Source organism: Pholis gunnellus (assembly GCF_910591455.1).
Source record: "Pholis gunnellus genome assembly, chromosome: 15".
NCBI classification, from domain to species: domain Eukaryota; kingdom Metazoa; phylum Chordata; class Actinopteri; order Perciformes; family Pholidae; genus Pholis; species Pholis gunnellus.
The window spans coordinates 13,316,563-13,384,754 of record NC_136542.1 but is presented as its reverse complement, the minus strand read 5'-3'; the positions used below and the strand labels follow the sequence as shown (position 1 = coordinate 13,384,754).

The 68,192-nt window shown below is 42.8% G+C and overlaps 4 protein-coding genes across 11 annotated transcripts; 1 reads left to right on the top strand and 3 right to left on the bottom strand.

The window, feature by feature from the left end:
- Positions 1 to 2,054: 2,054 nt before the first annotated feature.
- Positions 2,055 to 31,999, top strand: LOC306707655 (regulator of G-protein signaling 6-like; the record flags this gene model as incomplete). 7 transcript variants are annotated; one of them, XM_079175215.1, is made up of 16 exons in its annotated part: positions 2,055 to 2,138; positions 20,990 to 21,089; positions 21,796 to 21,846; positions 21,957 to 22,063; positions 23,440 to 23,491; positions 23,921 to 23,985; positions 25,330 to 25,406; positions 26,112 to 26,193; positions 26,574 to 26,648; positions 27,462 to 27,563; positions 27,707 to 27,789; positions 28,140 to 28,265; positions 28,958 to 29,144; positions 29,865 to 29,954; positions 31,596 to 31,652; positions 31,949 to 31,999. In XM_079175215.1, the coding sequence occupies 16 exons, from the start codon at positions 2,055 to 2,057 to the stop codon at positions 31,997 to 31,999; spliced, it is 1,389 nt and encodes a 462-aa protein (XP_079031341.1). The 7 variants fall into 7 exon arrangements, with proteins under 7 accessions (XP_079031341.1, XP_079031339.1, XP_079031338.1 ...); XM_079175213.1 differs by having other exon boundaries at positions 27,707 to 27,879; positions 31,599 to 31,652; XM_079175212.1 differs by having other exon boundaries at positions 27,707 to 27,879.
- A 5,138-nt stretch (positions 32,000 to 37,137) lies between these two features.
- On the bottom strand, positions 37,138 to 54,602 carry LOC306706963 (zinc finger protein DPF3-like; the record flags this gene model as incomplete). Of its 2 annotated transcripts, none has more annotated exons than XM_079174223.1 (11): positions 37,138 to 39,005; positions 39,464 to 40,240; positions 40,395 to 40,508; positions 41,033 to 41,173; positions 41,532 to 41,573; positions 42,151 to 42,211; positions 42,839 to 42,934; positions 43,347 to 43,474; positions 45,592 to 45,699; positions 46,298 to 46,458; positions 54,474 to 54,602. In XM_079174223.1, coding segments are annotated over 10 exons (1,014 nt in total). In that variant the 3' UTR covers positions 37,138 to 39,005; positions 39,464 to 40,079. The 2 variants fall into 2 exon arrangements, with proteins under 2 accessions (XP_079030349.1, XP_079030348.1); XM_079174222.1 differs by lacking the exon at positions 54,474 to 54,602 and adding an exon at positions 52,166 to 52,197.
- Positions 54,603 to 54,657: 55 nt separating this feature from the next.
- Positions 54,658 to 61,752, bottom strand: LOC306706962 (zinc finger FYVE domain-containing protein 1-like). Its single transcript, XM_079174221.1, has 11 exons — positions 60,348 to 61,752; positions 59,744 to 60,248; positions 58,745 to 58,959; positions 58,385 to 58,491; positions 58,170 to 58,278; positions 57,943 to 58,040; positions 57,601 to 57,718; positions 57,300 to 57,470; positions 56,929 to 57,109; positions 56,726 to 56,839; positions 54,658 to 54,891 (listed from the first exon to the last, which is right to left on the bottom strand). Exons 1-11 carry the CDS (start codon positions 60,855 to 60,857, stop codon positions 54,659 to 54,661), a joined length of 2,361 nt encoding a protein of 786 aa, XP_079030347.1. The 5' UTR covers positions 60,858 to 61,752; the 3' UTR covers position 54,658.
- Positions 61,753 to 62,909: 1,157 nt separating this feature from the next.
- On the bottom strand, positions 62,910 to 63,949 carry LOC306707313 (rho-related GTP-binding protein RhoV-like; the record flags this gene model as incomplete). Its single annotated transcript, XM_079174706.1, has 4 exons — positions 62,910 to 63,359; positions 63,443 to 63,501; positions 63,577 to 63,741; positions 63,910 to 63,949. The coding sequence occupies 4 exons, from the start codon at positions 63,947 to 63,949 to the stop codon at positions 62,910 to 62,912; spliced, it is 714 nt and encodes a 237-aa protein (XP_079030832.1).
- Between the last annotated feature and the right edge of the window lie 4,243 nt (positions 63,950 to 68,192).

Here is a 68,192-nt window from a genome sequence, read left to right as displayed (position 1 = left end):
CCCGCCGTCCTATACGGCCGTCGAGGCGGACGCAAAGATTAGCTGTCTAATGTGCTCAGACTCTAAAAAGAGCACAGACGTGTCAGCCAATGGGGAGTGCTGCACTCCGCACTTCTGGTGGCAATAACAAACAGTAAGGCGAGAGCGGATGATTACTTATTCACTCATACGCATCACCATGCTCCGGGGTTTAATAGATTAAAGTGTTCAACTATGGTGACAAAGCCACCTCACGGTACACCTCTGCTGCTGTTCAAGCTGGTGGTGCGCTGAATTTGAACAATTTCAGTTTCCCCCCCTCTCTCCACCAGAGCCATTATCTGCAGTTGTCACATTGCACGGCTGCAATTACATAATTCAACTACTCCAAATCCCTTTGCTAGCTGCTGGCCCTTGGAAAGACGCAGCGTTACTAATTCAGTTAATTTGTATAAAGGTTTCATATTGTGCCTGTCATGAAGTACTATGTGTCCTCAGTGCTTTCTCCCCTCAAACGCTCGTCGTAGTTCTTTTTTTTTTTAACACAAATAGCTGTTACAGTGAAGAGTGAAGGCCCAGTGAGCCATGTAATTATTTTTTTTCCTGGCAGCTTTATCCTCCCGCACTTTGTTTTAAGTACTGGAAATGTATGAATGTGTCGAACTGTGTAATCCACCCTGTCACCCCTCTTTCCTCAGCATGATTAAAGGACTAATAAATGGTTTAACCCATTTAATACACACAGGAGCCTTCAATGGCAAAGGGTAGACGGGGCTAAGGGGGCTTGTTGAAGCCCAGTCAGCGTAGGTTATGGAAATCCTTAGTTAAGCAGAATTAATTCTCCTGAAATAGTGAGGGAGGGAGAGGGGACAGCCAAGAGAAAGTGATGGGGACTCTAAATAAAAAAAAATTCTAAATATAAAAAATAATGATGGGTTGTAAATAAAAATGCCCTTTCATATTGTGCACCTATTGTACAATATATGCAAACAATCTATTTCTTTGTATTTCTGTATCAAAATCCTGCAGACAATGTAGTCAACTCTTACTTACGCATAGCATACAAACATCGACAAACGTAGTGGCTCGCATTGACCACAGTTAAACTATCAGTATCAACTCAGTGAGTTATAAATATAAACGCCAGTGGGGTTTTTTTTTTAAAGAAAGATGACTCATCTCCTCAAGGCCACATTGAATTTGGGTTGTCGGCAAACATCTGTATTCATAATTACTGCCGTCCGGACTCCCTGAGCTGATACTGTACTGCAGTGATGCCCAACCTGTGTTCAGTTGAACTGATTTTTAATTGGATGTTATTTGACACTATTGATTACATAAAAGTGGATACTGTTGCAATTTTTTTGTCATACAATTTAACTGTCAATGTGGTCAAGTCTGCATTGGGACTACTATCATGTGGTGCGGCATAAGTTTCAGCCATTTATCCATTACCTTTATTTAACTATTTCATTTATCCAATGACGTTTAGCCATTACATCTATCTTTGTATTCATCCAACCCTGTTTTATATATTAATAGTTATCCATTACTTTTAGCTATTTCAAACATTTATCCCTTACTTTTATCTATATTTCAACTGTGTATCTAATACTTTCAGTGATCTAATTCACCATTTAAATCTCATACTAACTGTTTGGACCTCTCTGCTCATGCTAACACATTTTCACACTAAATTGCATGTGTTCAGGAGCTACTCCACAATCCTTCATGGTAACTGCAGAAGTGCCCCACAGGTGCGGATGGTTGGGAATTCGCTGCTGTATTATATGTTGAAGGTTTGACTCGGCAGCTTAGTTAATATTCAGCTTACGTCAGCCTACCTTCGCTCTCTTATCTGTCCACACTGACAGACGTCTTTTTTCCGAGACAGCAGCATACATTTTGGCAGCTGAATGTCATGGAGATAAAAAGCTGGAGGAATTTTGGTATTCAGGCGAAATAGAAACGCTGACTGTTTACCGAGTCGTCATTTTGGGTTCTTCCTTAGTCCAGAGGATGCTGGGTGCAGTGTTGATGTGGTTCATCTGTTTCTTTGACAGAACTGAGTGAAAATGGCGGAGGGGTCCAGAGACCAGGGAGGAGTGGGCACCACTGATTCAGAGGAGGACTCCCCCAATATGATCGTCTACAGAAAGGTAAGGCTGACTATGTGTGTGTGTGTGCGCTACAGTATCTGGCCTATATGTCTCCCCGTTAAAGGGTTTTTTTGGGGGAGTTTTTCCTGTTCCGATGTGAGGGTTTCGGGACAAGATGACGTCATGTGTACATATTGTGAAGCCCTCTGAGGCAAATTTGTAATTTGTGATTTTAGGCTATACAAAAATAAATTGAATTGAATTGAATTAATGGACAAACATTCGCTGCAAGAAATGACCCGTAGACAGGCTCCTGACAGCCCATTGGTCCGTGTCAGTGTGTATGTACCGGACACTCAAGTGTCAGGAGGCCTCTCTTTCAACCATCTTGAAACAAGCTACCTGTCTCTCAGGACCTTCTTCCTACCGCCGTACTGTAGCATCACTTGTCTGGCAAACTTCAGCCCTCCAATGTTTTAATAAGCTGTCAGTCCCATCAGTGAGGGGTTTGGGCAGTGAGAGGTCCTTTCAGTGTCGAGGGTAATTACCTCGTCCCAGAGGTGCCTACATTTCAATAGCTGCAGTTTGAAAGGAGAGGGTGAGCAGTATTGGTTGCTAATTACGTGGATGTTCGGCTGAGAGGAAGTAGCTGGTTCTCGAATGCCGTGGTTGGGAAAGGCCAATGAGGGGGTGGTTATCCCTCCTCAACCGACGAATAGCTCGTTATTTCTCTGCCAGTATTCTGACAGCCCATTTAAAAAAGAGAAAGAAAAGAAAAAGCTTCTTTTGATCAGACTTAAACCATGGGAGCCACTGCTACCCCCTGAGCCGGCTCTCTTGATAGCTCTAAAAAAGTGTTCTATAAGCAGGCCGCAGTTGACAGATCCTGTCCCACTGTCCCAAATCTGATGTTTCATCCTGCTCCTAATGATTGTCCATTTATAAACAGATTAGCGGAGGGATGGGCGAGACAGGATGTGAAATAATTGTTGACAGCGGCTGCGTCGGTGGTAAAATGTCTCTTTCAGGCTTGTTGTTAACCGTGCGCCACTGCGGCGTTCAGGGCTTAGTGACAACTTGAAGAATTTCCTGCAAACCTTCATCTTTGCAATAAACACCTCAAGTCTGCAGCACACAGAAAAAAAACAACTGTCAGGCACTGTCTTTGACCTCAGAAACTTGATAAATCTCTCACGCTACTTCTGATAATGATGCTACTGGGATTGGGTGCTCTGAACAGGGTGTCAAATCTCAGCAGTTGGCTGCGTAAAACAAAAGAGAGTGCGTTACTTGTCTAATGTAGATTACCTGTTAGGTAGGAATCATAAACTATAATCAAATAAGAAGCATGAGAAGAAATGTCTTGTCTCTCTGAAGCCTTGATTTCATGACTGACGTCACATTGCTGTTAAAAATATTTGTGTACTGCGTGTTCTAGTTGCATTCATTGTTTATTCAATGTTGTCATTATCCTCCGTGTATTCTCAGGAGCTGTCACGCTGCAGAGAGAACATACAAAACTGGCTATCTTTATAGATTTCATGGCAGAGCCTTATTATGTAACGCTACACGTGCCTGGAGGCAACGCATTTAAGAGGCTTGATTTTGCTTGTCAGGATACTGCCTGAGGAAATGTACATCATTTCATGTTTTAGTCATACGCAGTGACAACAGACAGATGATTCTGAGAGTGACAGGATTCTGCCGCCCCTTCCCGCTTTTAGAATTTTTGATTCAAAGCTTTTGGGGATGAAAGCTGAGGAAGTAGCCAATTAAGCAAAGGCATTTTTTTTTTTTTTTATATATACAAAGAAACAATATTTGGAGACAAAATATTTGTCTTCGTTTAAGGTCTTAATGTGGTTTTATATATTTTACCTCTGTTCCACTCACGACCTGAAGATGTCAAAGAGGCCAGACAATAGAGAGGTGCTGGGTCTTTGAGGGCAGAGCGTCCATGGCCTCTGGACTCTGTGGGTGGGCAGGCTGGCGCAGTGTGAGGGCGCAGCTTGCAGAGGGGCAGATGGCCACCAATATGCTCAGCCGCTTGGGAAAACACTGGCCGCTTCATCCCAAAGGCCCGAGCTCCTGTCAGCTGGAAGACATCAGAGACATCAGCACCTCATTGCAAGGAGCAAAAGACTAGTGTAGTCTCTAGTGAAGCGATACAAATATTTCAAAGTGTGGCCAGCGCCTTTTGAAATGTATGGAGAGCATGCGTTAAAATACCTTCACTTACATGGCTATATCTGTTGCAAAAGTGTTAAGTTAACCGTGTAGGCAGTTGGATAAAGGTGAATGTGATGTATTTAGCCATTAGAGAGGCTGAGTGCCTGGGAGGGGAGGAGGTTGTCTCTGTCCATGCAGTGTATGTGCTGCAGAACGATCTTGCTCTGTCTCTCTCCTCCCACGAAAAAGAGGAAGCGAAGCAAAACAATCCAATAACTGCAGGATGTCTTATTGCCTCAAGAACTTTTGGTCTAACACAAGTAGGTTGTGCACATACTGTAAATACGCACACACACACACACACACACACACACACACACACACACACACTCACACAGGGACTCATACGCAAGCTTAATGCCGCTTTAATGCACACTGCCCATTCTGGTCGGTGTGTTTTTCCTTGCTATGTCTGCCGTGCTCAGCAGACAGAATCTGGCATGGTAGATGAATTGGATTGGCACCAAGAGACACACAAAATAGAGACTCAAACTATTGATGAGAAACGCTACTGTGCTGGGAAATGCAATTAAGCTTAAGGGTCCACTTTACTGCTCTGATGGGGTAAAGCTCACAAACTATTAATAGCTAACATCTCTCCTTCCTAAGTGCGTGTGTGTGTGTCTTCCACTTTTTTTCCTCTGTGACACGGGGGCTGTGATGACTGTCTGGTTTTTGACGCACGTAGTTAATTGACAAACACTCCCGTCATACCCATGGAGAGAACCCCCTCTTCCTTTTTTCATTAAATGGTTGATTGGATAATTCTTGGCAGTCAACTCATACCTGAAGGCGGGTATTAAAGCCATAGTGGTACAAGTTTTAGGAGCCATTAATGGGTAAATATTAGTAATGAGCCATGCTAGGACGTTCAAAGGCACTACTCGGTGCCAGTGGCCTTTGGGTGTGTGTGTGTAAGCTTTAGCACTCGATTAGCAGGGAGTACAGATTGGTTAAAAAGTTGAAACTGCCTTATGTTCTAGCTTAATACACTAGTTTTTCTCCACCGGTAAAGCGCGGTGGTCTAAAATCTCCGTCTGTAAGATAAATCAGTACAAGAAATAATTGTAACCACGCTAACAGCATGGCGCTTTAGCTGGCAATGTCCGTCTGTGGATTGGTCAGTCCACCACAAGATTGCCATTAAATGTCCTACAGACATGCACAGTCGTCAAGGGATGAATTCTGGTAACTTTGTTGCTCCTCTGACAGCGTCCCCGTTCTCCTTTTTTATAAAGGCTGCTAATAGTGTGTTTCTTGCAACCATACCGTGTCATTGCTTAATGGTAAATGACTGTATTTATAAAGCTTAACAATTGCCCTCTGATTCACCCGCACACTCGTACACCGATAGCAGCAAGCCACCGTGCAAGATCGTGGTCTGAACATCAGGAGCAACTTAGGGTTCAGTGTCTTGGACATTTCATTATTGGACAAGAGGAGCCGGGCATCGAACCACCAACCTACACTCCTCCAGAGTCACAGCCGCATCCTCTGTATAGCTTGCTGGCTTCGCAATGAGCTTTGTATTTAGGGCTAAATTAGAAGATGCTAGCATGCCGACCTGTGATGCCAACATGTGAAAACACTCTAAACATTAGCATGTTATAACGTTGTCATTATGAGCATGTTAGCATGCCGATATTAGCATGTAGTTCAAAGCACGGCTGTTGCTAAATACCACCCCACAGAGCTGCTAATCTTTTTATTTATTTTTTTACGAACTTTCCCTTTTTTTTTTTTCTTCCCCCACCATTTCCTTTTTCCAGCCTTTCTTCTACTCTTTGCTAATTAATAATTAAAGCTCATTTCAAGCATTCCATCTTTGGAATATATCTGTTCCTCTGAGACATCATATCCCCCCCCCAATCATTTATTCATATCCTGCATATTTAGTTTTATTTTTTATCATCACTTATTTTTATCTATGTGTGCTTCTAAATGCTGAGAGAGGATAACTAAAAGGGAAAAAAACAAAGGACATAAAGAAAAGACGGCTTTTTAATGCTGTATTAAAACACACTTTCTAAGGACAGACTTTGAAATACTATTTGCATGAACATTACAGTGCTGTGATACACGATAGTGTTATCATCACACCTGTGTCATTCCTTCACACTGGATAGATTTTGAAACTAACCTAGCTTGATTGATGGGGAAGAAGAAATGACTGTCAATGCCAGCCTTCAGCTCCCTCACTGTCTCCACCAGTGACTGTCAGCTGCTTGGGTTTAGGATGATTTAAAGACGGGACACAAAAGGAGTTCCCTTCCCTCCTACAATGCAGATAATATGGACATACTGGAAATATGTAAAAAAAAAATAACGACAGCAATCACACTGCCGGAGAGAGTCTCCCTCGACTGAACGGAGAAGATGAAATCACTGTACACGGCAACTTCACACTTCATCCATTCGCCTTCCACAGCAAGGACTGGCAGCTGGTTTGGTCCGTGCTGCTGGTCAGACAGAAGCTCGCCTGCCTGTCTTTCTGCTGCCGCCCCACGAGTTGCACTCTCTCCTCTCTCGGAAATAGCCCCTGGGTCACATGGAGTGTATAGCTCTCCTCTTTAAGTCTAACCTCCATCCGAGGTGTCTATGGGCCACTACTTGCTGTTCCTGTCTGCACTTTAAGATAGCACAGTCCAGCCGAACGCTCTGGATATTGCTTCTGCAGGCTGTAGGGACAAGTTCTCCCAGTGCTTTATCATGTATGACCGTTTTAACGTCTCCTCTTGCATCACGGGAGCCTTAATCTGACGCGCTGGAATGGGCTATCAGGGTCACACTGAAGCGTGTGCGCCTGTGTGCTAAGTGCCAGTGTGGGTTGCTTTCCAAGTTGGGTCAATAAGATAAAACAACAGTAACAGTGTAAAGCTGTTACATAACCAAATGTTTAATGTGTTGGCATGTCTCTTCTCTCCAGTCGAGCAGAAGGACCGACACATGAAAATCCTGGAAGTCAACTGAAAAACAAATCATAATTGGATAATAATTCACAGTGTTTTGGCAGCCGGCGCACTGTGTGATTATTGACCTCATCCATAGAGAATCACTGTGACTGAAATAAAAGGCTTCTCTCCAGTGAAGAAAGTCCTTCCTGTGCCAGTGCCTCTCCTGGTCTCACTCCCTGTTTGCACATTGCTGACAGTGTGCTCTTAAAGGAACACATTTAATAATGCAGACAGTTTTACTGCGCTTCGTATATGTAAAGCTGCATATGCATGCATGGGGTGATGTTAATCGGGAGCTTTGTGGGTGGCACCACTGTGTCCCGCTTCTAAATGCTGTCCAAACCCCCCTGAGCCTCCCACTTATCGCATGGAATCACACTGGGGGTCCACCTTAAATGCCTCCTTCTGTGCTCCGATTAAGCTCGGCATCTCTGCAGGACACGGAAGGAGCTCACTCCACCCCTACAGAGCGGATTATACGAAATACTAGAAATATGGATACAATTACAGCAATTGGAGAGGATTTCCACATCGGATAAAGTTTCCATTAGCCGTCTTCGGGTTGATGTGTAATAGCATCAGATAGGAAACTGGTGCCCAGTTAAACTGTTGTTGATGATGCTAATAAACGGTAAACTCTTGTGTCATCATGCACAGTAAATACTAATGGGTTATTGGAACTGGCTCTGACATTAGTGTGTTTAAAAAGCTGTGCCTTCGGGTGACCGTCTGACAGCAGTGACTCGCTGGACAAACTGCAGCCGTGTGGTAGTGCTGACACACTGTATTAGTAAAAATATAGGAGTAAGAAGATAACAAGCTCTCACAGTCCCATATGGTTTTGTCACACTTTTAAAAAAAGTTGCATTCACAGTGACGGAGACCATAATTATATGCCCTCACTGCACTTGAATTCTACTTGAAAAGTAGAATTAAACCCAAAAGTCCACGAGGTTGTCAATTATAATGACATCATCATCTGGCTGAATGCTGCTTGAAATTAACTGGATCAAAGCAAAAAAAAGCATAAATACCTTCCAGGAACGTTATTATTATTCTTAGTAAAGAATATCACAAACTTCTTTTTTTTTCCGGAAACATTATGAAAAGTGTTGACCAGTAACATGGAGCTATGATTTCATGTTAAAGACATTATGCCAGTGATGCATCTTCAACCCCTTTCTAATACGTGCCTGTCATAATATGAAAACCTAATTTACAGGAGGTTCACTTTGTAATTGTATTAAGCTTTTCTGTCCTCTTTATTTGTTTATTTGAACGGCCGGTGTTGCGTCATTAATCCATGGAGATGGATTAACTTTGTGAACTGATCTAGTTTTCAAGGGTGCAGTAGCATTCAAGGCTGATGAGCACAGGTCATTAAAGTGGCTAACCAAATCATAAGTGCGTGCAGGGTATGCTTAGAACGAGCTGTAAGTCTGCTTTTACTCAATTCGGCTGATGAAAATTGAATAGTTGATTGAGCGTTAAGGACACCGGAGCAGATGGTTCCTGCAAAGTAACAACTTTTAAAGGAGCATTAAAAGGAAATATGGTCAGAGATAATCCACTTCAGTATAGAGTTCTCACATTTTAGTGGAAACTAAGTGACACTTTTCAGATGCATGCCTGCGTCTTCCTGCAGGGCCATGTTATTTTCAGATCAGATTTTGACCCTGCGCCACTCTTCCTCTTTTACCACTCTATCTTCTTCATGCTTCAATTTCAGCAGCAACTTTAACTCTGACTTCTTCAAACCTCCGGGGATCTTGTCTAGAAGTGCTCCTCCCCATGTCCCATTTCCACACCGACTACACTGCTAATCAAAGAAAAGGAGGATTTTGTCACTGCTGACAGTTTCTTTTTGTTGATGCTACATTTTATCCTCCATTTGGCAGACCAGACGGCGATGAGAATGTCCTCAATATGCTAAATACAGCCGATGAAGTTCGGTCCTCTGAAGGAGAAAAGCAGCATGACGCTCACGTGATTACAAGATATTTGATATTTTCATCTTCGGGTGCCTCATTAGACCGCTCTCCTCTTTAACTAAAATACGTTTTTTAAGAATAAAAACTACACACACATGACATTCAAGTGGCTTTTGATTACCTCTGACAAAGACAAAGAGCATAATAGAGCAGAGTGCAGCTTGTAACACAATAAAGCCTGTAAATTAAATACGCTGACCAACAACCTTACAAATGTACATTCATCTCAGCGCCATCTGCCAACGCTCCCGTTTGAATTGTTAATAGACACAGCTGATAGATAGGAATGAGTTGCCCCTAAAATAGAAGGTCTGACTCAGATGAGCGGGAGACAGACAGAGAGAGGGACAGAGTGTCATCTGTGCACTGTTGAACCACAGGTAATGACGTGTCTGTTGCCGGAGTGGTGCGACTCCATGTAATTGTCTCTGGGTGGAGGCTGAGGCGGGGATGAATCACCCAGGCCCCAAATGTTAACCACCGTGGCCAGCTAGTCTGACTAAACAGCCCGCGGAGGAGAGACCAGACAATTTGGCCTCCCTCTAGAGCATGGACCTGCACCCCCAAACCACATCCCCAACCTCCGTTCAGGTCAGACCACCCTGGCTCTGTAACTTTGCCTCTTGGGGCTCCTCGGTTGTTGTAGTACACTGTCACTACAACTCTCCAACCTTTAGAAATTAATTGGACAAATGACTGAGATGTCCTTGGTGTGTTTGTCTGGTTTCGTCACAGCCTCAGTCACAAAGCAACCCATTTGTCAAAAGTGACAGTGGAGATTTCGAACTGAATTTGTTGCGTTATGGAGGCTGGACTATTTGACATTATGTGAGTGAGTTAGATAATCAGTGGCAGATTTTCCTCTTTCTTCCTCCTTGGCTTGAAAATAATAGATATGTCCTTGTGGGAGACCTTGCTGTGTGCCTACTCCCGTATCCACTCAATAACTCATACAGTAGAGGCCGAATCCATAACGTAGCCGTGATTACTTTCATCAAGCTGAGTGAGAGCAAAACATCAGTGAAGGAGTAAATTGACTCTTTTTGAGCTTGGCTTGATAACGGTTGAACTTGCTCTTACATTTTTTGCACTAAGAGGCAAGCTCTATTAGCTTAGTTTTGCCTGAATACAATTTGTTCAGATATCACACGAGAGAGTCCTCTAAACCAAGTATCTCATATCTTCTACCAGAGCGGGAGACCTTTTATTAATCCCACCTTCCTTCTTACACGTGTCAGGCAACATGAGCCTAATTTAGTTAGACACTCCAATACACCGAGCTTTGAATTTGACACCGCTGCATTTGCTTCAAATGGAAATTGGTCTTCGCTGACAGAAATGACAGGAGGAATGGAGTAGGTGGCCTTTTTAAGCCTGTAATAATCAGGATCAATCGGGCTCAGGCAACAGTGCGAGTGAGGCGGTGACTAGGCTGCATTGGGGCGGTAACACGAGAGGAGGCTAACATGGTTATTCCCACGCTTCGGAGGTCCTGCTGGCAGCAAGGAGAAAATGCACATTCATAAATGTGTGATTTGTTTCCACAGTGAGGGCTGTGGGTGTGAACATTGCTAGGGCTGTCCCCAAATCAGAATTTTGCAGTCAGCACAGTGCATCGACTGGGAGGAGGTATATTCATTTGTGATTGGTTCATGCTTTTTTACAAACACTGAATATTACGTCTTTTCTCCAGTACACCTTACCTACAACTACGAGGAATATATTATTCACTGGGTGCACCTGCAGAGCTTCCGCCCCCCCCCACACTAAACTCTTCTATCGGCTTACACCAGTCTCGTGTTTTACCCGTTCATCATCTGTGCTGTGCAAACATCAGATTTCCACAGTCAGAGAAAGTAAAAATGTGCATCCATGTCATAGTCATTTCACTCAAAATAGTAATCGCATTACTGTGACTCCGGTTATGAGTGGACATTTTCACAAAGAGCTGTCGTATTAAACTGTCCTGGGCTTGTGTCCATTCAATTTTTTAGAACAGCACCAGATCAGTTTTGGGGTAACACTGGGATGAGCTAAATCTTCTCTTTTTGCCGAATAATGTTTGTTAGGTAAAGTATGATCTCCTTGAGCTAAAGTATGACATTCAGCCTCAATGGGGAAAAAAAGGTTTTAGTTTTTATCATGAACTTTTTGCACGTCAGTATACATTAATTATAAATGCACTTGCATTAGAAGGAAGAGGGCAGGACATTTGCCAGATGCTAAGTCTTTGTATAAAACAGGTCGTGGCCCTTTTTGCAATCAATGTCTTGGGCTTTGTAGATTTTTATCTAAATAATACAAGGTCAACATTGTCCTGCCTTCCAAAAACAGACATAATTTTAACAAATTTAGAAGACAATTTGCAAACTTCCCTGCTGTGGTGAGACAGTGAATTCAATATTATTTCCAATTTTCTCTCTTTTTTTTAACAGTTATTCTTTATGTATGATATTTTATTCATAGGTTATGAAAGGAATATCCCAAACCCTGGTCCGAGAAGTGCTTTTAGCAGTTGCAGTTGTGGAGGAAATAACTAGACATTTTTCTGTTATGCAAAGTCCCAAAGCAGGTGTGGCTCTGCAGATTGCCTCCACAAACCCTTGCTAAATTACAACCAGCTGTCATGCACAGATAGCATACAGCCGGGAATGAAAACAGAAAAGCACACTTCACTTTGAAATATGTTGAGAGGATATTAGATCAAAAAGCATGGCCGGTCCCTTTCTCGGAATCGTATTCAATACTTCAAGGAGATGTGCTGGTGAGGTTGCAAATTCTAGCTTTGCGGACATAATAGATGGTTCATTTTTTACTCCCCTGAGGTGAAAGAATAAAAGATTTATGAACAAATTTGGTCGCTGCCTGGCAATGCATTAGTGAGCGCTGAAGGTGGTTAGTCGACATTATAGATAATCAATCAGCAGTGAGTAAGGATTTGATGCCTTAAAACACGTACTGTAGTGCTCTTGCTTCAGTATATATTGATTGTATCAGTCAGTCAATCAGCCTTTAAGATAAACAGCTCTATAACTTGTCCTGTTATGAAACCCTTTTATTTTTTTGCCTTTGATGCAAGTGTAAGCGCTTCCCCAGGCCACCTCGGGCCTCATTCGGTTTCATTAAAAGACGATCACAGGATGGAAATTGGACGTGTGAGGGAGAGGATGACCGAGTGACAAAGGCCAGCGCTGCTGACATGTTCTCTGCAGGTCCCTGTAATGAAGAGTAGTCTTCCCCGCTGGGACGGAGGGCAGAAAAGCACATTACAGGTGTGTGGCGCTGCCTTGCTGCCCGGTGGCATTGTGAGATGAGGTTTTCCCTCCACATGTCAGCCGGGCCGCCAGTGTCTCATTATGTACCTGCGAGTAAGTAGTGACAAGGCTTCATTGCTGGCTTTGGAAATCTGTCACGCAAGCGAGAACAGAGCGGTTTCCACAGCGCCTCACCGGACTTCAGCTGATGCTCCAAGAAAAATATCCTGATTCTGCTCCGTGTTACACACAGAACCGCTGGCGAATGTGCCGCTCTGTCTGTCTGACTGCAGCCACAGCTTGTGTGAGTTTCCAGAGATCTGTGAGAGACCAGAGGCGAATCCCCCCCCCCACCCACCCACCCACCCTGCGCTCCACCACGCCTCCTCTCTCTTTCACAGCCCTATTCACTTAGTCCTTCTGTTGTCACAGTAACATGCCTTACCCCTAAAAGCCTGTCAGCATTCCCACACTCACGGGGAGAACCAACACAGGTAATAAGGACGTCGAGTCTCTAGTTACAGCAGTGTGTGAGTGACAGTCCTACCACGGTGGAAAGGACGGTGGAGGAGACGGAGCTTAATGATACACAGCGGAGCTATAAAAATCCTCTTACGTACATACCAGGAGCCTTGACAGGAAATCCATGCATCTTGGAAGGTCAAGGGCCACTCTTACTCACCGTTTGTGCGTGTGAGCATATAGGAGCACACGAGGAACAGTATCATTCTGAGCTGAGGCATTAAATGTGCGGAGGATTGAAACATAACGCCTCCCAAGAGAGAGAGAGAGAGAGAGAGAGAGAGAGAGAGAGAGAGAATGAATTAGAAGCAGATGGTGTTATAGAATGATGACATGAAGAAGAAGAAAAAAAATCATATTCAAATTTGGCTAAGCTGATTACGATGCGATGCATCATTTGGTTGTGAAGTGCCTCTACATGTTACACACACACGTGCACACATTACCCCATTCAACAAATCACTAATGACGGGCTAGAGAACCGTATGCATGTGTTTGTAATGGATGGGGCTGAGTGCAGATTGGAGAGGCTGGACCTGCCCACCACATGAGTTTTTGCTGTTACTAGAGAACGCGTCTTGTCTTTCTCAGATGCTGGCTGCATGTCTTTTGTGGTTGCATCAGGCCTATCAAGTGTAATGCGTCAGCATTTCAATAGAAGGACACATTGATTCAAGTGCAAGAGGAATGATTGAAAATCTTGATTGTGTATTGCCAGCTACTACAGATGAAGTTGAATCTGGTGTAAATATTGAAAGAAAGGAGTTATGTTGTCGACCTCAAAAGCCCAAATATCTCCTCTCCTCTCCTCTGCGATGACTCAACTGTGCGATGACAGAGTTTGTCTCCAGCGTCTCAAACATCAAGAACAGGCTTGTGGGCCCAGTGAGGGACGAGGCAAACCCGGGCTTGATGACGCCTCCTCTCCTCTCTCCTCTGTAACCCAATTACCACCAGGCCTTAAGGAATGGGATCGGCAGGAGTGGCGCATCAGGGGACGATGCCAACATCAAAGATAGACAGATGGTCCCGAGCTTTTACCACCTCAAACCAATCTCCTGCAGGTATTATTACCCGATTAGCTTGGTGCGGTGTCCCAGATACGAAGCCAGAATGAAAAGATATCGATCGAGAAAGTGGAAAGTATTCAAACTGAACTCAAACTCAGTAGCACCGTTGTGTCGGAGTAGCTTCCATGAGCCACTGAGCTCCTAAATTGGCAGCAGCGGACAGAATTGTGCCCAGTCTGAGGCCCCCCATAGGGGCTCTAAGCGGTGAGCATCCTCACCCACATCCTCAGAATAGCACGGTGTTATCCATTGCCACTCACCCGACACTGTCACACCATTGTCAATTTCCACTTTTACATTTTAGCAGCTTACCCCTGTCTTGCATAACAGTGTTCACGCTATGACTTAGAGGCGAGGCTTATATTTTTTTCCCGTGACTGTGAGAAAAAAAAAAGCTGATGAACGATAGAAAACCCTCTCTGGAAAGAACTACTTTGAAACTGACAATCAGGAAGACAGCAGCAGATGCTTTTTGCCCCGAAACAATTTGTTCCCTTTCTCCACACCGAGCCGTCGCATTACGCCTCTCCCTCTCTGTTGTTTTTCATAACTCCACATGCCAATAGCCTTCCTTTCTGTCTCTTCCCTAATTACAGACTAGCGGCTGTAAGGATACTGAACCTTATTAGGAACCAAACCTTTACAGAGTCCCACAGGCACTCAAAATGCAGATGGTGTGAGAGGTGTTTGCAGTGAAAGTACCTTCCCTGCATGTAAATTGCTGTTCATAAATGATCTCTGAGGTAAATCTTGCAGAGGGGAGTGAACTGCAGGTAATGTGATTCTCTATCTCTCTCTCTCTCTCTCCCCGGAGGAAATGACCTTTTCTGGCTTGTTGTAGCTCAGGTTCCTTTTTGACATGTAATAAAAGCAGATTCATGCACGGCAGAGCCAAACCGGCCTAATAAAAGCAGCCCGTTGAATGTGTGGCTGCTTCATTTCAGACGATGTCTCTTTTTCAAAGTCGCCTCTGTATCTGCACAGACCACTTTGTTTTAGAGTGGACTATCTGTTCTAGAAGCAGCCGACTCCTGTTTTCCCTGCACTCAAGCCCTTAGCAACCCGTGGAGTATCTAACAACAGACATTTACAAGAGGGGAGATGATCTTTTTCTGTCCTCCTTGAGTCTCATCAACAGAAAGGTGACCTGATGAGTCACTGCGGTTCGTGGGTAGGCTTATGCTCTCCTGAGTATAGTCTTTGAGTTTCCATCTGTATTTTGATCCCAAGAATTGTGCCAGAGCTTTGATTTTAAGTCTCTTCTTTTTGATTTGGGGGGAGCAAAAAGAGAGCTTATTAATTCCTCCTTTTAAAAATATATAAAAAAAGAGAGAGTCAGAAAGCAACTGACAACGAGAGTATCCCTCCCATCCAAAGAGCATGATCTGTAATTGTTATTTACTCAAACTGGCTTCCTGCCCATGCCGGAGCCGATCTTGACAAACTTTTAATTGCTTGGCTCTTCCTCGCTCCCTGTGTTGCCATGGAGATGGAGAATCTAAGCTGAAACGCGCACACCGACCCATCCCATCCCCAAAGTCTCCACCTCGCACCCACATCAGTCATAAGGGATCCTAAACTGGCCCCAACAAGCGAGAAGGGTCCTCATCAACACTCTGTCCCAACACATCGGTGTGGTTTGGTTCACAGTTGGACTCTTCTGGATGTCACCATGTTTCCCTGAGGGGCATCCAGCTGGTTGGGCAATCAAGCAAGCAGCTAATTGGACTCTTGGTTCAGTCCTGCACCTCTGGGCCTCTTTGTCAGGACAGGGTCTCTGTTGTGTTGTCGCCACTTGAGCTAAAGAGACCGCTAATGCCTGGTATGTGATTAAATTACACATGAATCCACAGGGCATCACCTGACCTGAAGGACAGAATGGGACGGAAAATGGTGACTTAATTGGCCACACAAGCCATTTAGCAGAACAATACAGATGTGCTCCAGTCTACTTTTAACCTTCAGCAGGCTTTTCAACCCAGAGAGTCCAGATTTAAGTGAATAGGATTCCTTTTCTCCACGTTCAAACAATTAATTTTAATGCATTCATAATCCACCCGCCACTAATGATTACAGGGATTACGCGTGAAAGTTATTGGCAAAAGGAAAAAATGGCGAGAGTGTAAAAGCCATCTTTTTTTTCAGCTGCAGGACATAATGGGAAAACAGTTGTTTATTGCAAAAGAGAAAAAGCCTTTCCCCTCAGGGCATTCCTGTGGAGATGGCAATTTGGAGGTGAGATGGATGAGTGAATATGTCTCTTTCAGGACATCGTTGATGCCTCACTGAAATGCAATATTAAGCGTAGCAGGTGATTTGTTCTTGATAATGAGAATCGTCCAAGAGCTTTGAAGCAACCGTTTGTCTTTGTGTGTTCAAACACATGACTGTGTGTCAGCGTGTGATAAAGTGCAAATGTGCGATTCGTTCGCACTTCTTCAAAGCAATATAAGTTTTCCGACCATGCCGCTCGGTCGGCAGGGCTTTTCCAGTCTGCTGTGTGGCTCCTTGGTCTTGGTCCCCGGTGTGACAGATCCAGCTGAGAGGCTCTCGCAGCTTTCCTCATCACGACTTGGCACGCTAAGAGAGTTGGATAGTGGTGGCAAGGGGGGTGGAGGGATGGAAGAGAGAAGATGAGGGTGTTCTCGCTCCAGCAGGCTTTATTCTCACTTCGTTCCCCGGGGCAGCACACACCAGCTGGATCTCACTTAATTATGCACACGGCATGGCGCAGAGGTCAACGTGTGACAAGTTGTGTACTTTGGAGAAGTTACTTCATAATATCTGGCAAGTTATAGGCCAGGACAGACTGCGCACAGTGAATATATATCTATGCAATTGTTTTGCAGTCATTGCATTATACAATTGAGTGGTGGCCTGAAGACAAAATAAGCAGAAAAGCTTGAGTACGTCAGTATTATTAAGAAGAATGAGGCGTGGGTCCTTTTTGTAAAATGGGGTGAGAGTAAATGAGGAGAATTTGAGATGAGAACTTTGATGAGACATCAACGTGATTATATTGGCAATGACAAGGACTTCGTCAACTAGAAAAAACAACATTTTTGTTGTCTGTAGAAGATCTACAGAACAGTGTTTCAGAACGAGCAAAGTCTCTTTTTAATGATTGTTTAAAGGAAGAATTAAAAGAGATGAATACGTTTTTAGTATGTTGTAATGCACAGAAAACTGACACCTTTTTATTTTAATAGAAATAAAATGTCACAATCTAAGAAAGTAATCCCAATTGGTTGGATATCAAACAATCTCTTCCAATTTGATGTCTGTAAGAATACGTTGTCAGAAAAATGTCAGAAAATGAGTCAGAAGTCAGAGGGAACAATATGTACACATGGAACAAAGACGAAGGCTACAGGCTTACTGCCAAGAGAGGCTACTATGCTAGTGGTGTCCTAGTAGCCAAGTGTCTGGAAACATCAATACTGCAAAAGGCAGTGCTTATGACAACACACTAAGGGTGTGAGCATTGGGAAGTGCATCAGTCGCTCACTGTGAAGGAACAGACTTAAAGTCCATGGATGGATTATGCGATGCAGCAATCAGCGATCCTAACAATATACAAAATGAAAGCGTTTCATTTAATAGTGTTTTGAAGAGTAGAGTGATACATCCAGTCTGACTTACAATCAGCTGTGTTTGATCAGCGCCTTGAGGATTACAGTGCAGGAACTGTGGATAAGGTGCATGTTAATTTAGTAACTGGAAATTATTTTGAATGTCACTGTAGTACTTGAGACTTATTTAGAAGTGTCTCTTAATATGGCTATTGTTTTATTTCCAGATTTAAATAAACAGAAGATTGCCTTCTTCTTCTACTGTCACATTAGGAATAATATAATACTCAAAACGGGACAAGAAAGAACATGGTTACTTCATGTGTTTGAGAATGACTTGGCTAACTGGAAAACTTTTCCGATCCTCATCACTACTTCATCTTCATCCAGCTCTCAGTGACGCGTCATAAATTATCTCCAGGTCCAGAAAATATAACTCTTCGCCCGTCACCTGGACGTCGTTTTCCTCACAGACCCGAATGTCTTTCAACGATGACAAGTGTGCCCGAGCCCCACTGATGACTGCTGAATCATTAATGGCGCCATTACCGGCTGATACATCTTTTAGCAGCTCTCTCATTTCTGAAGACTGGGACAGTTTTTAATAGCTTCATCTCTGGCCATTTTTGGGAAAAAAAAAGGGCTGTAGTTTAAATTAGCAGGCGAAGCGAATGTTTCCGCACTTAGTTCAACGTGTCGCATTTTCTTGATGGTTATTTATGTCACTGACGCTCTCATTTAGATTTTATCTGACTTCATTAAGTTAACCCAATTACAAAACCATGTAACAGGAAGTAATGATCTCGTTTTAGACATTAGAGCGTGCAGGCCTTCCCTGACATTAATGTGGAGTAAATGCTTTTCATTAACTGGTGGCTTCAGTTGTTGGTATTCACCTCTAGCTGTTCCCTCACATTCTCCGTGCACCTTTACCCTCCTACATGTGCTTTATAGAGTGCTAGTGCTGCCCTCAGAGCTATAAAAGATAATATGAACAGCACACACAAGACGCAGCCGTGCATTGGTACAAATTTGCACACACGTGTGCAGCAAACGCAAACATATGGTGGCAAGATACGCAAGTGTTCTCCTGATAATCATTTATAGAGCTCGGTGGCGAAGGGCAAAGTGCTGTTATCGCATGCTAGCAGAAATGTTTTCATCTCTCAAAAACACTCCACACCAAGCTGCAAACACCATTAGCTCGTACATCCAGGAGATACGATGGGCACTTTCTGTAGCTGTGCCAAGGACTTCTTGTCTGCTGTCATCCTATGGGGGGATAATGAGTTCTCCTTTCTATACTGCTATGCCCATTCCAAGGTCCATTATAACATGAGAACAAAAGGACTTAATCCTTCGCATGTTGCTTTGTCTCAGGGGATTTGAGGATTCCTGGGTCGAACGGAGCCGATTTCAAAGCTCTCCCCCTGTTGTTTCGCTTGGAAGGTTTGACTTCAAAGGAAAGATTGTGATGTGTTGGTGCTAATCCGTCGTGCCCCTGATTGTGCTCATGTAAAACTGTTTACGCTCACATGAAGGCGAAAGCAGACCTACAATACCAAGGCTTTGTTCAAAACACAGAGGGCAGACGCAGCTCTCCATCTCCTCTCGCCCTCCTGGACTGAGAGAGATTTATCAACAAGAGTTGAGGCAGTAATTCTCTATAGTGGATGTTCAATAATTCATTCCAAACACTCTCTCAAGCTTATGGTAAGAGATTGGTAATTGTCTTGCCACGCAGTGCTCTCTCTCCCTCCTCTCGGCTCTGCATTATGTGTGTTATTAAATCCATATGCATCTGGGTGTTTTGTTGTAGATTTATGGAGCGCTTGTATGAATCATCCATTTAATGCTTTGCCGGGGAAGATGATTACCTTTGATTGTAATGGTGGTTTAGTAAATGTGCTGTAGCGCGCTGCGCTATAGTCTCCACTTCCTGTTCTCTCTTTACCTTACTGTCCACTTTTCCAGTAGGTATTTTTAATTCTTTGCGTGCTACAGCTACAAAATGTTGCAGAACTAAAGTATATCAAGAAGTGGGCTGGGGACGACATTATATTTAAGAATGTAAAGTTGATAAAAAGCCTGTATGTGAATGCTCGAGTCCTCCCAGCAAACGCATTTTACAGGTGAAATACACATTAGACACAAAGCTCTTGAAAACCTGACGACTAGACGGATGCTTAGGGAGCAATAAAGAATGTAATAGCCGGCTACTGCACTGCATATGGTTGGCTGCAAGTGTGCAAAATCAAGATCTTTTTGATGTAGATTGATTTCTACCACAGAACACTGACTGCTCACGTCCAAACAGGACCTGAGCTGACTGCTTACCGGAATGCTGAATAGAAAACCTCTTCAAGGACTTGACCGACACGGCTTGTTTAAAATAAGTGACCTGCTTCTGTATGCGTGTTTAGGACTCTGTATATGGAATTTCTGTATGTTCTGTATGTGTGTGTGTTTGTGCAGGCGTGTCCATGTCCTTGAATGACTGGATGTTCGCTTGTTTCCTGTGTGTGCTCTTCCCTGTGTAGTGGCGAGCTGTGCTGTGCGGAGCCTAATTTTAGGTGGCTGGTGTGTGATGTGTTTGCGGCTCTGGCTGTGTCGGAGGTGTGATGTTTATCTCTGCCTCTGGGGAATGGCTGTGACAGTCTTTTTCAGTCGGCCGAAGCTTCTGACTGAAGCCTTTTGTCAGATAGATAAATCACCCCAACGTGTGGCTTACAAATATTGTGTGTGTGTGTATGCGTCAGTAAGCTATTTAATCTACTGAACCTTTGACCCGTTCTATCTTTAAGGTCTGAGATTTATAGAGTGCCTTTCACAGAGTGTCAATTTAGTTTACTATCAAAACTGCATTATGTTATGAGACTTTTACTAAAGCTGCTCTAATCTATGTGTATATGTTAATAATGGATCAGATGACTGGGTTTACTGTGAAAGGTCTTACTCATACGAACCAACAGAGGACTTAGAAGGGCACTTGGAGAGCGCAGACCTCCGCAACTTTTTCAGCAACTTTTATTAAGTGATAGAATGCAAATGATGGGTTTACAGCTTGTTCTTGTTCATCAGTTGATGCAGCTTTGACTCAATCCTGAATCTCATTTTTTGACTTTAAAAAGCTCCTGTAATGATTGAAAAGTAGTAAAAATATCCTTACATTGGATATTTAATTCCAAAAATAAAAATGCACAATAACCCCAGTTGTGTAGTTGGAGGCATTTTAAATGACTGCTGTAGAAAATACGAGATTTATTTCTTCTTACTTTGTTTTCGTCTTTAACACGTTCACCCTCTCGCCTCTCCACAGATTGAAGACATTGTTACAAGAATACAAGATGAGAAAGCAGGAGGTGTTGCCATCCGGACTGTCAAAAGCTTCCTCTCCAAGATCCCCAGTGTGGTGTCAGGTTAGTGTTTGTGTGCGTAGACTTGTATGGAGTGGACATTCCTGTTAACTATACATGGCTGCTTCTCATTGCACATTTACATATGCTGCAGTTTCTTATGATGTTATGATGATTGTGTGTATGTGTGTGCGTGTGTTTGCTTTGACCTTTTGGGCTCATTTAAATTACTGCTTCTACAGTTGGAAGCAGATGAAGACCTGAGCCACTGAGCCAACTGAGACGCTGCCCTTGTCACGCTGTTCTGCTTCTCCTTTCCGTCTGTGTCCATCTGTGTGTATGCGATGTACTACTTCATGTGTTTGTACATGTGTGTGCTTGTGTACGACATGAGTCACCATGTGTTGGACGGCGAGGTCACTCTAGCTCTCCCAAAGGTTATTTCGGAGTCACTGCTTCGCATTGCTCCCCCAGGCCCGATGACCTCTCCATCTTTCCCAGCAGCCTCTGCCAACGCACAATGACCGGGCCAAATATTGTGCTGTCCAGGAGCAGAGAGAGAGAGAGAGAGAGAGAGAGAGAGAGAGAGACACAGAACCGCAAACCTGTTAACATTATGTTATATTCAGACAGCTACTCAGCTTTGAACAGCGATGAATCACAAAGACTTCCTCAAAGCTCATTTGTGTTTGCAGCCTTTGTCGAAAAACCTTTGCTCATGTAGAACTGTGACACAAACTTCTAACCAAAGACCTTCTCTGAATGCCAGGGGCGGACATTGTTCAGTGGCTGATGAAAAACCTCTCCATCGAGGATCCAGGTAAGCCTGCTGAGAAATCTGTCATTACATGTCAGCACAATAGTCAGTATAGTCAATAGTCAATTCAAATGCCCCCCCCTCATCTGTGGGCTTTCTCTCATGTCGAGCAGCTGAAGCCATCCACCTTGGGAGTCTCGTCGCTGCCCATGGCTACATCTTCCCCATCTCTGACCATGTCCTGACACTTAAAGATGATGGAACCCTTTATCGCTTTCAGGTACAGGAAGCTCCTCCATGTGTGTATCCTTGATATGTGTTGCGAGGGCACTAAATATAGAATAATGACGTGATGGTAGTTTGTCATAGGGATATGTTTATTGCGTGATGCTAATGAGAGCAATCCTTGCTAAGCCTATTACTCACCACACCAAGGTCGATACTGTCTATCCCTGCTGGACGCTGCGTCAGAGCGGGACGTGGGCCGCAGATTCGGGGCCTATACGGGCCAGTCGTGCAGCTTGTTAGAAGAGGGGTTTTTTTTTTCTCCACTCCATCTGATCCAGCATGAACTTTGACAGGTCCCTCTGATCGCTCACGGGCTCCACGATGACTCATTACCGTTACTGGGCCATTAGCATCTTAAACTACACAGGGCAAACTCCCATATGGGAAGCACTGAGCTGGCTGCGCTCTGCCTTTGCACTGTTCACTGTCACCAGCCTACACCTGCTCCTCCCCCTCAATCTACCTCTGTATGCATTTATCTTCACCTCCATTGCTCAGGATTAAAAGCCATTATTGTGCCTGCGCAGGGAGGGCAGCGTGTGTCACACTTGCTCATTCAGCGCGGGCTAAAAATATTCCCTCTGATGTTGTCGTGATGCAACAGGCCCACGTCATCAGAACATGTAAGAAGAGTCCACGGTACATTAGAAATGCATTGGCCGGTCTCCATAGCTGTGCTGTTAAGCGTAATGGTATTTATTTATTTTTGCTAGTCTGTAAATGGAGACTATTCTGGAAGAAGACCCATATTTAATGACAACTGTCTTCTGTTCGTTTGTCACAAATGTGCTTATTTTGTGCATGCAGTGAAGTCTTATAGTTCAACTTTATCCTCTATGATGTTTATAATGCTAATGACAGCGTGCATGTTAACCTTTTCGTTCATTACACTCAAACAAGCACGTTCGCCAGCGCCATTTGCTCTCATGCTAATTACCGTTATGAGTAATAATGGGAATGAAATATGTGGTTGAGTACCACCAACTTCTAATTCTGCCCTGTTATTAAGAATGCATGATAGATGCGAGTGATTCATTATTAATGGACTTGGGAATGAACTTCCAATGTGTAATGTCAGTTGCAATAGACAATTAAATATGGATAGAGAGAATATAGATATCATTGCTCCCCAGATAGTTATGTGCAGCATGCGGACGTCAAGGATCACCGTGAAGCAACGAGTTGTCTTTTGACTTTGTGTGGATGTGCAGAGGGAGCGTGGGTGGTGGGAGAAATGTGATTCCATCATTCATGTTGGAGAATATTATTGTTTATCTGGACACTTATGGCGAGAAAAGAATGCAATTCGGATTATTTGCGTAAATAAACACACTCTGTTTCTGTTTCATCCCCTTCTGTTTTCATCAGTCTCCATACTTCTGGCCTTCAAACTGTTGGGAGCCTGAGAACACAGACTATGGTGAGTCACACATTGTCTCCATTTTTGCTTCTCTCTCCAAACCAGTAAGATCTTGCTAATGCCTTCAGTTCTCTCTCTGATACACAACTCCATCTGTTGTTGACGCTGTTGACCCAGCACATGACCCATTCCCTGTAATGCATCTGGCCCTGAGGCGCGCCCACTACAGAGAATCCTGCGGGATAAGATTAGCCAAAACAAAATAAAGGGACGGTCACTGATATAACCACATCTCCGGCTCTCTGCATGGCATTTACTTGAGACTTGTTATTCTAGAAGACAACACATCGCCCGCCTGCTCCATCAAAACATTCATTACTTTTCGTTCACACAGTTGGGACCTCAGTGAAGAAAACAAAGGACAACCCATCAGACTAACTCTATTACCCTCTTCATGTCTCTCTCTTTCTCCTTTTCCCCCTCCTCCAGCCATTTACCTGTGCAAGCGCACCATGCAGAATAAGGCCAGGCTTGAGCTCGCTGACTATGAAGCTGTAAGTACACTGTTTTCAGTGCTGTGATTGTGCAGAGACCATAATATGATGACACTCTGAATGTCCTGTTTTCTTTCACATGGCTGAAAAACAAAAGTAACAATGTCCTCTGGGGCCTTGAAGTGACAAAATCCATTCATCCCAGCAAAAATCCATTATCGAATTACAGACTTAAATACAAATCTGTCAAAGGTCTCTTTTTTTTTTTTTTCAGGAGCACCATTTGGCAGACCACAATGCAGTCATTTACTGTACCCTAATATAAATATCTATAGGCCTGCTTTGCATCAGCAGATCAATACAGTCTCAAGAAGGGCATTACTGCAGTGCTGATCTCTTGCTTGTTGTATACAATAGCAATCTGCTGCACTTCCATATTCTAAATTACTCTGCAGTTATTGTCCAGTCGACTTACTTTCACTCCTATTCAGGTCACTTTCTGCCTCCAGGCCTCATTACTCTCACTGTTAACATGCTCGCTAGTTGGTACTGAGAATATTTTCTCTCTTTGTAGTGACGTCATGTACTGAATATTTAACAGATGCTTGTTTGAGTGATGTTATTGAGGATGAACATGTTGGTAGGTTTTGATATGTGTACATTGTGGAGTTTTAAAGAGCCTGTGAAGCTTTTATTTCTTATACTCAAGCAAAATGTATCGTGATGAGCTACACTCAATTAAGTCGTGAGTTTGCTTTATGAGTCACAGCCATTGCTTGTTGTTATCTGCTGTGTCTCACGTCAGAGATATCTAAAAATGCGACTTCTTTGTACGGATTAAACCATTGAGATCTAACATGTCAATTAGTGAGCTTTAAAGGTGTTGGCAGGTGAGTTTTCTTACCTTTGGACAAAGCCAGGCTAGCTGTTTCACCAGTTCCAGTCTTGTTATGCTATGCTAAGCTAAGCTAACCGGCACTTTGCTAAAGCTTCATATTTAGAGTCCAACAGTGGTGTCAATCTTCTCATTTAACTGTCAGGAAGAAATAACATATTTCTCAAAATACACATTGATTAAGATAAAATAAGATAATCCTTTATTAGTCCCGCAGTGGGGAAATTCACAGGATCACAGCAGCAAAGTGGACAGTGCACACAAGATACAGAGTAGAAAACGGAGCAATATCTTATTACATAGCTATGTGTGAAACTCCAAACACTTTGTGGCATCAGCAGCTCAGTAACTTGTTCAGGGACACCTTAGTGAGAGGTCGCCTCATCTCAACAATGGTAATCCAAAGTTATGGCAGCTGGCCATAACGGTAAATGGATAACGTAATCATCTAAAGGCCTTGAATTCAAATGACCTGCTCCCCTAACGGCGTGTCTGATTGGTTCCCCCAGGAAAACCTTGCCCGGCTGCAGAGGGCTTTCGCCCGGAAGTGGGAATTTATCTTCATGCAAGCTGAAGCTCAAGTCAAGTGAGTAGATGAGTGCGTGTGTGTGTGTGTGTGTGAGTCAGAACAACATGTCGCCTCTTGGCTTCAGAGTCACGCTAATGTGACACAACAGGAAATGGAGAGATGTCGATTCGATCAGGTTTATACATTCATACTAACGTTTTGCTACATGCATAATTTCAGGGCTTCTTCCCCTAGGAAGAGGAAACGCTTCAGTTTGCAGTGTTAGTTGCTCTGCTTTCATGCCTTGCTTTGACTGCAGGCTTACATGCATAAAATACATCAAGCATCCCCCCTATGGAATTAATCAAACACAATGCCCCTTAACTTCTATCTCTAAGAAAGACTTCCATCTGGTGGCTTGCATGTGTAAGTACAGCATCAATGCCTCTTGCATCCTTTATGTAAGGAAAGAGCTTTCTTCTCTTGTCTCCAAAAATCTTGTCATTGTTTTTTGGCCACAGTTTTGCACAAGTGGGGGTGATATGGAAAAGCAATAAATAAGTGTTCAAAACCTGGCATCACTTTGTGTGGCGAGCAGACAGGTTAAGACCCAGCTTTGTGCTCCCCGGTCTGCCCTGTAAACGCTATAAATATGCATGTGGCTAGCTGTGTGTGTGTGTGTTTGTGAGAGTGTGTGTTTAAATTAAGGGGCCTGATTTATTGCGTTTGACCTGATATTTCAGAGGTGTATCTATTGTAAATAAGTGGCTCCTTTGTTGACAGGATTGACAGGAAGAAGGACAAGGCAGATAGAAAGATCCTGGACAGCCAGGAGAGAGCATTCTGGGACGTCCATCGACCAGTGGTAAGTTAGGGCCAACGTCATGACTAAAGGAAAGCAAAGGAAAGGGAGGTCAGATGCTGCAACGGTGTAAAAATGGAAATGATCAAAGAGGAAAGAAAGAAAAGAGGGGCTGTTACGTGGGTAGACCATTTTAGCATTTAAAGCCTGAAACCAGCAGATTCAGCTCAACACACTCTTCAGCCGAGATCCCTGTTTTGTTGTGGGTAACAGAATCATATTTGGTGCCAGTCACTTTGCATACCAGCCTTTTGTGAGGGTGGCATTGCTGAATAGAGAAACGGCATTATATTGTGTGAGGAGGACAGGCGCAGACAATGCATGCAGGAGATCCATCGTTATCTGACCTCGGAACGCGTTCTGTCTCCTGTCACCTCCCACAGCCCGGCTGTGTCAACACCACAGAGATGGACATCCGCAAGTGCCGGAGAGAGAGGAACCCACACAGGGTAAAAAAGGTGAGGACAGGAAAAGATGACAGGTTAGCTTTCCAAACCTTGATATAATTATGATCTCAACACAGTTTTTTAACAAACCTTTCCTATAAAACCAGCGGTTTATGACTTCATGTTTTGAAATGCTGAGGTTCGGCACCAGCTCACCACTCTTGAAGAATGTTTTTGACCAGCCACCAATACCTTTTATTTCAAATTTGTAACAACTCATTTACATTTTGTGTAACTGTTATCTCCCTAAATGCTTCAAGGCCCTATTCCACAGTGTTTACTATTTTTATGATAAAAGAAAAATAATCTATATGTAGAACTACAATTTGTTGTTTGACTTTCTTGTCTTACAAATTTATCTTATAGAAATATCTTTATTACAAAGCAACACAAATACATTCAGATTTTTGTCATTTTGTAATGATAGATATTAATGTTTTTCAAAAGAATATAAAATGACAATGTTTGTATGTATGTCTTTGATTTAGTTTTTGAAATATTTACAAAAATATGTATAAAACTTTACAGAATATACATAGATACTAATCGTTGTTTCCCTGAAAGGGATTAATACAGTAACATTTTTACAAATACACAAATATTTGTGTGTAAAAGCAATCAAACGGAAAACTCAACAGATTCTTCCAACCCATCATATGTGTGATCTGTGTGTAAATGCAAATCATAAACTCCTCTTTAAACCCCAAATTCCCAAACTCGAAACTGAGGCCACGATGATGCCACTGGCCTAGTCCCTGATCTGTCATGGTTTATCAAAACAACAACAAAGGGGTCGATACAAAACATGTCTCTCGTCTTCTTCAGTCGGTCTATGGGGTTCCAGATGATGGCCAGAGCCAGCCGAGTCCCATCCACATCAGCTCCCAGCCGACCAGGAAGGCCACCAGAGAGGACGTTCAGAAGGAGGTAAATCATGGTGTGAAAGGCTTCTCCATAGGTCATTACCACCAGTCTGCCTCACCCATCCATCATAACGACAGTCGGCGACGCAGACTGATGAGCTGCTACCTTATTTAGCTTCCACATTATTCTCTCTCCCCCTCCATCAGATTACCTTCTTGAACATCCAGCTGGACAGACACTGTATGAAGGTTTCCAAAGTGGCTGACAGTCTGATGAGCTACACGGAGCAGTTCGTGGAATACGACCCCTTCGTGTCGGCCACAGAGCCTTCCAACCCCTGGATCAGTGATGACGCTTCCTTCTGGGACTTGGAGGCAAGGTGAGGCTGGAGGGGCCGTGTTGGGATGTGAGCTGAGAGTTCACAGGAGGCTGATGATGCTTAAACCAACGCTGAGGTCAGGTGAAGCGTAGAGTTCTCGGTGCTTGTAACCTAGATGCTTAAGGATCTGTCTGTTTCTGTCTTGTCTCAAATGAGAATTAATGTGTGCATTCCCAAAGGTTTACTGTGTTCTGACATTCTGGCCTCTGCTCTCGTGAACATCTCATTCTGTTCTTTCTAATCTGTTTTATTCTGAGCAGTCGTGACCCCGGCCAGCAGCGTGTGAAGAAATGGGGCTTCTCTCTGGAGGAGGCGTTGAAAGATCCGGCAGGACGAGACCAGTTCCTGAAGTTCCTCGAGTCAGAGTTCAGCTCAGAGAACCTGAGGTGAGGATGGCATTGTACCTCATGCCTTTCTTAAAGTGGCTAAAATCATTATTTTTATTTTAACAATGGATCACATGATTGCTTGTCGGTAAAATGTGTCAGTAATGATGCCATACAATGACTAAGCGATCCTAGAAATTAGATTTTGGGCATCTTTCTGCATAGATACTACAGTTTTTATAACTACTATAATAACTCCCTCGTACTTTTCAGATACACATATGCTATTAATACCATACACAGTGTAGCAAACTACATTTAATCAAGTAGCATAGTACAGTTTTGAGGCACTATACTTCAGTATTTACTGTACTTGAGTATTTCCTTTTTATGTTACATTGTACTTCTGCTCTTCTACATTTTACTGTTACTTTACTGATTTAAGATTTTACATCAAGTTTGTAAATGATGGAAAGGGAAATCGTATTAAATGTTTACTCATCAGTATAGAGAAATTTGCTTTACTATATATATTATAGCACACACTCATTTTATGCAAGTAACATTTTTAATGGTGCATATTATGTATACTGTATATAATAGAAATCTTCAAATTGATTCAGTAATCTCAATAAATGGCATCGTCAGCAGGGGGAATATAACAACACAGGCAGCTGAACTGTCATTTTTTTTAATACACTATCTCACAATTCAGGGAAGTTGTTGTTGATCGGATGTGATGCTTGTTGTAGGTTCTGGTTAGCAGTGCAGGACCTGAAACGGCGGCCGCTCCAGGAAGTGTCCTCCAGGGCACAGGAGATCTGGCAGGAGTTCCTGGCCGAGGGCGCGCCCAGCTCCATCAACCTGGACGCTCACAGCTTCGAGCGCACCAGCCAGAACCTCAAAGACCCCGGCAGATACAGCTACGAGGACGCTCAGGTGGACAGTGTTGTTTCTTTCTCATGGATGAATTCACACAACGAGACATGATCACACACACACACACGCATGGACACACACTAACACAAGTCTAAACCAGAAGCATAGACTGCCAACACACCTAAGCCTGTACACATCATTACAGCCGGTACTGATTTAGTACAGAAGTGTATTGTACGTATAAGCTCTATTTTTTTCTAATTAAAAAGACCCTGATGGGTTTTCACTCAAATACATCCCTGTTTACAACACACACACACACACACGACAGCCATTGATTTCCTCTCCCATCCACTTGCCCAAGGAAACACTGAACCCTTCCACCCCACTCAAGTTACAAAAGGGAATGAATGAGAGGGCAAGGAGGAACAGAAAGGGAGAGGAGAGAATGACCCGAGTGTGTTTGTGCCAGGGCCTAATGAGGCGAGTAATGCCATGAATAGGTTGTTCGGTTGGTTCACCATGAATTCCTCTGGTTCAAAGTGGGTTGGCGATGTGTGACGTGGAACGCCTCTCACTGGCAGGATATTACTCAGCTGTGTCTCACAGGACTCTGTCAGCACGCTCGGTTTGCATCACCAACTCTGAATCACACATGCATGCGTCAGATTAGCATAATCCGACCTGCTTTATTACGCTGCACTTTTCTACATTTTTCCTTTTGCACTCCCCTTTTGTCCCGGGCAAACTCACACTCATCCGTATTTCTTTCTATTGCAGGAGCACATATTCAAGCTCATGAGAAGTGACAGTTATGCACGCTTTTTGCGATCCAACATCTACCAAGATCTCCTGTTAGCCCGAAAGAAGGTGAGCTGCACTCGCTGACCCCGATGTCACCTTTTCTTTTTACAAAAGTTTGTCTCTCTTATTGCATTTCTCATATTGTTTTGTTCCGTTTTAGTGATTTAAAAGACATTTCCGGTTCATAACTATTGTATGCATGTAGTCAGTAAAAAGATATAGGGCCCTATTTTAATCCTGCAATATATTTGCATATATTACATCATGTATTTGCAGCAGCACAAAGCGCAAAAGGTCTGGGAGAAGTGAAATATACATCAGAGGTGTGATGTTTATTAAATACTCTCTTAGCCAGTTACATCACTGGTGTCATTGCTCTGAAACAGCCAATCACTGTGAAGCTTTATCACACAGTATTAATTAGCTGAGAACAAGTGTTACTCTAAGAATCACTGATATACATGTAATGATATAGATGCACTGACTCGGGAATGTTTAATTCAATTTAAAGTTAATTTACAATGTACATTTTTTTACTTTTACCCCATGTAACTAAGTACATTTACGCAATTACTGTACTAGAATTTTGAGTATTTTGAATTTTGATTGTACTTCACTCTACGACATTTATTTACTTTAGTTACTAGTTATTTTGAGTATTCAGATTAGTAATACAGCATACAATCAACTAATAAGTCATGATGCATGATTAGAGATGAATAATGTAGGTACAGTCAGATCAAACTTTATCAGCTGCAACATTAGAGATGCTTACCCATTGATGTATCACTGATTATAATCCAATAATATTATATATATTATTCTAAAATGAGCTATTCTGCATGATTGCAACTTTGAATACTTTGAGCATAATTTGATGCTAATACTGTTGTGCTTATTATTATTATTTCTACAATGTGGTATACTTCTTGTATCACTAGTTAGTTCATTTTGAAATATACACGGGAAAAGCAATTGAAGGACTTGCACTTAAAGGTAATCTGATCACACTTTTAATGATACAAAGGTCGGCCATGTTATTGTCATTTGGCAGTTCTTAACAAGGTATGGCATTCGACATACTGTCATGAGGCTACTTACAGAGCCCGTGAAAGATAAAACAACTGTGCCCAAGATGCAGGTGCAAGGAAACTGTTAAATTATGTAAAATGTCAAGGGAACAGTCTAGAAAAACATTACATCATATGCCAAACACAGGCAAACTGCTGTATGAAGGAGGGACAGCAGTCATGCTGTGAATAGAACATAAGCAGGCAGAAGCGTAAAGTATATGTGTTTGACAGATGCAGCCTAATGTGGTAGTGATGGTGCTTTTGTTTAGCTTTATGTCGTTTTTTTTCTACCTCCTGTGTGCTATCTCTGTCATTTTTAGTACATGCACAGCTAAACAATTAGCTGTCATGTAGCTGTTTCTGTGTAATATGGAGCTTTTCAGCAAATCACAGCTGCCTCTGTTCATGCTAGCCTTTCTCCCCTTCCGTTTGGACACTTCTCCTCCTGCTGGCCTGTCACTGACCCCAAAATACCACATTGTCCTCGGCCCTCATTTTTTGCCATGCTTGGCCCCTCTTTTCTTCACTAACTACATCACCCCGTGACCCCCCCCCCCCCCCCCCCCCCCCAAACACCCGTACCTGACCCAAACACTCACCCTGCTTCCCCCCCCCCCCCCTCCCAAAACAGCAGCCAGCAGACACTGAACAGGGCCGCCGCACCTCCTTGGAGAAGTTCACCCGCAGTGTGGTAAGTCATTTGGAGCTGGGGCTGTTCATATCACAAACCACACTGGCTGGCTCACTATCAGTGGCTTTTGCAACGATAACCATATTACACTCCATTATGGCTCTTAACACCTGTAATAGGATGTGTATTTTTGTGAAAAAGATAACACGCTAGTCACATGAATGGTTCCAGCCAAGCATTTTGGATTTTTTTAAAAAAAGCACCTTGTTGGTAGGGATTTTTTTATTATTTATTAAGCACTTGTACTTTCAGCATCTCAGTCTAGTGATGTGTTTTTGTTTTAATTGACCTTCTAGGGCAAGTCATTGACGGGAAAGCGTCTAACAGGCCTGATGCAGTCATCCTGACACAGCCTGTGCTGGAGAGGCACAGCCAGACCCTGTTGGAGGGGTGAGCGCCACACAGGGTCCACACAGGGGCACAGACAGTGGAGCTGGGCTGGACGGGGCTGCTGTGGATGCTCTCACACACTGCTCCGAGGACTGCTGCCATACTGGTAGTGCAGCACTGGGCCTGCCAGGGTGAACACCCCAAACAGCATCACTGAGGGAAAGACATTGCTGATAAGGGGAACTTTAGCCCACACACACACACACACCACATGGCATGCAGCATACAGGATAAGCACATTCAGACGAGGGCTGCCCTCTTTTGTTCACTTAGTCAGCAAACTAGTTGTTAGGCTCTTTGTTAACGTTTGTATTGTTTTCATTTTGTTTTATATACATGTTTATTGGATAGTAAAAGCACATCTGTGGTGTTGCACCAATATTCTTTGGTTAAAAACGACATTTAAAAGCTATTTGCCACAGCATTTGGAATGAATTGACTAGTTTTCCTAAACACCTGCGGCCAAGGAGGTCAAAGAGGCACATCAACACACACACACACATCTACAGTATTTTGCAAATGTCTCTGTATACTCAAAAGGCAGCCAGCAATAAAGGAAGTGCGACACCACCTTTTTTTTTGTGGAATTATATCCTTTTTATATCCTTAAAATTTCTATTATATCTGTTCATTATAAAGCACATGGCATGTCATTTACATCGTGTTTTTGGCAGTAACCAGGAACACAAGGTTGGTTTCTCCCAGAAGTTATATTTCATAACATCCACAATAGAGACTTTTTGAAGATATAACTTTTCATGCTTCATTACATTCCAAAAATCTGGCACAAGGGCTTAATGTAGCATTCACACGGCACCGTTGCATGTTTCATTCAAATGTCTTTGTTGAGGATTTGTTGAACAACAGTGCTTTGTAATGAGACTTATGGAAAAGATTAATTTAATCCAGTTGGCAAATCACTCTTCAAGTTACAAAGGCTGCACAGTGAAATTAGTAAATTCCCAAAGTCTGTGTGAATAACTAAGAAGCTTCAAACACACACAATCACAGTGATTTGAGCGTTTACTTTACTCACAGTTCTAGCTTAGTCACATGTGAAATAGCATCCACATGCTCTTTCGGCTTCTACCATAGTGTGGTTTTTAAAGTTTCCAGTGCCATGGGTCCATCTAGTGGTGGTTAAACCACAGGACCAGCAGCAGTGTTACAAGACCATATGAAACCGTGTTTATATTGACAGACTTCATGATGTCAAACCTAGTTGTTCTCCGACCACGGATATATTACAAGGCCTGCAGCCCAATGTGGGATCATTTATGTTTTGTTGCTTTTTTTTTTTTACTGCATGAATATCTCATCTTTTGTTTTGTCAAAACAATGAAACCTGCCCACTTCTGTTTGGCAAAATGTATGCTGTGACTCTACATCTAATACTTGTCATGTGTTTTAATGACTATGGGTGAAAATGGTGCATGTTATTGGACCATAATGGAGATGGGGGAAGATGGTTTGACTCTCCAAAGACAACACACAGGCAACACAATAGCCCTGAACTGGAGCAACACTTCTCAGCGAACGGACATGAAAGCCATGAAATTCAACTGCGGAACATTTTTGAACTATCATGAGCTCCTCGCGCTGAACGTGAACTGTGCGTCTCTGTGGCTTCAAACTTCTCACACTGACGGAAAGCACTTGTCATGAGGAGGTGTTTGCTTCACTGCTCCCCCATGAGGCCAGTGACCGCTACAGTGACAGACTAAGCTGCTGAATGAGTGTGTCGCCTATTATTTTCTATTAGACCCGTTGCAATGAACTGTACAGGTCATATTAGTAACTATGTACCAAATGTTATTCTCAGCACAAAACACAATGACTATGTACAGGGTGCATCGTAGATGTAAATTGGCTAAATTTCCTTCTCCAAAAAGCACACTTTATTATAACATGGGCACATTACTATGCATGTAACATATTCAGGGCATTTTGTGCTTTTAGTTTCTCAATCAGCAAGGTGACTACTGGCACTCCAAAACACTCAAGCACCTGCTATCTATTCATGGGTACCAAATAATAAAAAACTCTGGACCTGTCTCCTCTGTGCCACTCTTTTGTTGGTGTTTGCTGTTGAATGAAACAAAATGTGCCTAAAAGCTGTGCATGTGTTGTGAAATTATAGGATGTTTTCTTCGTTTTTGTTGTCTATTTGCACGAGTTTCTTGATACATTATACATTACATTACATTACATTACAGTCATTTAGCAGACGCTTTTATCACTTTGAACACCAGACGAGCTGCAGCTTTCTGGACAAGCTCCAGAGGTCTGACGGCCGACGCCGGAGCTCCGGCAAGTATAAGTTGCAGTAGTCCAGGCGGGAGATGACCAGAGCCTGGATGAGCACCTGCGCCGGCTCGTCAGTGAGGAAGGGGCGAATCCTCCTGATGTTGTTGAGCAGGAATCTGCAGGAGCGTGTAACCGATGCAATGTTTGCTGAGAACGACAGTACAGGGTCACACCCAGATTCCTCGCAGTCTGAGTTGGCTTTGTTTCCGGTTTTGTTTAGGTTGAGCTTCAGGGGGTGTGTCGCCATCATCCACTTCGAGATGTCAGCCAAGCACGCAGCGAAGCGTGCCTCCACTTGAGTGTCGCCGGGGGGTATAAATAAGTGTGTCGAAAAAAAACATTATATAGATTGTAAAAAAAAAAGTCATGGTATAGTAGGCCTACATCAAAAAAATATAGTCATAGTATAGCATGTCAGAAAAATGTTATAGCTAGTATAGTATGTCGAAAAAAGTAAAAACAAAAGTCATAGTATAGTAAGCCATAGTTTGGAATGTCGAAAAAAGTTATAGTAATGTTGTAAAAAGTTTAAAAAAGGAAGTCATAGTATAGTATGTTGAAAAAAGTAAAATAATGTTATAGTATATAGCATGTTAGAAAAATGTCATGTCATGTATGTTGAAAGGGATAAAATAAAATCACAAAAGTGTATGTCAAAAAAAGTACTGCAAAAAACGTTCATACTGGCGAAACCACTAACAAAAAAGTAATTGTATAGTATTTTTTAAAAATCCATAGTATAGTGTGTTGAAAAAAGTCATGAAAAAGTCAGAGTATAGTATGTAGAAAGAAAAGTCACCACATTATGTGTTTTGTAAGGTCAACAGGTTATACTTAGGTATGTTGGATAAGGTCATAAAAAGGCATAGTATAGTATTAAAACAGTCATGGTATAATAGAAATTAAAAAGTAAAAGTAGTAAGCAATAAAATAAACATAGTATTGCATGTTGAAAAAGGTCAAACTATAGTTTATCAAAAAGAAAATACAAAAGTAAAAGAAATGCTCAAAGGTCAGTCACATTTAAAAAAAATATAAGTCGAAAAAAATATAGTATAGAATGGCTAAATAATACCACAAAAACTCAGAGTAATAATAATAATAATAATTTACTTTGATTCAATTTTATTTGTATAACTCAATTTCACAAATTCAAAAATTTGCCTCGCGGAGTTTTACAATATGAAAAACATACAACATCCTCTATCCTTGGACCCTCATGCACTAGATGTTGTGTGCAAAATTAAAAACTGTTTAGAATTTAATCAAATGAAAGTATGTCCAATAAACTTAATAAAAACCACGGTATAGAATGTCAAATTAAGTCATACTATTGTATGTCAGGAGAAATGTCAAATTCATGGTATGGTAGATGGAAAAGAGTCATCGTATAATTTCAACAAGAATCATAGTATAACGTGTCACTGTTTAGTCATAGCACAGTCATAGCACATGTTTAGTCATAGCACAGTATTTAGAAAAAACATAGAAAAGAGAGTTTAGTTTGTGGACAAAAAGTCATTGTATACTATCTATAGCAAAAGTCATACTATAGTATGTTGATTCATACTTTATTATGTTGAAAAAACATAGTATATGATGTCAAAAAAATACTAATAGCATAGTATTTGATGAGAAAGGTCTCTGAGGCAAATAAGTGATCTGTGATTTTGGGCAATACAAAATAAATTGAATTAAATAGTATGTGGAAATAAAGTCATCATCATTTAGAAGTATGACATTAACAAATATAAAAAGTCATAGTACAAATATAATACATACAATATTTTCATACCTTTATAATGAAATAAATATCCCGTAGTATAGTATGAAAATGTGATTTGAAAATTCATAAAAATGTCATACTATAATAGTTCTTTAAAAAGTCCTAAAAAAGATGTACGGTAAAATGTCACCTCGCGGTTGTAAGCCTCCACCAACCGGTCAAGTTGGAGTTCACATCCAGGTCTGTGGAAAATCATCACTTAATCATTTAAATGATTATGTATTTGTATGAAATTGTCATAATCAGCATGTGAAATCTAGACCTATGGCCGAGAACATATTTTGTTAGTGTAAGTGGATGTTTGTAACAAATGTAAAGACATTCTCTCAAGGGCATTCCTGAGACATCTCATTCACGAGAATGGCACAGGACGTGACGACACATTGACTTTCACTGTTGACCACCAAAATCCAAGCGGCTCATCTTTGAGTCCAAGTGGACGTTTGAAGAAATTCCCTCCCTTCCACCTGCAGCTGACGTTCAGATCCGATATACTGACCGCTGGCGCGTCTCTCTCTGCAGGCAGACTGTATTACTCATACATGACTTATACCAACTTACTTGTGATTTCTGAAGCAGCACCTACAGATCAATAAGAGCTTGCTGTGCTGGAGTCCCTTTTAGTCGTCTTGTTCGTACTTCTGCTCTCACAAACTCAATTAGTGTTGTTGTTTTTTCCCTTTTTGTCTGCTCACAGAGTCTGAGGGTCACTCCAACCTATCGATCCTAGGATACAGTCTAGGCTCCTTCCTCCTAGCAGCTGCATTTTTCAAGGTGTCTTTCTCAGAAAAACGGCATCGAACATTACCATTCATTCTTTATTATTTCTTCTTTATTTTTTTCAGAACAATAAAAATAGTTTAACAAACAAAGACTTCTTCATTCTCTCCATTTCAACTCATATTTACAGCTGAAGATGAAACAAACACCCAGTCATGTCCATTTCATCTCCTCTTGGCTCCGTTTCCACCCCGATGCTCCCTCTCCACCCCCCCACCCCCCCGCAGGCTTTGACAAGAGTACCCGGGCCTATTGCTGCGTCTTTGACGAGGTATACAGGCTATTCAATGATTGGTGACACACAGTTCGAAGCGGACATCACTGACTTTTGCATTTAGGAGCTTTTCTCCTATTGTTCAGAACTGCACCACACAATAGGCCTGTTCATATACGGCAGGTAACATTAAGCAGGTTATGATTGACGAACACATGCTTTCACTTACTGGCATGACTTTGGAAGATAAAAGACACAATGACCCATTTTCATTGTGGAAACTCCACATACAAAAAGACGACAGGATAATTGAGAAGTCTCAGATCCATTCTTTGTTCAGAGGAGATAAACCGTTGTGTGAAGGGTCCCTGAGGGAAGTGAAGAAAGATGCTTTGAATGCACAAACAAGTCACACCAGACATAAGGGATTAATGGTTAGCTTAAAAAAAACGGAGTGGCTATTATTACATTGTAGCGATACTGAATGAACACATGGAAGGACACAGACCTCTTACACAGTATCAGTATGTGCAACCTACGGACCTAAAAGGCTTTTTGATATAGTACTGCAAGCACCTTCTAAATGTCATAAAGCAATTAGGCCCTCTAAAGCACTCAACGGAAATGTCACATAACTTTGATTTACAGTTTCCTTCTCATTAAGTATGTGGATCGGAGCAGAGTTATGTCTCTGTAGTGACAATATTGTTTTCAAATGAATCCGAGATGATTCTCACCGCTGTCACTCACGATCTGCCGAGACAGTAGATTTCAAAATCAGCAGAGACCAGACAAAGTTGAAGCTCGTTATTGCAATGTTTTCCTATAGCATTGAGACTGCAGCATCCCAAATCCCTCGTGGGAGTCGATTATAATCGGGATCCCGGTGTGGCGTTATTGTCCCTCCTTGCCAACTGAATACAATCACATGAATCAGGACCAAGTTGCTGAACAATCAGCAGCAGAGGAAATGAAAGATGCCTGAGTAGTTGTGGCTATTGTGCACCTGATCAGGACAGAGGTATCAAGACAGTCTGAACAAACCCAAGAAGTCATACGAATCAAACTTTAACGAGATCAAAACATAGAAATATTATACAACAGGGAAAAGATGCAACAACAAAAAAAAAAAAAAAGAAAGAAAAAGAAGAGCTAAATTACTGCGACGCGTTCGAGTCTGAATGAGATCAGAGAGGCCTGGGAAATAGAGAGCAACAACAGACAGAGGGACAGAGGCAGAAAGATAAAAAAAAAAACAACCTTTGCGTCCATGTCAGGGTATTAATACAGTAGTCCAGAGGTCTTCATGTAATAGTGGTGGATTTGAGCACCATGTTTATGGCTGGGGGGGGTCGGGGGATCACTGGTCCAATCAGGTTGGAGGGTCATGGCTGTCAGAGCTGGTTTCCAGTGCAGAGCGGCAGGCTGGCACAGTGATGGGGATAATGACGTCTTAGTGTCACATCGGATCACACGGCAGACACACAGTCACAGAGCAGGAGTGGGCAACCTTGGCCGCGGGGGGCCCCCAAATGCACCAGTTGGGGCACAAACAGTCCAAAAAGGTCTGGCCTTCAGTGTTCCCATAGCTCCGTGGAGCTCCAGCACAGTGCAGAAAGGGTGAAATGGAGCTGGATCTACTCACATTTCAAATGTTCAGAAGGGATCAATACATATCGTCAAGGGAGCAGTTGCTTCAATTAAGTCCACATGGCCTGTAGAAGTGGTGGATGTCTGTTCATCCGTTTCAGATATTTTCGGCCCAAATCAGAAGGGACATGAAGGCTCATTCGTTTTTGTTTTTTTTCCAGAGTTTAATCCTCTTCTTCACTGGTCATCCCCACCTTTGGGCCACATGCCAATGTGCTGGGTGCTCCTACAGCAGAGAACAGACAACATGGGTTAGACTCACACGCAATATGTCCGAACAAGAGTCCACACCCATAAGGTGAGGCTGTGAATATGCCATGGAGGTGCTTTGAGCTACATGCTAACATCAGCATGCTAACGCGGACAGTGCTAACATGCTGATGTTTAGCAGGTAATGTTTACCATGGTCACCATCTTAGTTTAGCACGTTAGTATGCCAACGTTTGCTAATTAGAGGGAAAAACCCCACATGGCAACCCATCCAGTATTTGTTGAGATAACTTAAGTTTGGAGCAACATGAGAACAGTGCAGGAGATTTAGTGTTTTCATTTGCAAAGCTAAACTACACTAAAACCCTGTCTAATGTATATACAACAATATATTTAGACATACATGAAATGTACGCTAATCAAGCATCTAAAGAATTTCTTAGATGTATAACAAGAAAAAAACCTGTTGCTTACCTTTTATTAATTTAGTCCTCTATATCTGTAAAGACTATATTTAAAGACTTCTTCATCTCCAAACATTTCCAGTGGCCTGTGGCAGTCCTTTCATTGGTTCCTTCATTGTCATACAAGTTTAATCCAGGGTTAGAGCAGAAGCAGAGGCCTTCATAGTCCCACCCGACTACTGATTCAAAAACACCCAGTAGCTCAAGTTTGGGTCTGCAATGACATTTAATCATCTCCCAAATGTACTGTATCATTTATGCCTTATTTTCAATTGTTCAAATTTCTCCAGTGTTTTTTTGTTCATAACGTGTACGCGCCTTCTGCTCCAGTGGCGGGAACAAAAATGCCACTCCATCTTCTGTTTTGCAAAGAGACCAAGTCACTTGTCAAGAAACACTGACAGTCGTTCATAGCCTTGAAAGTTAATATATATATTTATATATAAAAAAAGGTGTTCATAAATTATTCAACAATGTTCAGTAGATAAAATACCACTTGCATTTCTGTCCTGAAATTATCACTTTGTGCTTTCTGCAAACAAAAAACATTGAAAAAGAAGCAGCAGATTTTTGCCAGAGGTTAATCCATATTAAAAAAAAGTCTCTTTAAATCGAAACGGTTCTCTCTATCTGTGTCGGTTGGATATTCCGTTGCTGTGTGTGGCGGGCTCTTCCAGCTCATCGTCCTCAAAGCCGTGAAAGGTGGAGGTGTCGCTCTCCGAGGTGGTGCCGAACAGCTCCTCTGCTCCGGCAAAAGTCCCATCGTCCTTCTCTTCTACACGGCGAGCTGGCACACAGGAGAGCAGAGGAACAGTCAAGCAAGAGCAGCGGCAGGAAGCGAGACCGTCCATTTCCTCTCATCATACACTCCCCACCAACACAGTACCAGTATGGACAGAAACGTTATGTACTGTGTTTATAGTATTCTTTGGATTACTCACTTTTGCATTGGCAGGTTGAGTAGGGAGACCCAGATTTACCCGTTTTCTTTAGTGAGCCCTGGCATTTATTACAGTAGTTGTTGGGAATACTGGTCCCACCTGGACCCTTTGCACCTAAAAAACAGTTGGAGTTTTAGGGACACTTGATTTTACAGAGTATGGCTGAGCATGTCAAACTGTTTAAATACAATACTAGTATTCTGGGATCAATACAAAAGCAATTATATTAAGCATCATTTGTGTAGATATACAACTTTTGTGATTATGTGGACATGTTTTTGCTGTCCTTGGATTGGCCTCAGGTTGATCACTTTGATTTATAATAACTGGTCGAGTTTGTAGAAATGCCCGTTTGTGTATATTTACAATGTGCTATCAATCTAAATCTTAAAATAGCATTAAATCATTATTAAAAAAACAAACAAAGACAAAATCTAACTTAAAGTACAAGTCAAACTTAAAATATGACAAAGCATTAATTTAAAACTTTTTTTGTATTTGAAATGGCAGCAGTCAGCACAGCATTAAGTAGAGCTATCCAATAGGACAGACGTATAGCATGTAATGGTGAGTGATGGTTTGTTTGATGAAACCAATAGTGACTGAGTACAGGTGCACACAGGTGTGTGACATCTTACGCTTGTGTCGGTCAGTCTGCTGTGCAGAGGGGGATTTAGACGCCACTGAGCTTCTCTCTCCGGCTCTGCCCTCCTCTGCAAGGTGGGAATGGGTGTAGTGGTAGCTCAGTCCCGTACGGTTCCTGTAGCGCTTCGCACAGACTGAAACAGAGAGCCGATGTTCAGATTGGATTGGTGTTTGGAAAAAGGCCTCGATGTGTTTTTATTGTACCGAGACCTTCACAAGCAGCTTGGTGAGCTTGTAATGGCTTCAGTTATAAAGCAGCATAACTCAAGGTGTCTAATGGAGGACACTACTCTGCTTCCGACTCCAGAAAAGGTGAGCACTTTAGGATCCGATTACAATAGCCAGTCAAATAAAACACAAACAACTTGAGAAAAGTAATTAATATAGGGGCTAAATCAACACTCACAGCACATGTGACACTACCACTCAACAACCTGTATAAGCAAATATCCAGAAAAAAATACTGTCAAAAACGGAAACAAATGAAGGTACCTGAAGCTGAAGATTTGGAGTTCTGCTTTTGTTTGTATCTGTCTGAAACAGAGAAAACACAAAGCACAGAAGAGGGAGAGTGAAAACAACATCCAACACTCCCAGCCTGGAGTTTCCACATACATCTTGCATGTACAGGAATACTTTAGACTACAGTGACACTAGTTGACCTCGTTTCATCCTTTGGTTCTATCTGAAGAAAGGGTTGGTGATTGAGTTACCGGGGGTCGACTGTGATCTGTGTTTATTCTATACATGTACAGCATGAAGCCAATAAGTAAGAAGACAAGTCAGAGTATGACTCTCTTTTAGAACAGGTTCTTAAGGAAAAATATGCCCAATAGTACGTCATTAAATTGTCAAAAAAAAGTCATAGTATAGTATGTCATAAGATGTCATTATTTAGTATGTCATAAAAAGCTAAAATGAAGAGATTTTGCTTTGATACAGTATATATATCAAACTAAGAATATTATAATAAAAAGGCTCAATATTGGCCTGTGAAATATTATTAGGTTATATAGAATCTCACATTGTAAACTCAGCATTGCACAGTCCCCAAATAAAAAGGTTATGACACAAGAACAAACCTCATGTTTCAGAATTCATCTCTACTTACTGTCACAGACATATGGCTTGTCCTCATTCATATCTGCCTTCCTGCGGCCTGAACCCCGACCCTGAGGAAAAAGAGTCAGAATAATAGTTACCATTATAACAATAACATAACAATAATAATAATAATAATAATAATAATCATCATCTATATTTATATAGTACCCTAGAAATATAAAACAAAGTGCTTTACACTAAAGGAAGATTGACATAGAAGTAACATAAAATTACTTGATTTTTCAATAACTTGATAAAATTAGAAATAGAATACACGACAAACGGAAAATAAAACCCACCGAATAATAATAATAAATGAATTATTAAAATCAGTACCCATATTTGCAGCACGCACATACATTAATAAACACTCCAACTGCATCAAAAGGTCTCCATTCTCTTCTACATCAGTGGTAAAGATTTGACCTTTTAGACAAAAACTCAAAGTATTTCACCTCGAGTGCACTCTATCAACATTTTACCAAGAAAGAAACGTATGCCCAGAGCTTTTCAACATGCACATATTAGATGCAGCTCCGCAGGTGTGTATAATACAGCCACTACCCATGTATATCTGCATATGTTTTATAAAGAAACAAAACTGTTCAATACACTGATAATACAATTCCTCTTAAACCTCCAGTGGAGCCCCGACTACTGTTCAAGATGACTCGTGTAAGGTGGGCATCACTTACTCTTCCTTTGCCCCGATGTCTCCTCTTGGGAGTGTTCGCCTCAAAGTCGTCGTCGTCATGGAAAGCATCTTCTGCTGCGTCTGCCTCCAGAACCCTCTGAGGCAGAGAGACAGAGACAAAACCATTTCAACACTCCGCTCTGATTAAAGCACCAGCTTGCTGGAAAAAAACAACACCGATCAGCAACAACAGAGTAAAAAGATCAATGAATTATTTTGAAGTTCTCCACACCATCTGTGTTTTTTGACACATGTTGAAATGCTCACATATCATACTGGTACTTAAAAAGGACCAGAGACTATCTCTTTATTGCAGTTATTTGTTTATTACTAGAAGCATGAACATATCAAAATGAACTCTTTATCTCGAGAGGAGAGATGAGCCATTATGCTTCAAGCCCCGCCTTCCTGTCAGTCCTGTCTGTACATTTAGTTGAGATACGACAGACAACAGCGAGCAGCAATGGTATGCACAGAGCTACTCAGACAACTTGTGTGACTGAACTCACCTGGATCTCCAGCAGGCTCTCCTCGTCGTTCTTAGCGTTGTTCCTTTTGTCTAGACCCTCTCCTCGTAGCAGAGCCTCCAGCGTGGTGCTCTGGGTGGGCAAGGTGTCCTTGGCCATGAGGCCGCTGTCTGCACAGAGACAAAAACAGACAACATGATGAATCATCAAAACCATGATCTCTAAGGGCATGCAAACACATGTCTATTGTTCCCTTCCACTGGTAAATTATCCAATCAATGCAGTCGGTTTATAAATGATCCCAGAGCTGCGGTATGTTACAGTACCCTAGTGGGCCGTTTCTTCCCTTTCATCACCATCAAGAACTGTAATTGTGACAAGAAGCATCGGAGCTAAAGTCTCCGAGCTGTGTGAGCAGCTTTCTATCAGCATTCATATCCATTATGTCTCTTCTCTTTCACTCACGCTAGACGTAATATAAAAGCAGTCATCTTTTTTTTTTTTCCCTGCAACAAAATGCATCCTCACAACTCATTTCATAGCACTATATTACTGAAAACATTTATATTTGCATTTTGAAAGAGAATGCATTGTCATTGAAGAGCTCTCAGTGATGCTGCGCTATGCAGACATTAGCCTGACTCCATCTGCAGGAATCTCTGAGGTACAATGTCGTTAAGTGGCTTATCGCTTTAACCTGAACACATCATGCCGATATCTCCTCCTACAGTTCATCTGAGGATTCAAACAAACAGTGTAGGAAGCAAGCGGGTTGAGCAGACAAAGCAGAGCAAACAAAAGCTCTGACAGTCAGTCGGATCTGCAGATCTTATTTACACAATCTCTTCTCCACAGGCGGCTTCACGATCATCCAGTTGCTTTGTGGGTGTTTGAAAAGAGGACACACTTCAAAGCCCCCCCCCCTGACTCCAGCTCTCTATCAGCCCTTCATCTTACCACTGCGCCCAGACTTTTGCAGAATACTGAGCATGAAGTACTGAAGCGACAGAAGACTGCATCGGTAGGAGACATGGGAGATGGGCGTGAGAAGCAGATACAACACAAGCTCCTCTAAAAAATATGCCCCCTCCACCATGCGGGGGCAGCCCCTCACCATTGTGTCTGCACACGTTGACTTTCAACTCTCTGCGACGAGACAGACCCCTCCTCCCCCCCCCCAACCCATGGTGAGGGGGGGGCTAAAAATAGAGCCGCCAGCAGCCTGCAGCAGGGAGCTGATTCTGCATGCAGTCCCCGTCTCTAGCACACCATCAGTTAGGCTGCCGAGCCAGCGAGACAGAGTCTGGCTGCTGCCCTGTGCTGGCCACCTCTGGCCAGCTGCAGAACGTGCTCCACATAAGACACGCCAGGTTAAATCAGGGTACGTTTCCCCTCCGCTGGGCACTGGCAGACAGCACATACAATCCGCTGTTGCTGGAGAAGGGAAGGAACAGAGTGGCGCGGTCCTATCCAGCGCACGCTCAGTGGAAAACAATGGGCTACAGTGGGATGTGTTTGGGGAAACAAAGGCTCGGTTCATATGCTATCTCTCAAGCTTGCTTTCTCTTTCCAGGCCCGCTCCCGCGTCCTTACTTTCTCAACTTTCCAAACATTCGTCTTTCCACGATGCAATGCAGACGTACATTTTGAACTAAAGCATCGTGATCATGGCGATCCATCGAAACACAGTGTGAGATTCTCTCCTTTGTCCCAGTCATTCCTATGGATAGTGCAACGTCCCAGTGCAAGCTTTGGGCACAGAATGGACCATTATCTTTGAGCTCGGGATCACTATCGCTACAAAAACACACACACAGAATGCACGGCACAGTACGAGGAGGGATGCAGAGATGAAAGAGTCGTCAGAGTAAAAGAGACAAAACCAATCAGCGAGGGAGGTGGTAAGAAGAAAATAAGAGAGAGAGAGAGAGAATATAAAGGAGAGGGGCAATGTGTTGAGTGAGCGGTTTCAAGTGGCAGCCAGAGAGGGCCAAATTTAATTCCATAACATTTATTAAATAGTGTCTGCAGTGGCCAAACTCTGTCTCGCTGCTCCCAGCAGTGGTAAATCTAATTACACGTTCTACTTCTCACAAAACAAGTTTACCAGCCGGGATGAACACAAGACACATTTCATCCACGGAAAAGTGACAGGCAGCCCGTTCTGCTCAGTGCGCTGACCACAGAGCGATGCGCTTAGAGCCAGATTATTCCAGATCATCACATGAGCTGAAGGAGGTGGTGGAGGTGGGTGTGAGACGGGGGAGAAGAGACAACAGGATCTTACCGAGCTGGAGGCCGTAGATGCCCAGGCGCGTGTCCGTGGCGTTGTGCAGCCGTCGTTTCTTTCTCCAGCAGCGGGCAGGGTACGTGTACATCTGCCCCGCTGCGACCCCTGTACGACAACAACAACAACAAGTCGGTTTGAGCTGAAACACCGTGATTATGAAAACAGTTACAGGATCTTTGCAATGTAGAAACAACGTGATTAACCATTACAGATATGAAAGAAGAAAAGAAGAGTGCAAGATCTGCACAAGTCAAATTGTCACACTGACTATTGTTTTTTTGTTTTGTTCGAGGTATCTGTATTGAGATTGACAAAACTTGAATTTCTCAGGCATTACTGAGAATAATACTGAGGCTGCTTGAACATAACTTAGTAGCCTCCAAATTATTCATTTGTTTTATTGTGATTTTGGATTGAATATCTTTTGGGTCGGTTGAACAAATTGAGCAGTTTGAGGATGTGTTAACATTTTGAGGGGCACTATCTACTATTGTCTTACACTGAATTAACTTAATGTTTGACTGATTAATAAAAACAAAAAAAGAGTAATCAACAGAATAATCAATAATGAAAATAATTATTTGCAACCCTAAATAATTTAGGGTTTAAAAAGCTTTAGATAATGCAGCTGAAGACATTCATCTTACAAGCTTAATGGACCAAAAACACCGTTAACCCTTTACGCATGCGCGCGTTTACCCACCAGGGCTGCGGTGATGTCGTTCCATCCAGATGTAGCAGTTGTTCTGGGCCACGCCGGTCTGCGAGTCCAGGAATGGCAGGCGGACGCTGCGTTCAGCACACAGGCGAGCATTGTAACTGCGGCACTGCTCAATGGCGTCCTTGTAGAACTGGTCGCCCAACCTGCGGGGAGGGTAACGTTATCAGCAGAGGTCAGTGACACGGTTGACACAGTGGCTTACAGAATAACCAGAATCTCTTGATGTGCAGATGAGCCTTTTTATCATGCATGTATGCCGCTTTGATAATGGCCTGTTGCTTTGCTACAGATCATTAAATCAGTGAGCCGAGTCAGCTACAGCATTTGTATGCCTTAGAAGTGCTCCTCAACCCAAATAATGTCGTTAACGTCGGCTCAAACTCCTAATCTTCAAACTTTTTGTCCAATGCGAGTCTCAAACCGACAGCTGAGCCTCTCGCTCCTCTTCCAGCGTGCCATCGGGAAGTTACAACACTGCTCCCACTCCTTAGGTTAAACATATTATTTCCTCTGTGGGCTCTTTGTCTGATCGGATTCTAGATAGGCTGTGAGCGACGGCGGCATTGACTGAGCTACGCTACAAAACCATAGAATCTGGTGTCTGATACAAAGTCACTCCTCCGATCAGCAAGCAGCTGAGACTCTCCCACTTTAGTTCCACTTTTCTTAGCACCACTGAGATTTTGGCAGTCCCTCTGGGTTTCAATGTTAATATTCAGAGTGAAATTGGGGGGGAGGGGGGTGGTGGTTATTTCACATTCAAGCCCTCAATCGCTGCCACACGCCTGGTATGGTAATTAGCCTACTTAATTAATCTCTGTAGAGTGCCTAGCACAAGGGCAGGTTCTAATTTGACTACATCAAGGATGGGGGTAAATGCTGCAACTCTGAAATCACAGCAAGGTACTTTGTATGTGATTTCCACAGTCACAGGGGCAGCAGGGCAAATCAGAGCTACTGGTTCTCCAAGCATGAACATCTCCACGTACACATAATGAAGTTCCTCCACGTGTTCTCAATTACATTAGGAAGACGGCCATTTTGAAGTGAAACTTAATGAGCTGCGGGCTGCGAGTCAAGCCTGGAATCTTCGAACTGGAGGTGGAGGAGGTGGGAGCCGTCTTCCAGGTCCTGCTCTCCCTCCCTCTCTCCGTATTTACCCTCTACACCCTCGATGAGACAACGTCCAGCAGATGGAACAGCCATGTTAGGAATGCTGTCCCGCACAAAGCCCACTGCTCTGCGGTTCAGACAAAGCCACAGTGTGCGAGGCTTCTGGGAAAGAGAGCGCTTCGTGTCAGTGTGACCGAGAAGAGTAAACACTCGCAGGTACAGCGCGAGTGCAGGGAGGGGAGGAAAGGTGTGAGAAAGATGATGAGAGCGAGAGCGAGAGAGAAGAATAAAAACACGACAGGGTTCAAAAAGGCAAGATGGTGTAAAAAGGAGGTTAAAAGCCGACAGGCAGATCATTACTAATAACTACGGGACTTTGTTTTTCCTTCCTGGTGTTACAATCATACCAAGATAATGGCTTTATTGTAGTTAATAATCATATCACTACTACACTTCTAAAAGACGTCCTGCAGTTTCTGAGACGTCCCTGCACTTTCTCACCCTTAAAGAGGCAGGAATGTTTACAACAGGCCTCACAACAGGGATTTACTCGAAACAGATTGGCCACAAAGCTGAACACTCAAGTTGAGATGTTGGATATCTTCGCCAGTAGCCTGCTCAAGGATTTCTTTTAAAAGACAAGTGTTTGGCTCATAAAAACATCTTGATCTGTGCCATTATGTGCTCTGTAGTTTCCAGCAGTAAATCCCCATCAAACTAACCTGTTTGCTTCACTGCTATTCCCGGATATCAACACACAGCTTTGATGAGACGCAGTGTGACACGGCAGTTTACGAAAAGCAGACCACTGCACGCTCAAAGGGTACACGCCGAAAAGTGCCAAGAAACTCTCGACTCCGAGACGACTCGAGTTGAACAAACCGAGAGAGGACGTAGATCTGTCTCAAGTGGAATGTGCAGGGAACGGTTGGAAGGGAGTGAGGGAGAACAAACGAGTGGCGAAAGTCTTGTGGAGGGTGCCGTCTGTCGATGCATCGACACGCTCTCCATCGCAGCCCCGCCGCCACGAGCAGCAGGTGCACTGGTTTTGGTGAGAGATCTTTGTGACACTTGCAATGAGTGAGACCCACACATCCAACGAGACAGAGGGGGGAGAGAGTGTCACACCTATGTCAGCACACAGCCTCTCCCCTCCCGTCTGGTGTGAGGCACATGTTCTGTTTTTCCACTGTCCTTTGAAACGGAAGACATTGAAGTGGTTAAGACCAATTCCACGGAATTGAGCAACATCACTAAATCAAAGTCAGTTGAGTCAAAAAAAACACAAGCAATCTGACAATCATACAGATTTTTAAACCAACCCTTACTTGGAAGAGGAAAAACAGAAAGGCAAACAGTCACGTTACGATTTAAACTGTGTGCTCTAAACATCCATCAAGGTTTACAGAGCAGCTTCCTGGTTCACTTTGACCTACCGTACTCGCTACTGATGTGCGCACACACCATTTCCTGTACAATGACGGATTACGACCATCATTTCAAGTGCTGTCTCTTTCAGTTTCACTTTCAAATACAGTGGTTTAGATCGGGAGTTCCCAACCTTTCTGAGCCCATAAAACAAAATAGTGTTGACTTTCAAACCGTCATCACCAGTTGCATATTAAGCATTTTTTCACATTGTGCTGCAGAATTATACATTTGTCTGCTTTCCGCTTTTCCTAATCAACCCCTTACATTAATCTTGCCACCAGCTGAGGGGTCAGGACCCCCGGGTCCAGAAACACAGGTTCAGATAATCTCTTGTCTTGTGTACAAACTGTCTGATTGCTTGAATGCTCATTTCTTGCACCATTGATTTTATTTTTGTGCGAGTTCTCTGTGATCCCAGATCACAACAATTACTTTTGTGAATCAGGTTCCACACAAAACTGATGGAAATGATATTTCAAATACAACACCCAAGCTGTCATAAACCCTAATTATCCTGTAAAGTGTAGCTCTGCCTAGAGGCGGCAAACTAAACGGTTTTAGGGCTTAACGAGGTGCCTCAGAGGTATGTGCCACACATCCTCAATATCTTCCAGTTGAGTAGAGAAGGTGAGCGTGTACGCATAAGGGCGAGGAACAAAAGCAAATCTTGTGGTCAGTGGGGCCTCCGCTATCAGCGCGCTTCTGTCAACGGTTCGTTTTGTCACATGGCTGCGACCGTAATGTGAGCGCGTGTCAAGGCAACACACAATTTGCATATCTGACGACAAACTACTTTTGCAGGAGAGTAGCTCACAGGGGCAAAGTGGTCGTGAGCAGTCGTGAATGAACACCGGTGTCTACATTCAAAATGGTCCCGCAGCACTCCAGAGATATGACTGACGGGAAGAATACAAATCTCATCTACAAAACACAACTTCAGTTCTTTTCAGCTCTCCTCAGGAGGTCTCTCAAATTTGCAGGTGCACTGCTCCTTCACAGGAAGCTAGACCCACCACATAACAAGCGAGGGGGAGGAGGAGGAGGAGGAGGAGGAGGGCCTACAGAGCGACTGCATCCTGACAACAACCGCTGATTACACCAATCAGAGCAACACAGTCTGGGTGAGGGCAGGAGTAAAACCAGACCATACACCTCCACACTGCAGCGCCAATAAACAGCAGGCCCGACTCACTCAAAGTCTACTCGGCGCCAATGACATGGTAGTTGACGAATGGGGAAGGAGATCGCTGATGTAATATTAGGAGAGCTGTGGTTGGAAGACGTGTCCAAATCCAGCTGTGGCTAAAATTTTAATGAGCAGCTTTGTGAGCCTCTTTTTTTTTTTTTTTAATCAAATATTCCAGACTCCATTTTAATCAGCAGATTCTGGAGATTACTGTCCTCCCATGCTCATAGGAGGGACAGACCTCACACGAGCGTGCACAGGCTCGCACCGCCGCAGCTTCATCCGCCACTCTACAACAAAGTCAAACCAGCGTCTCATTTCCCTGAAGTGAATCATCTTAATACAAAAAAGAAAAGGGTCAAAATGGTCCACAGGAGCGACATCCAATTAGCGTCAAGTGTGACTAATTATAATCTGACAAACGTATGAAATGAAGTCAGAAACCCGAGACAGAGGCTAATTATAACACAGCGAAACACTTCATTAAGCACAGTTTATACCAAGGAGACATTCCACATCAGAATGCTAAAGCGTCTCTGAGATGAAACAGCAGCTTGACAGTAGACGCACGCTGAAGCTTGTTGGGACACAAGAGAGGGAAATAGTCCAACAAAGTAATAGTGGAAATGTACTTTCCAATAATAATAATCCTGCTGCTCTAACATTGGTCACTTCAACTTCCAAGTGCTTCACTGAGCTGTTCAGGAGCCAACAGAGGGAGGCTGTGATTGTATTGGGCAATTCCCAATGAAACTGCGACGCATGGCATGAAAAGTGCAGTCAGCTAATGTAAAAATAAAATACAGATTCAACAGACATTTAGCAACCATCCTGAGTTCAGTCGCGTTAAATTATTATGAGTAACTAGTCTCAGAGCTGGACATGTGCAAAATTATCCTCTGCAGAAAATGGCAACGTCCAATGGAAATATATAGTTTGAACTGGACAATCAGGTATCCAAAAAAAATAAAAAATCATTCTGCATGTTTCCCCTAGGTGTAGTAACAATGGCACAATAACAATGGCAACAGTGTGGGTGGATGTGTGGTCCACTCCTTGTGCTTACAGTCCACGGAGGTGCCAGGGTACTACCTCTGTGGAGCAGCAGATGGTTCTCCTGCTTGTGCCCAACACTTCCTCTCTGTCGGAGCATCTCTCTGACAGATGGGCCCAGGATCCTGGACCAAGCTAATCTCCAGCACTCCTCCACTTAAAGGCACAGTGAAGTGCCTGCTCTACCTCCACAGTCCCACAGAGCCGCGATGATGATGAAGATGATGATAACACATCAATACAGGCGGAACGCTTAAGTCACGTCCAACTGAATGTGCGTGTCAGCAAACGCAACACAGTATTAGTGTAAATATTAAAGAAAATATGACATGAAGCAGGAGGCTAACTTACAGGAATATGCTAACGAGTGGAATTGGTGAAACAATACAGTAGAACAAAGGCGAAATGGAGAAATAGGTGGAGCATTTCTTTGAAGTTGAAGGATAAATACGACTAAAGCACGGGCTATTTGAGCCCAGAGTGACAAGCTATTTCCAACGGCGGACTCAAATTGCTGTCACTTTAGTCGATTTCGCCAGCAAGCATGCAAATACAAAATGCCTCCTCCCTTGCTTTACCGGGTCCTGACCACGTCTGCGCTCGGAGGAGCCAAAGTTGACATGTCGACAATTCGCACCAACTATAAACGACTTTCGGAATGTCAGATGATATTCCCCCGCTATGCCCAACCGAGCACGAAGAAAATCGGCTTTTAATTATTCGGTGCAGCGCGAAGGCACGTTGTCGACAGTTTCCAAATAAATGTATAGCCCAGGAAAGACGACACTCTGTTGTGCTGAAGCCGTACGGAGGAAAAGCTCATCTAGTGCAGTCAAAATGCCAGTTAGTCGAACGCACATGTTTAAGACTAAATCTTAAAATGCTGTGGAATAAAAGAACTATGCGAGGCTACTTTGCCATGCAAGAAGTACACAAAAACGAATTTAGACAGCCTAATCAGTGAAATGCACACGGCTGAAAAACACATGCACGAACAGCCAGTTTTAATGTACAAGTTGGCAACAAAGTAATTGTTCACAATTTCCTAAATGTCTTTAATTACTTACGCTTTTAGTGGATTCTGAATGACAGCCGCCATTTTGCTACAATGTAACGCAATATCGGCGTCTTGCAGTTCTGAGGGAAACCTACAGGAGTTGACCAATCAGAGCTCAGGGTGAAATCGTGGACCAATGCATCTGCAGCATACGCGGATGGGGCGTGGCTTCGTGGGGTAAACTGTCAAAATTATTTTAAAGGGTTTTCCCTTGTATTTGTATTGTAGACAACTGAATAACAGCACTTTTAAAGAGACCCTTACTTAAGCTTGGTCATGTATCAAGTGAACTTCCCTCCTGGCGTACTGAAAACATGCAGTGCAAGTGGCACAGAATAGCAACATGGAAGCTTGTGTTTAATTATTTATTAAAATAATTCTAAATCATTTATCATCATCAATAAGCACCAAGCAAATACTTTTCCCTCACTTTATCTGCAGCGGCAGTGTTGGAGAGGAGTGGAAGCCAGGCTTATAATACACAGTTGTGCACACGATCTATTCCTCCCACATACAGTACAGTAAGTGGTTTGACACAGGCACATTTAAAAACACACACACACTAAAGACATAGAGGCAATTCCAGATTATTTTTTTGACTAATGGGAGCTGATACAACTTTAATTTTATGCAAATCTTCCATCAGTTTAGTATCCACACAACATTGCTTAAATTGTTTCAATCATTCCTTCTTGTCGGTGAAACAACTGGACATCGCAAGATAAAACGGATATCTGAAGCAACAGACTGCACAATTTTGCACAGGAATAAACTCCAGTACAAGGAACATGACATGATGTACTTCCTATTCTATACTGTGCAATATTAGCACCTCCAAGGAGTGTGTGTGTGTGTGTGTGTGTGTGTGTGTGTGTGTGTGATGCAACATTCAGACAGATAAATCTATTTTCAGACAAGGCAGACAAAATATTTCCTCATCAGACATCAAAACCAAAAAGTTCAAAGCTAGGAGCAAAGGGAGAATTCACTTTATCTACAAAGCTTACAATTGACAAAGACCCTTTTTTTTCTCATTTTTAACACCAAAATACAAGCATATGTGTTAAAGGCATCACCTTGTGCTTTGTATGATATCCACATGTAAAGCTCTCAGTCACTAAATATGGTTCAATATCTTATCACTGCCACAATCGAGCATCATTTTTTTCTGTGTAATGCTTAAAGACAAAAAGGACAAAAACTATAAGGCGAGAGAGAGTGGTTTGCATACAGTTGCTACAACGTATATATAAATATCCATACAGTAATTAATGTCAAACAAAAACCAGAAAAGGAAAATATACATTATCAATAACGGAGGTATAGTAACGGAAAAACAAGCCGTGAAGAGCTAAAAGATAACTGAAATGTGTTGTCCTTATCCTGTCAGTCGGTGCCTACGGAGACGTGGAGGCGTGAGTGAAATATGTAAAGCTGGTTTGAACACAAATTTGGATATTCTTCAGTTCGGCAAAACAATGTTCATTCAAACAAACAAACAAACAACTGCAAATATTTAGAAAACAATTAAAATCAAGGGGTCAAGAAAACAAATTTGAACGTGAAATACATACATTTTATAACACGGATGCACTGAATTGCCGAAGTTTATTCAGAGACCATCCTCTGAACACGTAGAAGGCCGTGGATCTCTCAGACTGTCATGCATGCCAGAGTGTTAATATGTTGTTGTTTTTAAATCTTCAATACATAAATAATTTTTAGCGTTTTAAATGTACACTCCTCTAACATAGTTCTATGTTTTCATACATCCACCAATTACATGATAAAATCTAAACATTATACCAGCGTGGACACAGTGACCTGAATGATATTTGGCACACCAGATATCCCCAATCTAGACCTGCTGTGGTAGAGTTCAGCTCAGTTTGGGACAGACTAGTTGATCATCCGGATATCTGGATTTTGGCCATGGTAAGCAACAGCCTATAACAGCTGAAAAAGGCGTAGTGCAAAAACTAAAATGTTGCAATACAGCATGCAATGGAACCTGCAGACATTCCTGCAGGGATATAAAATATCACCTTACCATTACACGTGCGACATCAGAGAAACAATGCTCAATAATAAGAACTGCTGGAAACTAATAACACCAACCCCACAGGGTTCTCGACTAACTAATACTCTTCAAATGATACTTTTTTTTTTTTTTTTTGAATAGATTTTCTGATAGTAGAAAAATAGCTCAACAGCCTTATTCAACGTAAAATTCGGGACTTGTGTCAATAAGAATCAAAATGTTCACTCTGAATAATCAGAGTGGAAATGCAGATTTCACACTCAGTCAAGTAACTCACATGTTCCGGCTGTTCTACAAAGGCCACAGGAGCTCTTCTAAACGTCCTATATGTACGCCTAAATACTTCCTCTCCACAGAAACAAGACAGAACCTTTAGATTAACGGAGGTAAAGCAGTGACAGACTGCGAGCTGAGTGAGTGAGTGGTTCTCTCCGGTGCTCTGAGGAAGGAAGGCCTTCCCTGTTAAAGTTCTCCCGGTTTCTGGTTGCAGCTGGTGCAGACGCGCACGGGGTGGTCCCAGCCCCGCGACGGGACCGACCGACGCTCCGGGGAGCAGTCGTCACACACTCCTTGGCCACAGGCACGGCAGTGGTGCTTGGACAGCTTGGCAGTGAACTCGCGCTGGCAGTTGTGGCAGGACAGGATGTCCTGGTCAGGCACCCAGTAGGCAGGACGAGCGGCATCTTTCACGAGGCCTAGAGGGTGACACGTAACATAAGTACACACACACATACACAAGCAGGTATCAGATATAGTATAAGGTATTACATTTGTAAATTATAGGGCTGACATTTAGAAGGAACTGACTGACTTGACCGTTTTGGACATATGCGTATTCGCTTTCTTGCTGAGGAGATTGAGAACACTGTCATGTCTGTTAGCTTAGCTTAGCTTAGCGCAAAGACCCGACAGAGAAGAGAACTGCGAGCCTCACTCTGTCCAAAGGATACCGTCGACCAACATTGTATTCACTGGTAAAGGGCATTGATGAACTGATGTACTGCGGAGATTATCAGGTCATCAACGTCCAAAGATAGATAATTAACGTTATATGTTGATTGTTTAATCTGTGTAAAAAAAACTGAAGTGTAAGAGTGGCAAGATATGGGGGGGGGGGGGTGTCCTGGACATTTTCTTGGCAGGAAGCGATGACTTCCTGAAATCTCTGCTGGTTGCCTGGCAACTGCTCCCGGCCAAGAAACCCAGAAGTCCAGCGCATAACCTCCCCCTAAAACGTCAATGTCCCAAAAATGTTGAGCTATTCCTTCGATTCGGAGGCGCATTCACGTACTGTGATTAAAATACGGACCGACTGTTGAATGCTCATTCTTCCTCACTACGGTTTTGAAGTGCACCAAAACCTCAACCCTCAGCTGTCTTGATTGAGGTATCCATGGAAACATGGAAACAAGATTTGGATGTGGAGGTGAGTATTGTGCTGTGATTAGGGCAGACCTTGCTCTGAGGCATATTTGGGGTGGTGGTGGATATGGAGCAGCAGGATATCAAACATTCATATATGTCCTCTACCAGTCAATATCGGTCTAGAGGAGTCTTATTTAGCAGCTCAAATACACATTAATAATCATAGTACTAAATGCTTTGGATGAAATCAATACAAAGGGCTATTTTACTGTGTTTTTGAGTGAGTACAGCATTTATTCTTGCCCAGTCTTTGCAATCTCTTCCAATGCAGGAGAGCCAGTTTTGGGATTATCGTGACAGAAACGCGTCACATTGGCTGTTATTAAAAAAGGTTGGACCAAAATTTGTGGATAGAGGGACTGATCCAGACTACTGCACAGTCTATGAGAAACCTCAGTACATTCATTTTATTGACTCAAGACCTATACAGCAAAGGTGCGTTTACAGCAGGAAGTCTCGTAAAAAGAAATGAATAAACAGGCTAACTGATCATCTCTCTCGCCTTTGCACTGAGATGAAACAATAAATGGAGGAACTGAAAAGTTAAACATTAGGTAGCGGAGCACTCCTATATGGAGACACTGACGCGTCCACAAGAGATTGTAAACGGCAGTTTCAGCTGCTGTAGCGAGAATGTGTGTGGGAGGATTTGAAATTTGTAGTCCATAAAACCATTTATTGGCAGAAAGAAGTTACAAACAAATGCAAATTCAGTATTTAAACATGTCTCTGATAAAAAAAATATATAATTTCAGACACTCATCCGAGTCCACTCTCAATATACATAATGTTGACGCAGTAGAACACACTAGGCCGGTTGGGAACCAATTGCCCCTGTTTGGACTGTGAGCTTTGAGTAAATGTACAAGCTCTATTGGGCCATCAGGGCATCCCGTATTCCTTATAAGGGAAGTCAGACTCCTGCATAACATATTTGAGAGTTCAAACTAGAAACAAGGCCTCGCTGCTTGTCTTTCTTCCTGTAAATAAGCAGGTCACACCTCTGCCACCAGAGGGCATCGTATCCACTCGCTCACATTTACTGGCTCATTTATTCCCGTTACGCAACAATCCTCTTTAAGTTTTGTTTAGGGCAACACTCACCAAATGGGATGTCAATAGCAGTGACCACAACCCCAAACGTGTTGGTGACTGCTTCCCCAACCTTCCTGGCCAGAGTTCCACCTTCTTCCTCCTCGAGCTCTGCCTCCAGCAGCTCTGCATAGAGAGAATATCTTTGCTCAAGCCCCTGCCACAACCAAATGTTACTCGGCCGCATGGCCACACAGAAGAGGGACGGTGTGTACCTGCGTATGAAGCTCTCTGTTCGAAGCAGATGTCACAGACTCTGACAGGGGCCAGGCCCCAGCCTCTCTCGGGGACGGGTGCAGCTTTGGAAGAGCAGCCGTCGCAGAAGCCCTCCCCACAGGCACGGCAGTGATGCTTGGTGTCGTTGTCCTGGAAGACTGCGTGACACTTATGGCACACCTTGTGCAAGAAGAAGAAAAAAAAATCAATAACAGCAGAAGCTTTTATTGATGAAGAGCTATGACCTGCAAACATTGTATTGCGTAATAGGCAAAGACTACCACGGACAGTAAACATAGCTCTGGACACAAAAAGTGTTGACTTGGCTGTTGGTGGTGGGTGGCAGAGGGTGGGGCTGTGTGTCACTCACCAAGATGAGGGAGTTGGGTTTCCAGTAGGCTGGGGCGATCTGATCCGTCAGCCAAGAGGTGACGGCCTTGGCAGGCTTGACACTGAGCTCTGACACAGACTGGGCCACTAGGTTGACTCCATCCAGAAGACGCTGCGCTGCATTGCTATTGTCCTTTAAAAAGCCATCCGACTGCAAAACGGGAGACAGGTTTTTACTACGCAAGTAGACAAATGGTTACCTCTGGACGTAATGCTAGGTCTGTATGATTACAGACAGTTAAGGCAGCATAATAACAAATCAAACAGCTGGTTTGTCTTACCCCGGGCCATACATGCTGGATCTCAGTGCGGACAACTGTATCCACAGGGTCCTGGTTCCCGTACCAGTACTGACGGCTCCGATAGATCACTCCACAGTTGGGACATTCAATGACGTACCTGAAAACATACAGCAGACACATGAATCTACAAGTCTCTGCGACAATATAAATGTAAATATCTGAGGTATTACTTGGAATATGCTAGTTAAGTCAATAAAAAAAAATTGATTTTAGGTCAGAGTTTGGAACACCAGAGCTAAAATGAGATTGTGTAAAAGGTAACATGAGCCTAAGCCAAGCCGTGTTACACATGACCCTGCAGGTCATTGTGCTGCTACTCACCCAGACCAGGCGTATTTGGCGAGGCCCATCCATGGAGAGTCTGAGGAAGCCGAGGTCTTAGGGACAACTATCACTTCCTTTCCCCCTTCATAGCAAGCCTAAAGTGATGCAACACACAGGGACGTTATACTCATCAGTCATGGAACAAGAGTAATTATGACACAGTCAGTGGCATAGAGAGACGAATTAGTTCTAGCGAAGCGATGTAGGTGAGCAACTGTGCTTACCTTACAGGTGTAAATGCGATTATCATACTGAACAGAATAACGACAGCGGTGCTTGGCCTCATGGCACACTCCTTCTTCTAAGTGGTTCATGCTGTTCTTGCAGCCAGATCTGGGACCAAAGTAAAACGCCGGAATGTTTAACAATCAGAGGGGCAAGGGATTGAAGTAGAAGTTATAACGGTTGGAATGTATTTAAAAGGGAGGAAGGTACTGACCCACAGCTGAGGCACAGGCTGGAGCAGGTGAAGTACTCATCAGGGAAGAAGCAGCTGTGGGCTACAAGCTCACCTGCAATTTCTCCATTAAAGCGCTCACTCAATGCCTGTAGGAGAATAAAAAGGACCAGCAGAAATTAGCTAGACCCAGAGGAAACCAGGGGTTTCACCACCACTTCACTGTGATGTTGCATAGAAACAGAATAATGCATTTTATGAACAGTTACATGAGCTGTTCAGGAAACAGTTTATCAGCAAATGATGCATCAGTTCAGTTCAATGCTGGCTTTATAACAACAACCAGCCAGTCTGAAGCAGGCCGGAAGCTGGCTGATAGTCAAACTGTATACATCTCTCTACCTGCAGGGCTTTGAAGATGACCAGAGGGGTGCGTGGGGAACGGGTGGCATTGTTATCCAGGAGCTGCTCCAGTTTATTCTGCAGGCCACGGAAGTCAGTCGGGGGGCTGAGAGTCTGCGTGCCCCAGTACTGCACAGAGCTGAAGGCCTCTGGGAAACGGGAAAGCTTCTTGAAGCGCTCCGACAGCAGCCGGTCTACTGACTCAGATGATTTATCTGAAACAAGACACAGAGTTTACTATAGAGTGTAATCAGAATGTACAGTAGATAATCAGCATTTGCTTCAGAGACACAACATAATTCTTACAATACCGTGCTTCATTGTACCAATTATGGTATGTGAAAGAAAGATATTAAATTAAATATTAAAGTGTCAAGAATGTTGCAGCCTCAGCCATCCCTCCCAGGAAACACATACATAATACATCTATTACATTTGTTGCCTCAAGCCTTGAAGGCTCATACCAGTGTTCCTTCATAATCTAGTTACTACAAATCATGTGCACTTTACCCTCCAAGGCCTACCATATTTTGAATGTGTTTTTCTCCCTCATAAGCAGGGGCTACATTTAAATTGTAGTGAATTGTATAACGTTTTAGCAACTGGACTAAAACATAAAACACAAAAACTGGCATTTTCTTTCAAACAGCTATAAATATGTGACGTATTTGACTTCACTACACAGTATGCACAGTTTTCTTTTTGGAAAGTTGGAACGCAGATTGTTAGCAACAGGGACGTAAAAAGAGGCTGTAAGCTAATATTTGCTGAAGCTGAAACTATCTGCAGAGCTTAAACCTTAGTTTACTTTGAAGCCCCGCCCCTCGTCCCTTACGGTGATGCAGACTTACAACCATGTTGATGCAGTCACAAAGTGTTGTTTCAATGGGTGTCTTCCAAATAAATTCTTTGACATGTCTAATAAATGTGCTACAGATGAAGTAATGACACTCGTCACTAGTGTGACCTGAGAGTAACAGAAGTGTTTAGATATTTTACCTGAACCAAGCAGCTTAGTGTGGACTGTTTCATGGAAGATGACCACCGCAGGGCCCAAGGTGGACAGAGGGACATCCAGGCCACAGCGGGCTGTTGTGGCTTTCAGTTCCTTGGTGAAATGCTTCAAGTAAGCATCCGAGGCATCCCCGAGGAACTTGAAGAGGTCATCGTGGAGTCGGTCGGCATGGGTGCGGTAGATGATGAGGTCGGAGATGGCGAGCACCTTGAGCAAGAGACGGGTTCTCTGGCCCTGTTTGGAGCTGTTCCCAAGCAGCCCCTCTGTGTCAATGACTACTACTTTACGGAAGGGGTCAAGCGCCGCCCATACGCCCACCGTACAGGACTCTTGTGTGGGAGAAGTCTTGAACACCTCTCTGCCCATGAAGAACGCGTGGTTCAGGGTGTGAGATTTGCCCTCTCCTGTGTTGCCAAAGATGGACACCACCTTCAGCAGCTGGTCAGGGTTACAGCCGAGGCTCTTTACAAATGAGGATTCATCTTTTATCTTTAGAGATACAAGAGTTTTGAGTTAACATTTGTTTATTTGTTTAGTTGTATTGATTCTGTTATCATACATGAAAAGTGTGACTCTTGCTCAACTCACCTGCATTTCCTCATTCTCGTCAACCAGGAGAAAACTGGAAATCTTCTCCAGAAGTTTTGCTCTCTGAGATTTGGTCTCGTCGGGTATTTGGACAGCGGGCGGGACAGATGTCTGGACAGAGTTGACCTCGGCAGGTTTGGGTGGTGGAGGATAAGATATGAGCTGGTGTTTCTTCTTGTTGCCTCCGCTGTGGGTGCGTTTCTGGCAGTCTTGGCACAAGTTGACTTTGCAGTTCTGGCAGCGAACCACAGATCTATGGCGTTTGCCGTTGTCTCCATTACCTCCTTTACAGTTGTCACAGTAAGGGACATGCCCAGGTCCTATCTGAACCCGCTCATGGTTCTTCAGATGCTCCTGACTGTGGAGCTCGAGCTCACAATGAACACACTGCAAGCTTTTGCATTGATCACACTCAAATGCAGCCTCCTCAGAGCCACCACAGGCATAACTCTCTTGACATATTAGGCTAGTATTGACTCCCTTTTCTGAAGATGAGCCATGACCACTCATCGTTTCTCACACGGTAAACTGGAAAACAGAGCAGTGCTTATTGTAACAGCCTTGATAACAGTACCAGCTATTTCAAATAGCAGTTAATGGAAATTGTACAACAACAACAACAACAACAAAATCAACTTACAACAGCTGCATGGTAACAGGGCTGGTGGTCCACTGATTCTAACAACTAACTCTCAACAATAATACTATATATTAAACTAGTTTTCGTAGCATGGATTTAAAACACTTACAATGGTAATAATAATGTTATATAATGCAACGAACAGTGATGCAATGAAGCAGAAACAGCTGTCTCCTTGAGTTACACCAGATATGTTTTTACCAATAACAGTTAGCTTGTTCATGAACCAAAGTTAGCATTTAGCTGCAGCATTACACAAGTTATATCGAAGGTTAGCTCACAAAATAAATAAAATATTAACATGTAACGTTACAGGTATACAGTACCGACCGAGACAATGAACTCTCCCTGAAGGATGAATGTGCAAATGTTGATGCTAACAACAGGCTAGCTAGCAAACGGACCCACAATAGCTCGCTGGCAAACTCGGTAGATAATTTGGCATCCAAACAGCAACACTTAGTTTAAGACTAGCTGGTTTCGATGGACAGTTTTAACCTTTCCCCCCCCCCTAAAAAAGCTGTAATTAGCGGACCAGCAAGCCTGCACAGTTCATAGCCGTACAAACAAGCAGCTAGCCTCAAGTCTGTCAACTGAGCTGTAACAACATATCAACAAAAACAACAACCAGTCGACGTCAAAAGCTCGGATATCAGCGGACTATTTTGCTTTAAAACAGGAAGGAAATCCGCGCTATTTCGTTTAAAAAGTATTTAAAAAGTGTTACTGTATTTGAATCCTTCCGAGCAGTGTCATTGTTTTGTTCTTCGGCCCCCTCCCTAGCAGACTTCTGTAGCTACGCTATTTTGTTGCCAGGTCAGATCAGCTGATCAGATTATTTTCAGTCACAGGGTGAGAGCAGGGTAACGTGCTGTTGCATGATGGGAAACGTAGTTATACAAGACCGACAAGCTGTGAGACGCATGAGCAGAGACGACTGTTTCTGCGCAGTTGACAAAATGTTTTCATGTGCTCACAAAAGGAAAATTTAACTCAAATAATTTAACTGATTACTGATATAAAACCTAATTATACACCCTTTCTGCAGGGTTTAGGTGTCTTTCACGCAAATATTTTATGGAGGGGATAGGCTACATTTTTTACACCCAGTCTTTCCAAAAGGCACTCAAATCCTCTTGGATGTATGCTACCCCGAAGCACAGTGGAATACCATAAGTTATTACAAGATGAAAGCAAGAGGCACAACCAAATATTTAAAATGAATTTGCAGATATTGCTATAATGTTATTTGTTGGGCCTTATGAGTTTTTCTTTAGTGTTTGTGTGCTCTTCTGATACATGCAAATGAATAAGATACAGACAACTTAAAAATAATAAGACCTTGGTCTTAGTTGTTGTGGCAAATTGCCCCAAATGGCACAATACATTTTAATGAATATTATCTTAGTTTCTTTTAATATCACAATCCGTTTGGGTCAATCCTAATTAAACTTTCATCTTCGAACATCATTTTACCAAAGACATTTCCCAGTGGGTGGCTCTTTTAAAAGTAATTGTAAGACTATATGTTATCCCATTTAATTATTAAAGCAATTTAAAACAAAAACACACAGCAACTGGCAATTAAATGTGGGTTGCATAGTGCATTTATTACAAAGCTTTAACACACACATACACACACAAAAATATGAACAACGGTACCAAATGAAACATGAATGAAAGGAAAGGACAGAGAAGACGTAAAAAAGAGCAGAATATGTAGCCTACCTAATGCAGTGAGTTTTGGATAAAGATTGTAACATTTCAATGCATGTCAATGCAGGTTGTCAATGATCATGAATTATGTTTCAGTGCACAATTCACATTCTGTGGAGAAACATTTGAAAACAAATGCACAGTATGTCATAAGACTCCCCCAACAGACTGTGTCTACTGAGCAGAATCCACTCTTTGACCACACATCAGATGACTCTGAAGATTTTCCTCCATCCACAATCACAAAAGATCTTGAAACGTTTGAGCAGGCTGAGCTTTGGAGAGTTTTTGCCGGCGTGCTTGTGCTTGATGGCAGCAAATATAGCACAGTCAAACACATCTTTGAGGTTGTGTTGTGTCAGAGCAGAACACTCCACATAGCCATGAGCTCTGATCCTGTGTGCCAGCCTTCTGGCCTGGCTGAAATGCACTGGTTTGGCGCTCCGCTGGTCCAGATGAATAAGGATGTCCACATTGTGGCAAAGGTCCGACTGAGTTCCAACCAGAAGGATGGGAGAGGTTTTGTTGCCGGCTCGGATTTGTGGGATCCATTTGGAGGTGATGTTGTCAAAGGAGACAGGGTTCACCAGGCTGAAGCAGAGAACGAAGACGTCCACATGAGCGTAGCACAGAGAGCGAAGATGGCCAAACTCCTCCTGTCAGATAAATTCATGAGAGATAAGGAAGAAAGGACTAACTGGTCTGGTGAAGAAATCCCATTGTGGTGTGGAACATTTACCTGTCCAGCAGTATCTATCAGTTTGATACGAGTTGGGAAGCCATTCACATGAACCAAACCTGTAAGTCAAATAGAAACCAGTTTTATTACTGAGTCAAGAAAGCTTCAACCTTTGAAGAATAACCTTCACTCACCGGTGAAAACATCAAACGCTGTTTGTCTGTACTCGCTGTTGTATCCGTTGAAGATGTAACTGATAATCATGCTAGTCTTCCCCACAGCTCCATCACCAACCAGCATGCAGCTCAGCTCTCCCCTCAGCCTGTTGGGTTTATCATGTCTCTGACAGGCCAACTTTCCTTATATATTTAGGCTGTACTCCATTTTCCCAGCAGTTTCAAAGTCCAAGCAGGAGCGCAGCACTACTGTAAAAGATGTCTTCTCCCCCAGGGGCCCGTTGGTGCCAATAAAGGAGAGAGGACACCTCGATTTGAAAGAACAAAGGCACCCAATCAGATGAGTGATACCCCAGAACTTAGCGTGTTTCCCTTTGATGCTGATTAACATAGTCACTCCCACCAAGACGTGACGGGCCTGACCGCCGGTAAAAGTCAGCTGTAAGTACAGACACTAACTCCTAGACTGCGACTTGCACAGCAGAGTGCAATATTATTAAGCTTAATAGTCTACAAAGTGTATCTTATCTTGTGCAATATTTTCACAAGATATATTTAAATATGTAAGTTAACTAAAGTAAGTTAAGTATATATTTATATCTATCATATCTATAAATATACTGCTATTAATAACTTTGTAGTTTAAGGGCTTGAAATAAGTTATTTTTTCAGGCTACTGATTCTTTTTAAAAGCTCGTGCTGCTTCTATATTTGCTTCTGCCTCTCGCAGGCTCTCGCTCATTAATGTATTTGATAAGTGAGTGTAATACCAGTATTGATCCCTAGAGGGGGGTGTTGCCCCAGCATTGGCTTTTGCATGTTGGCGTCCACCTTGCGCTTAATCGTGACACTGCTTTCAGTTTCTTCTCAACAGACTACAACTTTTTGCGATTTCACGGATGGTCAGACACATTATTGATTTTTTTGTGTTTAATGTATAGTGTATTTTTGGTCGTCAAGTGTTCCTTTCACAAAAGACCAGATTTCCATTTCTTAATTCACTTTATTCATTGTTAGGTATGTGCTCGCTACCATATCACACCTCAGTAACTTCGGTATCTGAGAATGTTTTTCCCTGACTTGGTTTATTGTTCGTGTGTTTTCAATCTATGAATTCAATTTTTCTGAAGAAAGCTTTATTCTCATGTGTAAAAGGGGTAAAGGGTACAGCTGAGGGGGCATTGTTAAACTGTCACCAGCTGCAGTTTATGGCAGAAGCTTAATGTGCCACGTTTCATCCTGTCTCTCTCGGGGTGACTGGGTTCATAAATACACCCAAATAATATTCCTACTTTATTGAAATTAAAATCCTCTCAATCACATCATCAAACATTCACTTGTGGTTTACACAGCAAAACTATACTAATGATAATGATAATACCTTAATGCAAAATAATGACAATTTTGCAACTATTAGACTAGTGCAGCACACGATGTACAAGTAGGTATGTTAGACTGGAGGAGGATTAATTGTTCTTCTTCAGACAGTCACACCTCAATACAGTCCAAAATAAACTCTAAATGTTATACCCAGTTAAACCTGTTCTTATACACACAGCTTCACTGGCATCTGGCATCTCTGATGTAGATCTTGATGTACTTGTTGGTGAATGTCTATTAATTGTTTGACATTATTAGGTAGTTACTCCAAGTTGTACTGTCTTTTTTGCATGGAACTGCTTCTGGTGCACAGTAGGAATTCTTATTGTGTTCATGAAGATAATAAATGAGCAGGTTATGATGCTTATGGTCGAGCCTTCAGATCATCACCACACAGCAATCCTTGTGTCTGCCCCCTGACCTTATAAAACAGGCTTTATTTTGCCATAATGATCAAATGTTTATAATAATGAATACACATTCTCTTACTGTATTTTGCTTTGAATAAACTCATTACTGCAGTTATATAGTTTTGAGGTATTCGAGCTGAGTGTATACATTAAAAAACTCAAAATGCACATTATCATCGTTTGCAGAAGAACTGTAAGAGCATGGTAAAATGTGGTTTTAGAGATCGGTATACATTTATGGGTGAAAATAAAGCTTTAAACAATGAGTTGTTCCTTATCTGTCTGAGCCTGCAGGAAACTCTGTGTGCATTGTGTTGTAAGGTCTCTGCTTCCTGTTTGCCGTTGTTTCTTGCTCACTCGTTCTTTTCTCCCTTTCTCTCCCCCTTTTCCCACCACCTGCGCTGTGAGTGATAGAGTTTATTCCCAATGGTAGGGGGACAACATCTGGTCCCCCCCCCCCCCACACACACACACACGTCATGTTGCCAGCTCGGCTCCCATGCTACACCTCTGGCAGCTGTGAGTCACAATGCTTGTGTTCCTTAAGCCAAGGTAAATGTCAAACACAGGAAACGGTCTTTAAATATCTCCACATCCAAAGATTCTCTTTCCTGTAACAGACACTTTTATCAACACAGATCAACCAGTAAGCTGCTCTTCAATGCTACAAATGCAAACACAGACACTGTGCTACTGAATGCAAATGTATTTGCATATAATTTAACCTGTGCAGCAGAAGTCAGCAGCGTGCTCATGACTCAGTGGCTCAGTGTCCAGTACAGAGAGAATTAGTTGGGATGCTATAAACATGTTTTGGTTCTGCATTCTCACGCTATCTCTCTGCATGACTAGACGTGCAGAAACGTATCCTGACATAGATTCATAAAGGTAATCTGCTTAGTAAGAGTCTCCCAACGTGCAGATTAGGGCGGGCCCCCACACACAGCACGCCTTCAAATTCATTCCTCTCATGTTGACTGACTCATGAATTAATGCAAGAATAGCATAAACTCAAATGCCCCTAATGTCTCTCCGAAACTATTGCTCTGGTTGTTAAAAAGTAAACCCAATAACTGATTCAAATTCCTGTTGTATCTTAAAGCTGACAACAATAGAGAAATCTGCCATGTAGGTGTTAAAAGATTATGCTCCTCTCTAAGCCAGAGATCAGCATGGCACACTGCAGACAGGGCACAAAACAAGTGGCAGACACGGCGATGGAGCAATAAACAAGCCATTTGTATAACACCTCCTGCATAATGTCTCTTTAAGTAGATATTGCCTAGGCTCTTAAGTGGTGAGGATTAGAGCAGGATGGGTGCTTCCATCACACTGAGACCTCTCATAATGGAAATCATTCCCCCGTCTTCTTTAGTTCCTAGATGTGACTTTAGGGTCACGCCGGGGACACATCGTCACTTGCTAAACATATATTTGATATAATCTCTGTGATACTGTTTGCATCCCGATGTTAAGGATCCTGACCCGCTTGCTTGAATTTGACACAAAACATAGACTGTGGTGGATTCATTTGCTTTGTGTTCATTGATGATATGCACTCAGTTTTAGGACGTTTTTAACCCCTTTACCGATGCACATAGACATTTCTTTTGTATGTTCTGCCACAGAATGCCAAATGACATCTATCCCCAAAAGGATTTACATTTTATTTGCTTGCAGTACAATTATGCTATTAGAGCAAAAAACAAGGGTCTACAGCCATGCTAGTGGCTCTGTGGGGCTGTAGGAGGAGCAAATGCAAATGCTAGCATGCTAGCATGCTCACAATAGTAGAGCTAACACGCAACTGTTCAGCAGGTATGTTTACCTATTCACCATCTTTGTTTAGCGTGTTATCATGCTCATATTTGCTAATTAGCACTAAACACAAAGTGCTGACAAACTGAAGCTGATGGGAATATCATTAGTTTTTAAGGCCTTTACCAAATAATTTAGACAAATACAAAGTTTGACTTGATGGCGCAAGATGAGTCATCACAATTCATCCTGAGGGGACTATGACTGTTTTATTTAATTTAATGGAAAATCACCAATTAATGACAGTTGTTGAAACTTGAGACATAACCACAATGTGAAGTTTATTGTGGTACTACACGAAGAGTCAAGGGATCACCAAGGTCATTAATATTCAACATTTGAGGACCATGAATGCCTGTACCATATTTTATAGTATGGTAGCCTTTTGAGCTTTTTCAGTCTCGGGCGAAAACTGCTTACCATTGTCCTCATATTGCCCAGAGCACTGGTTTGTGTCGGGGTGTCTGCTCGATGAGAAAGTCGTACCATGTAGCTCTCCAGTTTAATAGTAGCAAGATACAACCCCCTTCCCAAGACAACTCGAATTCTAGCACCTTATGGTCACTGCACCAAGTGATTCATGGGAATTCGGACCTGTGTGGCTCTCCCCCACCCCTGCCCTACCTCTCAGCTGACCCCTGTGGTTCACATTCTTGATTTGTAGCCAGTTATTGCAGGAAAGCATAAATTACATCTGTGAATCATTGCAATCGTGGGAATGAGGAAATACATGCCTGGCCTTTTTTTTGTTGGATCAGTGCATTTGCAGTTAATCTGAATTAATATCATAACCATTTTTTAAAATCATTTTGATCTGAACCAGCTTAGGGTAAGTCAGCATGTCCCAATTTCTAAGTAAAGCCTAAGTGTTTTGGGGCTTTTGTTGGCCAGCGAGCAGACCCGTCAATTTAGTTATTCCTGCTCCATTAAACCCTGGCAGGGGTCCAGAAGCAGCGGACTAATCCTACTTTACCCTCCAGAAAGCATCACAGGGGGGCTGTCCTCCATGCCTCATGGGATATACAG

Excerpts from the sequence above, each read along its gene's own strand:
- LOC306706962 (XM_079174221.1), bottom strand. The coding sequence starts at position 60,857 with ATGAGTGGTCATGGCTCATCTTCAGAAAAGGGAGTCAATACTAGCCTA. Across the intron at positions 58,492-58,744 it reads TCATCTTCAAAGCCCTGCAG|GCATTGAGTGAGCGCTTTAA; the intron begins GTAGAGAGATGT and ends ATTCTCCTACAG. Across the intron at positions 57,471-57,600 it reads TCCAGCATGTATGGCCCGGG|TCGGATGGCTTTTTAAAGGA; the intron begins GTAAGACAAACC and ends CCCGTTTTGCAG.